The sequence below is a fragment of the Rutidosis leptorrhynchoides genome, chromosome 8 (genome assembly GCF_046630445.1).
Source record: "Rutidosis leptorrhynchoides isolate AG116_Rl617_1_P2 chromosome 8, CSIRO_AGI_Rlap_v1, whole genome shotgun sequence".
NCBI lineage: Eukaryota > Viridiplantae > Streptophyta > Magnoliopsida > Asterales > Asteraceae > Rutidosis > Rutidosis leptorrhynchoides.
This window is the reverse complement of record NC_092340.1, coordinates 216,940,856-217,012,944: the sequence shown is the minus strand read 5'-3', so window position 1 is coordinate 217,012,944 and position 72,089 is coordinate 216,940,856.

The following is a 72,089-nucleotide window of genomic DNA, read 5'->3' as shown; positions in this document are numbered from 1 at the left end:
ATAAATAATAATTAATGTTATACCCTTAGAAGCTTTGTCTAGAAAAAAATGCCCTGGACCAGGCTCGAACCCCCGACCTCTCAAATAATCATCACCTCCCTAAACCATCTAGTCTGCTGCCATTTTTATGATATGATATCCCTTTTAATTTATATGAACCGTAATTAAAATGCTTAAAACTCATCTCCTTCACCCACGATATCAATCAAACTTGTATCAAATCATAACCTTGATCTATAACTCGTTTTAAGACTTTAGATAAATACATAAACAAGTAATGAGAGATTAAAAGAGAAGAAAAAAAAATTATATATATATATAAATGTTCCTGCCAGCGACGGTTTAAAAAAAAAATTGAATTCACATTGTAGCTCGTTTTGGACAAGGATTATAACATGAAATAGTTTGTAATTCGTATATAGAAACCGTTGGAATCATCAATTGAAACTGAAACATTAAAACAAACTCGAATTTTACCAAGAACAATCTGATGATTTTTGACTTCAAAACTTTGACTTGAAAATTCGAATGTGATACGAAGAATTAGCAATTGAAACTTTCCAGATAGTTTCAATGGACGATTCCTAACAGAGCTGCACTTTTACATTTTTAAAAAAAGTTTGAAATCGAATTATGATGGTTTGAGTTGAGAACAGAGGGAACGAGCTTGTTCTTCTTTTTATTTAATTGAGTTTTTTTTTTGTTTAATATTCTTGAATAATAATAGCAGACAATATCTCTCAGTGTTTGAAGGATCTCGTAAGATATATAATTGATTTATTTGCTGTTTAGCTGTGAAGAAGATGTCAAACCAATTTCACGAGAATAACAGAAAGATAGAAAAAAATAAAGAACAGAATCTATTATTATTGCATATATATAACTATTATATTTCCTTGAACTGAAATTTTATATCTCTGTAGATATATATATATATATATATATATATATATATATATATATATATATATATATATATATATATATATATATATATATATATATATATATATATATATATATATATATATATATATATATATATATATATATATATATATTTATATATATATATATAACTGGGTTTTTATATTTGTATATATATCTATCAATTTAGTGGTTTTTATATGATTGTATTCATATATATATTTGTTATTATTATTTATAATAAATATAAACTTATTAATAATAATATTGATAAAGATAATAATAAATAATCATTAATAATAATTACAATTGTAATCTTACTACTAATTATAACATGGATAATAATATTATTCATAATAATAACAAATCAATTGTATCAAATTTCATATTTAAGTATTTTACATAATAATAATAATAATCACACTGATATTTATATTAAATATTTATTCTAATAATAGTAATGTGGTTAATAATAATGTTAGTAAAGATAACAAATTAAATGCATTAAATTTCATATCCCATATTATTTATAATAATATAACTAATATTGATAATAATGAAAGTAATAATAATATTACTTTAATAACTATATTTTAACTTGTAGTATTTAATAATCATATAATATTATATCATATCTTTTATTGATTAATTATTATTTATAAATTATAATATACATGTAATGATTATGAAATCATATATATTTATATATAGATTCACTTTAAACTACGCTTAATTATTTTATTTCTTTCAATTATTATATATACATTTACATTTACTTTCATATATAAAAATATTTTTATTTACAAACAATGGTTCGTGAATCGTCTAGAATAGTTAAAGGTCGAATGTACACATGAATACAGTTCAAAGTTTTTGAGACTTCATCATTACAGATTTTTCTTATTGTGTCGAAATAAAATAAAGATTAAGTTTAAATTTAGTCGAAAATTCTCGGGTCGTCACAGTACCTACCCGTTAAAGAAATTTCGTCCCGAAATTTGAGTGATGTGGTCATGGCTAACAATAGAATTTTTTTTCATGACGAATATAAGTTGATAATTAAAGTTTTATCATTAATGAGTAATGAAGATAAAAGGATTCGATTATTCGAAGAGTACGAGTGAAGCTATCACAAAAGAATGAAATGAGTAGAAGCAGGTTCGTCTTAACCAATGACGTAATCATGGTTGATTTTATAAAATAAGATGTATCATAATTTTTGACATAGTCATGGTTGAATTCCGGAATTCAAGAGATTTAAAAGAAAATCTATGAAAATCTATAAGATCTGATTCTTCAAGATTTAAGGAAATTAAGATCTCTATAATTAAATACGATGATCTGCATTAATTACTCTGTCTGATATTTCCACTATAAATTAAGCTCTTCCGTTCCATTATTCTCACCATTCCTATACTTTCTTTCTTAGTTCATACATCCAAAAGATTGTGAAAATGCTTAATCCCGTTCTAATCCTCGATATTTTCCTAATTATCATTTCTGTCATCCTTCTTTTCAATCTTCCTCCAGAAGAATCTGTTTACTTCTACTATTACCTTGGGATGATACTATTCTTAATTATACCGTGTCTTTATATTGCTATTTGTATTAATATTCACGGTTTGTAACTTTCGTGTTGTCCTTGGCCTTTATATTTTCTCTTATATTTCGGAGTCCCTGCTTCCGTCTTTTATAATCATTGTCATTCACAGTAAATGTTCCTTCTTATTTGCTGCAATTTATACCCCCTTTCTATTTCGGAGCTTCATGCTTTTGTTTTCCTTTCATAAGTAATAGTCCAGAATTCATAGGTATGAAGTTTCGTATAAACCTAATAATATTCTTTAGCAGAAATGATTTGTAATAGCACGATCTTAATAGGTTAAATTACCAGAATTCTAGAGAAAAGATAGAACTATCAAGAAAATATGTTCTTGATATGTTTATAGATTAGATAGAATTGTAAGAGTCGTGTAACATGGCACATGATGACGTTATGGTCTGTGAATCATCACGTTTCATTAGAAACTTAGCATGACTTACTGTAATATAATCACGTTGATCAAGTGTCATTATATTATACTAACTCATGCATCAGTTCCCGACATTAATTTAATAACATTCATATTTTAAGCTCGAAAGTTTACAGAATATAGAAACTAACAGTTTCTATATGATGTAACACTGATAGCATGAAGAGATTCATGATTTCAGATAAGAATAGTTATGAAAATATTTTCAGAAATATAGAGGATATTTATAATGAAAGATAAGATAATATCTTTGAATATCTAATATCAGAGGATGATAGAAACTATTGTCTGCAAGGGTTTAGAGTAAGGAGCAAGATATTCACTAAAGACTTTAGCAGACATTGGATCATTTGGATTCTTTGAAGTCAAACTTATTCTTTGTGATTTGTCCACGGCTTTCTTCATAGTTTCGCATAATCTGCTTTTCGATACTAAATTTTCTATTGAATGTTTCCAATATAATGATACACAGGAAGCACGAAGAGGTATATAATCTCGGACGAGAATATTTATGAAAATATCCTCAGAAATATTGAAGATATTGATGATGATATTTTTGGAATTTCTAAGTTCGATGGTTGATGGAGAAAGATTTTCCGCAAGATTTTAACATGACTTCGGAGCAAGATATTTTCTAAAGATTTCAACGGATCTAGAATTACCTGAACCCTTTGAATATAGGGTTTGGTACTTGTATTTGTCCTTTGTCTCCTTCATGGGTAGCTCAATCTGTTTTTCAATACCCAATTTTCTATCGAGCGTTCCTAACACTCCTTTCTTTATCATCAAACTTTTGGCCGTTTAGACCACCTATCATTTTTCTGTTTCCTCTGCATTTAATGCTATGATATCTGAATCATCGGTTATTAATCCGAGGTGGTTTCAGGAGAATTGTGTTTTTAGATGATTAAACACTGATGGTAACACGGTGGAATATGAAAGGTTCTCTGGTGACAAATAAAGAGCACGCGTATATATCAACGTTATAATAAGGTTGTTTCGTACAAAAAGTCAAAGTTGTCTTGCTAGAGCTGTGACAAAATTGGCTATTTTGAAGAAGAACTGCAAAGTTATTTTGGGTGGTAATAACACTAAAGAAATTAGCACAGCTATGTGTTAAACGTTTACTCAGTTTCTGAGAGTTTTTCAAGTGTATAACTATATGCATCAATCTTTCCTTCCGTAAATGATGTGCGATTGGTTCATCCTCTCGATTGAAATGTTTTCAAGAATCATGAAAGGTTTGGGCGAAGATTGTAATCGTCAAGATACAAATGAGGTTTTAGGGTGAAATCAAGTGGCAAACTTGAAGATTTGTTTAGTTTCATATGTTATAGTCAGTATTTTAATTCATTTTAATTGTCCAATGTTATTAGTCCACAGTCGATAGTCCACAGTTAACAGTCCAATAATTCATATATAGTTTAATATATAATATTCGAATTAATTAATACGTGTCGTGACCCGTATACGTCTCAGACTCGATCACAACTCAAAGTATATATATTATTATAAAATCAACCTCAACCCTGTATAGAGAACTCGATCATTACTGCATATAGAGTGTCTATGGTGATTCCAAATAATATATATAGATGTGTCGATATGATATGTCAAAACTTTGTATACGTGTCCCGATATTTAAAGTGCATAAAATAAATAACAGAAATTAAATGATGATAAATAAAGTGCGTAAAGTAAATAACAGAAATTAAATGACAATAAATAATATTGCGAGAATATAAATTGCGATAAAATAAATTGCGATAATTAAATTGCGATAAATAAAATGTAATACGGAATTAACAGTTAGCTAGGATTTTGTTAGCGTGGTTTCTTAATAAAATTTAATATTATTAATTAGTCTGTTTCTAATCAATTTTTATTGTGTCCATTATTTCTTCATTATGCCACTTGTTGGATTCTGTTAGGTCAAAATCCAAATATGAAATTGAATGAAAATAGTTATTCTGTGGTGAACGGATTTGTATATCGGTGGATGTAAGTAGGATAGTAACTGTCTGTTGTATCAGCTTCGACGAATGTACAGTGTAACTTATTAATTTGAAATATGTATATTCCTCGGGTATTACCTACCCGTTAAAATATTTTCACCATTAACAGTTTGTACGAAAGAAATTTTAATTACAATCTTTATGAAAAATATATATACCTATATATTTTCTTCAGATGTAATCATAGATTTAATGAGTCAATATTATATTAAATTCATTTGGTTTATCGTTAGAACAAGAGTATATATATAATCTCTAAAACATTAGAGGTTACATAATCGCCATGTCGAACGAAGATAAATGATGTAGAACGTCATGTAGAACGATGATTATACTCGAAGTACAGAATGAGATATTGAGGCAAGGATTGTTGATGGTACTGGTGCTGTTACTGATGGTACTGTTGGTGTCGGTGATATTGCAGAAGCTGGTACATTTTGCACCATATTCTCCAATTTTATTTCTCGAGCGCGAGGTTTGTTGACTTCTTCTATTATTCCGGGATGATTGTCGGTCAGAACGAGCGAATGAATAAGGTTTAGAATTGTGGATAGAATATAATCGTGGCGAGATATTCGGGAAATGAGGGTGAAAATGGTATTTCAGACTCGTTCGCCGTAAGTGCTTCGGGTTCTTCGTCAAGAGGTGAATTCGGTTGGTGGAAGGAATCTCCTTCTTCTTGTCTCCATTGATTAAGTCGACTACGAACCCATCAGATGTATTGAGATTTGATGATTGGTTGATCCATTGTGGTGACGCTGGTTTCGGAGCTTAGATGAACATCCATGTCGGAATAGTTGTCGGAATCCGAGGAATTCGAACTGGTTGAGGGATTCATCTCGTACGATCAAATGAAGGATTTTTGATAAGAAATAGATTATAGGATGTAGATTAGTACCCTGCAATACATAATTTACATATGCATATATAATACTAAAATCCCACAGTACGGAGGAATCTACAGAAGCTGTCAGGCAAAGGTAACAATAACAGATACGCTAAGATTTGAATTTTGTCTATACACTATTCATGCAGTCATTGCAGTAAGATGTGTCTAGACTTAGAATGATAAGCAAATGATTTCCTAAGAATGATAAGCAGGTAATTTCCTAAGGATGATAAGCAGATGATTTTCGACTAGAAATGATAAGCAAAACTTTTGACATGCAGACACGGTCGAAGTCCAGACTCACTAACGCATCTAAACAACTATCAGTTAGACACCCTAATGCAAGACCTAGTTCGCTAAGACCACCGCTCTGATACCAACTAAAAGTCAGTTGGGGACACCACACGTCCCACCCAGTGCCTTCCCAGCTAACCGCCTGGTGACCACTGAGTGTACCTCAGATACTGATTTTAGGGTCTGCCTCTCGGCAATTGCCAACCCTCGTCAGGGATCGCAAGGATTAAGAGCCAATGCTTCGTCACAGGTAACACTGTGAGAACCTTCTTTACGACTAACCCGCCACACATGGACAGCATTATGCCAGCTCTGATGCCAACTAAAAGGACTCATCCTAACCCATCCGGACGAAGTCCATATCGATTATAAACGATTCACAATGGTTGATTACATCGCGAGGTACTTGACCTCTATATGATACGTTTTACAAACATTGCATTCGTTTTTGAAAAGACAATCTTTCATTTCATCGAAAATTGACGACGTGCATACCATTTTATAATATATCTAACTACAACTGACTTAATAATGATCTTGATGAACTCAACGACTCGAATGCAACGTCTTTTGAAATATGTCGTGAATGACTCCAAGTAATATCTTTAAAATGAGTAAATGCACAGCGGAAGATTTCTTTCGTACCTGAGAATAAACATGCTTTCAAGTGTCAACCAAAAGGTGAAGGTATTTCATATGCCCGAGAGACATATTAAATTAATGTGGCTAATAGGTTATGATCCAAGTCGGTCATACCCAATAACAAACTTACCGACACCTTATTCATATTTGATCTTAGCGATTGGTTCGTTGATTAAATACGCGACACTTGAATTTTAGAAAATGGTTTCTAAATTATTAACACTTGATATGTATATATAAATTATGGAATAATTTATATAAGGATTTAATTATTTATAGGTTAAATAATTAATTAAGTTATGTTACATTTTATAAATTGGTTTTGTAAAATATACATAACAAATATGCAAGCTTATAAAATGAGTTTTATAAAATTAAGTTTTATAAAAACTGATTTCAGAAATCAGTCTTTTAACAACTACTTTATATAATAACATGGTAATGTGAGTGACATGGGAGTTGTAATAAGCATGCAATTGTTTATTAGTGACCACCCATGCTTAACCAAGACCAAGACATAGTGTTCTACACACACACATGCATTAAAATACATCAATAAGCTTGCAAACTGCTCAGTTTTTCCAGCCCCATGTGGCTGTCCAAAAACGTGGTTAAGGGCTGAAACAAAGGGTTGTTCAAGCTCATTAACAAGTGAAATTCAAGTGTAATAAATCCTAACCAATAGCTAGGGTGTTGGTGCATAGTTTGGGGTATAATCTCTTGAGGTTTCATGCTTTTGAAACTTGCATTCAACATCATCTCTTGAAGAGTTTGCTGTCCAGATTTTTGGGTTCAAAGGAAGTGGGTTTCAAGCTAGATTAACAAGGGTGTTAAGGTTATAAAGTCTAGCTAACTTAAGGGTGGTGTTGGAGGATCAAAGGCTTGAAGTTCTACACATTTGTTCATCATCTTACTACCATTTTGGACAGCCCTTAAACTTGTTTTAAGGAGGTATAAACTCTTTCCTTTCTTGTTAATTTGTAAGCATAATTTCATAACTTGATCCTTGTGGGATTTAGCTTTAATTGGTTTAAATATTAAACAAGTAAATTGGTAATTACACGCTTCCGTTTTCTTATAATCTTAAATGGTTTTAAGATATATGAACTTGTTAAATCCCAACAATGGTATCTAGAGCCGAAGTTGTTGAAATATGCTTCGAATTGTAGTCTTTAAACCCACTAAATTTGCATTCTAAGTACATGCATGAATATGGAATGCAAAAATTTTCGGGTTTGGGAGGGTTGGTATAGTTGGCCGATTTTAGGAAGAGTTCCAAATGGGTTTGGAACTTGCAAATTGGTCAATTTTGTTGTATGTTTAAGTTCACAATCAATGCCTTGACCTTATGATGTTTGCATTTGTGTTTGAATGGATATTTGCTTGGTTGATTTATTATTTTGATATGGTTGTAATATTCATTCAATTTGGTTTGTAAAATTAATTATTCATTTGGTATGTAATATTAATTTTGGTTATGTAATTTATTTTATATTTGGCATGTAAAATAGATTAGGTTGTATTTTCATTTTCTAGACAAAATGTATTAGGATATATTTTGTAACAAGATGAAGATGCATGAAGATCACAAGGAAGAACACAAGAAGCATGTGGATGCAAGGTTAAGTGGGAGGTTAAAACCTCTTACTTTGTGTTTTACCCATTGACCAGTGGCATTTTGTTTTCGGCTAAACAAAATGTCTACCAAAAGGCTTGATTGTGAACATTTGTTTTGCATGCGTGGTTGTTTTAATTTCTTGTATGATTGTGGATTGTATGTTTGTATGCTACAAGTTAATCACACAAGTTAACAACAAACAAAACTAAAATTTAATTGGTTAAATTAGACGTATTAATGACATGCAAAACGACAATTTAATTGGTTAAATTAAAAGCAACTAAAGACCTTAATAAATGGTTATTAAGAACAAGAAAGGATTACACATATAAAATGGTTTATATCAAAGTAATAAAATTGGATTTATTACATGACATGAAAAATGGATTTTCAAATGTACCATACACTAAATGCATGTTGGTGTATGGCATAAAAGTTTTCTCAAACTAGAATTAATGAAAACTTAAAATCCCTTTTACAAACAAGGAAAACAAGTTTAACGCCATCCTTTTGTGTGACACTTAAGCATGTTAGGGAACTCATGATGGGATAAAGGTCACCTAACCGTCATGAACAAACTAATGTGGTTAAGGTGAATTTGACATGCTTGTGGGATAAAGGTCACCTAACCACCTGTACGTTAAGTTTACACGTTTATACAAGTAGGACAACTTGATTTGGGAATCATGAACTTAGGGTCACCGAAGCATGAGGAACAAATAGGCGTTGATGGGATAAATATGCCATGCAAAAGGATTGCATGATCCCATACCTTAGAAGTTGCAAAAGGATTGCAATTGTCATGGAATGACTACCTAGCTAAATCAAATAACGGGATAAAGGTCACCTAACCGAAATTTGGTTTACCGTTGGATTCTAAAATTTAACATGGATCAATTAAACTAAAAGGGTATTGATTGTTAAATTATAAATCAATTCTTAAACAAACTTTGTCAAATTTTGTAGATGGCCGCCAGTAACAAACAACAACATTCCAAACGCACCAATCAACTTTAATAACCTATCATTGAGGTCCATCCTCGGAAAAGAAAATAACTCCCAATCCATTTCATCTTATGTACTAAAGATGAAAAGCCTTATTGATTGATTGCACCGTCTCAACAGTCCCGTGTCAAATGAATTAACCACGGACCTTATCCTCAACTCTTTGTCAAAAAGGTTTGACACATGCGTGTTGAATTACAGCATGAATGATTGGGATAAGAGCATTGGCGAATTACATGTCATACTAAGGACGGATGAATCAAGCATGGGTAAAAAGGCTTCACCCATGCTCATGATCAAAGAAGGTGGATCCAAGGATGAATCCTCTTCTAAGCCAAAGGTGGATAAGAAGAAAGGACCCACCTACAAGGGCAAAGGAAAAGGTAAGATGGTTTCCCCAACCAACAACACTAAATGGCAAAAGGTTGCCAGACAAGCAAACCCCAAGGAAGATCCGTGCTATGGTTGCAGTGTGATAGGTCACTGGAAACGCAACTGCCCGGTCTACCTAAAGGAGTTGAATGCAAAGAGGGATGCAGGGCAAACCTCAGGTAATGTATACAAGATATACGTTGAGCTTAGTATTACTTCTTCTAATACATGGGTATTAGACACAGGATGTGGAACTCATATTTGAAATTCATTGCAAGGGTTCATAAGAAGTAAACTAAATGCGGGAACAACAAGTCTCTACATGGGAAATGGTGCAAAGGTGCACGTAAAAGCTCAAGGAGACTTTGTTTTAAAGCTACCAAGTGGTTTGGAGCTTATATTGAAAAATGTTTTGTATGCACCTGATTTAACACGAAACATTATTTCTGTTTCCCGTTTGAAACAATATGGTTTTAATCTTAATTTCATTAATGATGATATCCATGTTTCTTTAGATAATGTATTCTATTTTAAGGCTACGCCTTCAAATGGAATTTATGAATTGGTTCATGATGACACATTATCTAGTAGCTCAATATACCATACAAGCACCAAGAAACTCAAAAGGGATTTGAGTGATTCCTACTTATGGCATTGTCGCCTTGGTCACATAAACAAGAATCGAATACATACACTTCAAAAGAATGGACTTTTGAAATCAAATGAACTTGACTCATTTGATGTATGTGAATCTTGTTTACAAGGCAAAATGACTAAAGCACCTTTCAAAGGGACCTATGAAAGGGCTAAGGACTTATTGGAATTAATACATTCGGATGTATGTGGACCCTTTAAGCCCATAGCTAGGAATGGTGAAAGATACTTCGTTACTTTCATTGATGACTTCAGTCATTTCGGATATGTCTACTTATTAAGACACAAGGACGAAACTTTTGAAGTATTCAAAGAATATCAAAACGAAGTACAAAATCAACTCAATAAGACAATCAAGGTACTTCGTACCGATAGAGGAGGTGAATACCTAAGCGATGCCTTCCAAGATCATCTTAGGAGTTGTGGGATTATCTCACAACTTACTCCACCAGGAACACCCCAACTTAATGGAGTGTCCGAAAGGAGGAACCGAACCCTAATGGATATGGTTCGATCTGTGATGGCAAGAAGCTCGTTACCTTTATCATTTTGGGGTTATTGTCTAAGCTCCGCGGCTCGTATTTTAAATATAGCCCCAACCAAGAAAGTGGAACGAACTCCTCATGAGATGTGGTTTGGAAAACCTCCATCTCTATCATACTTAAAGGTATGGGGATGTGAAGCTTATCCTAAGTGTTACGTCCCTAATAAGTTGAATACTCGATCCACGAAGTGTATCTTCATAGGATATCCCAAGGATGATATGGGATACTATTTCTATGATCCATCCGAGCAGAATGTATTTGTTGCTCGGAAGGTGGAATTCCTTGAAACTAAGTTCCTAATGGAAGGAAATAGTGAAAGGAAAATAGATCTTGAAGAGGTTCAAGATCAAGTAGATGATACACAATTGGTTAACACTAGCACACAACATGAAAATGTTGATAATGATCAAATGGATGATCAAAATACACAAGACATTCGTAGATCTGGTAGGATTAGCAATCCTCCTGAGAGATATGGGTTTCTCATAGATGGTTGCTATACGGTTGATTTGGATGAACCAACAAACTACCAAGATGCTTTATCAAGGATTGATAAAGATAAATGGCAGGAAGCCATGAAATCTGAGATGCAATCCATGTATGACAACCAAGTTTGGGAACTTGTTACGCAACCTCCTGGCTCTAGGCTAGTTGATTGTAAATGGCTTCTCAAGGAGAAAACCAACATACATGGAAACTTGGATACATACAAGGCTAGACTTATAGCAAGAGGTTTCACTCAAACTCAAGGAATTGACTATGATGAAACCTTTTAAACCCGTGGTGATGCTAAAGTTTATTAGGATATTATTTGCCATTGCTTCTCATTATGATTTTATGATATGGCAAATAGATGTCAAAACTGCTTTACTAAATGGATATCTTAAGGAAGATGTCTATATGGTTCAGCCTAAAGGTTTTGTTGATCTGAAATATCCGAATAAAGTATACAAGTTAAAGAAATCAATCTACGGATTGAAACAAGCATTGATAATGTGGAATCATCGTTTTAATGAGGAAGTCAAGAAATTTGGCTTCATTAATAACGGTGATGACGCTTGTGTATACAAGAAAGCTAGTGGGAGTACTGTCATATTCCTTGTACTATATGTGGATGATATATTATTATTTGGGAATGATATTCCGCAAATGCGAGGAGTTAAGACTTGGCTAAGTAGCTGCTTCTCCATTAAGGATACTGGAGAAGCACAATACATTTTGGGATTAGGATCTACAGGGATAGATCCAAGAAATTGATAGGTTTGAATCAAAGTGCATACATTAAAAAGGCTTGAAAAGGTTCAAGAAGTAAACTCTAAGAAAGGTTTGGTACCTTTTCAAAGAGGGGCGTTTCTCAGTTCATCTCAGTGCCCCACCACGAAAGATGAACAAGAAAGCATAAGAATGTCCCATATGCGTCTGCTATTGGGTCAATCATGTATGCGATGATATGCACTAGAACGGATGTGTCATGCGCTCTTAGAATGACAAGTAGATACCAGAATAACCCGGGAATTAGTCATGGGACTGCGGTTAAAAGTATATTGAAATACCTTAGAAGGACTAAGGATATGTTTCATATATACGGGTCTGGTGAGGAGGAACTCGCTGTAAAAGGTTACGTGGACGCGAGCTTCCAAATTGAAGGTGCGGTCCCTTGGAAGAGTTAAAAATAGAATGTTGTTGCTTTATTCACTACAGAATCAGAATACATCGCCGTCCCATTGGCAGCTGAGGAAGCTGCATGGATGAAGAAATTCATCGACGACTTAGGAGTGGTCCCTTCCATTCAGGACCCTCTTGAGATCTTTTGTGATAACGAGGGTGTGATTGCTCAAATCAAGGAACCTCGTGCTCACCAAAAGACCCGTCACATTGAGCGGAGATTCAACTACATAAGGGATGAAGTTGAAAAAGGAAAGATATGTATTCGCAAGGTTCACACAGATCTTAATATAGCGGATCCACTCACGAAGCTCTTACATGGAGCAAAACATGAAGGGCATGTTAGTGCATTAGGGATTCGATATTCTAGTGATTGGTCATGATCTGTTTTAAGTATTGTAACGGAACGAATTGGTTCAAACTCATTAATATAATTATTGGTTAGTTTATTTTGAGTTATGTTCCCATTTTGCATATTTTATCCATGAATAAGACATTATTCTAAATTCCGTAGTCGATCACATTTATGGGAATGAGTGTGAGGTTTAGACTATTATGAACTTGGATTGGTATACATTCACGGAATGAATGTAGGGCTAGGTTGCTACCAAGGTTCATAGATATTTGTGGGATACAAATATTGGAAGACCCGCTCTCAAGACTTACTATATGGAGCCTTTGTGGTTGATCACATGTAATCTTGAGTAAAGGCGAATATCATAGTATCCTCTAACCTGAGATACATATTGGGTCCTAATATTCACCAAGTATTATGCCTTGATTCTTTCCTTCGCTATTCTGAAATATGGTAGTACATAAGGAAGAGCTCAGGTATAATGCAAAGTGTGTATCTAGGACGTATGTAGTCAAGATGGAATTTGTCCCTCTTATTCGTTGAGAGTCAGATGTCTAAGGCCTGATAAAGTTAAATCTAAAAGAGAGTGGTCACTCTGTATCTCTTGGATTTGACATGACATCTAGGATTAAAGGATATAATGAAAAGATTCACCTATATATCAATTCGAGTTGGGTACTCAAAAAGGATGATGTTATTGAATGGCACAAAGTCATAACATATTGGGGGTGGTGGACGGTGTGTTAGGCTGTATCCATCACTTGCATTAATTTCTTATGTTTCTCGTGCAAGTGGGAGATTGAAGGTATTTCATATGCCCGAGAGACATATTAAATTAATGTGGCTAATAGGTTATGATCCAAGTCGGGTCATACCCAATAACAAACTTACCGACACCTTATTCGTATTTGATCTTAGCGATTGGTTCGTTGATTAAATACGCGACACTTGAATTTTAGAAAATGGTTTCTAAATTATTAACACTTGATATGTATATATAAATTATGGAATAATTTATATAAGGATTTAATTATTTATAGGTTAAATAATTAATTAAGTTATGTTACATTTTATAAATTGGTTTTGTAAAATATACATAACAAATATGCAAGCTTATAAAATGAGTTTTATAAAATTAAGTTTTATAAAAACTGATTTCAGAAATCAGTCTTTTAACAACTACTTTATATAATAACATGGTAATGTGAGTGACATGGGAGTTGTAATAAGCATGCAATTGTTTATTAGTGACCACCCATGCTTAACCAAGACCAAGACATAGTGTTCTACACACACACATGCATTAAAACACATCAATAAGCTTGCAAACTGCTCAGTTTTTCCAGCCCCATGTGGCTGTCCAAAAACGTGGTTAAGGGCTGAAACAAAGGGTTGTTCAAGCTCATTAACAAGTGAAATTCAAGTGTAATAAATCCTAACCAATAGCTAGGGTGTTGGTGCATAGTTTGGGGTATAATCTCTTGAGGTTTCATGCTTTTGAAACTTGCATTCAACATCATCTCTTGAAGAGTTTGCTGTCCAGATTTTTGGGTTCAAAGGAAGTGGGTTTCAAGCTAGATTAACAAGGGTGTTAAGGTTATAAAGTCTAGCTAACTTAAGGGTGGTGTTGGAGGATCAAAGGCTTGAAGTTCTACACATTTGTTCATCATCTTACTACCATTTTGGACAGCCCTTAAACTTGTTTTAAGGAGGTATAAACTCTTTCTTTTCTTGTTAATTTGTAAGCATAATTTCATAACTTGATCCTTGTGGGATTTAGCTTTAATTGGTTTAAATATTAAACAAGTAAACTGGTAATTACACGCTTCCGTTTTCTTATAATCTTAAATGGTTTTAAGATATATGAACTTGTTAAATCCCAACAAAAGGTTGGTGAGTCCATTAGTTTAACATAAATAATCATTTCATAATTTTAATAGACCACAAGATTTCATATTTCCATTTCTCATAAACATACGTCCCGTGCATAGAGACAAAAATATCATTCATATGGATTGAACACCTGGTAATCGACATTCACAATATGTATATAAGAATATCCCCATCATTCCGGGATCCTCCTTCGGACATGATATAAATTTCAAAGTACTAAAGCATCCGGTACTTTGGATGGGGCTTGTTGGGCCCGATAGATCTATCTTTAGAGTTCGCATCAATTAGGGTTTCTGTTCCCTAATTCTTAGATTACCAGACTTAATAAAAAGGGGCATATTCAGGTTAATAATCCAACCATAGAATGTAGTTTCGATCACTTGTGTCTATTTCGTAAAGCATTTATAAAAGCAGTGCATGTATTCTCAGTCCCAAAAATATATATTGCGAAAGCATTTAAAAAGGGAATAATGAAACTCACACTACCGTATTTTGTAGTAAAAATACATATGACGATATTGAACAACTGAACAATACAGGGTTGGCCTCAGATTCACGAACCTATATCATTTGTATATATATTAAAACATATAATCGTACATTAATAAATTTATTTATTATATCTTTAATTTATATATTATGTATGTTTAATCTGTGTATATATTCATAATGGTTAATATTTATATAGTTACATTAATATATTCATATTTATATACATAATTGTTTAATGTTATATTTAAAAGTCGATAGTTTGTTATTTGTATGTATTTATATGATAATATTAATAGGTTTATTATATATAGTTACGTGAAATTTTAATATAATTATAGTATGGTAATGAGTATATTTATGTATAAAATATTTATCTATCTTAAAAGATAGTTTTTGATAAAAATAATAATTTACTAATAATAATAATAATAACTTTATTATTAATAATAATAATATTGTTAATACTGATACTTATAACAATAATAGAAATTTTATTGATAATGATAATATTTTTATTTCATAGCAGTCATCCTAATATTCTAATATCTTCATAAAAATACAAATAATGTTTAGTGTTATTACCAATCTTAATAATAATGATAATAACTGTAGTTTTTAAATGAAACGAAAAGTTTGATAATAATAGTAACGAAAATAATACTTTTGATAAAAATACATAATACTTATCGTTCATAATAATAACAACAATCTTTTTATTATTAATGTTAATATTTATAATGATACTATTTAATGATATTACTAGTAAGGATAATAATGTTAATGATAACCATATTAAATAATAACAATCCTAGTTGTAATTGTAACTATAATACTTATAGTAATAATTACAATAATAATAACTCTTAATGTGATTAATAATAATAATAATAATTATGTTTTAGGTGTAACAACAATTATCATAATAATAATAACAACAACTAATAATGATGATGCTGATAACAATAATAACAATAACAATAATAATAATAATAATAATAATAATAATAATAATAATAATAATAATAATAATAATAATAATAATAATAATAATAATAATAATAATAATAATAAATGATAAATAATAATAAATGTTATACCCTTAGAAGCTTTGTCTAGAAAAAAATGCCTTGGACCGGGCTCGAACCTCCGACCTCTCAAATAATCATCACCTCCCTAAACCATCTAGTCTGCTGCCATTTTTCTGATATGATATCCTTTTTAATTTATATGAACCGTAATTAAAATGCTTAAAACTCATCTCCTTCACCCACGATATCAATCAAACTTGTATCAAATCATAACCTTGATCTATAACTCGTTTTAAGACTTAAGATAAATACACAAACAAGTAATGAGTGATTAAAAGAGAAGAAAAAAAAATTATATATATATAAAAATGTTCCTGCCAGCGACGGTTTAAAAAAAAAAAATTGAATTCACATTGTAGCTCGTTTTGGACAAGGATTATAACATGAAATAGTTTGTAATTCGTATATAGAAACTGTTGGAATCGTCAATTGAAAATGAAACATTAAAACAAACTCGAATTTTACCAAGAACAATCTGTTGACTTTTGGACTTCAAAACTTTGACTTGAAAATTCGAATGTGATACGAAGAATTAGCAATTGAAACTTTCCAGATAGTTTCAATGGATGATTCCTAACAGATCTGCACTTTTACATTTTTGAAAAAAGTTTGAAATCGAATTATGATGGTTTGAGTTGAGAACAGAGGGAACGAGCTTGTTCTTCTTTTTATTTAATTGAGTTTTTTTTTTGTTTAATATTCTTGAATAATAATAGCAGACAATATCTCTCAGTGTTTGAAGGATCTCATAAGATATATAATTGATTTATTTGCCGTTTAGCTGTGAAGAAGATGCCAAACCAATTTCACGAGAATAACAGAAAGATAGAAAAAAATAAAGAACAGAATCTATTATTATTGCATATATATAACTATTATATTTCCTTGAACTGAAATTTTATATCTCTGTAGATATATATATATATATATATATATATATATATATATATATATATATATATATATATATATATATATATATATATATATATATAACTGGGTTTTTATATTTGTATATATATCTATCAATTTAGTGGTTTTTATATGATTGTATTCATATATATATTTGTTATTATTATTTATAATAAATATAAACTTATTAATAATAATATTGATGAAGATAATAATAAATAATCATTAATAATAATTACAATTGTAATCTTACTACTAATTATAACATGGATAATAATATTATTCATAATAATTTAACAATTATATATATATATAACTGGGTTTTTATATTTGTATATATATCTATCAATTTAGTGGTTTTTATATGATTGTATTCATATATATATTTGTTATTATTATTTATAATAAATATAAACTTATTAATAATAATATTGATAATGATAATAATAAATAATCATTAATAATAATTACAATTGTAATCTTACTACTAATTATAACATGGATAATAATATTATTCATAATAATTTAACAAATCAATTGTATCAAATTTCATATTTAAGTATTTTACATAATAATAATAATAATCACACTGATATTTATTTTAAATATTTATTCTAATAATAGTAATGTGGTTAATAATAATGTTAGTAAAGATAACAAATTAAATGCATTAAATTTCATATCCCATATTATTTATAATAATATAACTAATATTGATAATAATGAAAGTAATAATAATATTACTTTAATAACTATATTTTAACTTGTAGTATTTAATAATCATATAATATTATATCATATCTTTTATTGATTAATTATTATTTATAAATTATAATATACATGTAATGATTATGAAATCATATATATTTATATATAGATTCACTTTAAACTACGCTTAATTATTTTATTTCTTTCAATTATTATATATACATTTACATTTACTTTCATATATAAAAATATTTTTATTTACAAACAATGGTTCGTGAATCGTCTAGAATAGTTAAAGGTCGAATGTACACATGAATACAGTTCAAAGTTTTTGAGACTTCATCATTACAAATTTTGCTTATTGTGTCGAAATAAAATAAAGATTAAGTTTAAATTTAGTCGAAAATTCTCGGGTCTTCACAAATTGGGTCACACGCACGTGTGATCTAGGTGGGACGCGCGTTTGATGGTGGATCATGTGATCAACTGCACGGTTGATCACGAGAGTATAAATAGGGATGATGAGCTCAACATCTCACACTTGTGCACCCAATACTTTTTCTCTCTCTATTTTCGATCATCACCGATCAAGCATTCTTTTGCAACGAACGTTAATCATCATTAGACGAACCCAGTGCCACCTATTAGGTACAATTTCATCAAGTTTTAGTTGCTTAATTTGTTGTTTGTGTGATTCGAAACCTTTAAGGTTATAAATCTAATTTTATGTAATTTGAGCTTGTTTTGAACTGAGTTTGCTATTGTTTTGTGTTAATCGGAACCTTATTCTGCTATTGTGATGTAAATCGGTCCATAAAACGTTCGATTATGTGATTTTGATGATTTAAAAAGGCATTTAATATCAGGTTTCATCAGACATGCATGAGTGACATCACTCGCACGTGTGAGACATGACTCGCACGAGTCAGTGCACGGTTGATGATCAACCGTGCGGATCATTTGAGCTCACTCGTTTGTCTTGATTTTATTTATCACTCGTCTGCAAGAGCTGACACGTGTGATTAATCGCACGAGTCACCACACAGTTGATTCACTCGCTTAGAATTTTTGCATCAGCCGTGTACCCTGTTTGAAACCATATTACTGCTCAAACGTGTCAACAGTGACACGAGTTACTATATCACTCGCACGGTTGATCTCTCAGCTGCACGTGTGACACTGTCACTCGTACGTTTCATCCCGTTCAACACCTTTATGATGCGTTGATGCAAATGCTTTAATGTTTTATGGTGATTGATTTATATATCTAACTGTTCTGTAAATGTTTCAGTTTCTGTTTAGATATCATCAGATAACAGAACAACAAGTAAACGTTCCAATTGATAACGTTGAAGGACAGGGGGAGCAAAAAGTTAATCCACAAGCGAATCCTTAAGTGAATCCAGTCATCCCACCTGCTCAGCAAGAGATTCCTCTAGAGATGGGTAAACTGAACAATCAAGTCGCTCTCTATGACACTACTTTAGAGAGAGGTTCTCACTTTAAGGAGATTATCTAATTTCTTAAGAGATCAAGGATACACACTGCTATTTCTACTGAATGCATTGCATACTACAGTCATCAGAGAGAGTTCTGGAGAAATGTTGTGTTGGATGTTGATGAAGATAAGCTTGTTAGTAAGATTCAAGGTTATGATATTACTGTTTCTAAGAATGTGATTAGAAGGATTTTGGGGTTCAATGACAAGAACTGCTCCCATATGACTATCAGTAGAGAACGAATCCATGGCTGTTTCAGAAGTTGTGCTTATTCTGGTTACCTTGTTGGCAAATCTGAGCTGGTGAAGACATGTCTGCCACCGCAGTTTAGATATCTTGCTCATGTAATCATGCATTGTTTGAGTGGACGCAAGTATGGTTTTGACAAGCTGAACGAGAAAGTGCAAAATATGTTTGTGGCACTTGTTCTCAAGGCTCCATATGATTTTTCGGGTTTTGTTTTCTACTATTTCAAGGCAAACCACTTCAGTTCTTCCCAGAAGTATCTGATATACGCCCGTTTTCTACAATTAATCATTAATGACGCTGTACCTGATCTACCTAAGCTCGAAGAGGATATTATCCACCTGAAGCCGATGAATCCGATTACTTTCCGCAGAATGGAAGAGACAAGGATTGCTGAGTTAAAGCCTGACTTTAATAGAAAGCTCATTTGTCATCTTATCAAGGAGAACTATCGATGTCCAGCAGGTAATGCTTGGAGGAATGAGGATTCAGACTCTAACTATGTAGTTACAGATGAGGAAGGTGAGGGTGATAATCAGAAAGCTGCTGGTAATGTCCAAGGAGGAGGTAATGTTGATGATGAGATTATCGAAGGTGATGATGAAGCGACAGAGGAGGATACCAGTTTGATTCAAAGGAAGAGAAAAGGAAAGGATCCTATGACTGCAGAGCAACTAAAGAAGAAGGAGAAAATAAGGAAGTATTCTTATGAGTCACCTCAGAGATCATCACAAGGAGGTTCAAGGCAACAAGCTCAGAGAAAGCCATCCGGTTTCATGAAGGATGCAAGGGCTGCTGTTACCTCACTAAAACCTGCCACAAAAACACCTCAGGTCACGTCAGATGAATATAAGACTCAGCAAAATTTGTTGATGTCTTTAGTCACAAAAATAACCAATTTGGAGAATCAAGCTACTGAGGAGAAGAAGATCAGTAACGCTAAGATTGAATTGTTGGTGGAAGAGAACAAGAGGTTATCTGGTAGACTGGACCATCAGAAGGTAAGGACAGATAAGTTGAAGAAGAAGTTTTTGGCGATTAAGAGTACGAACAGGGAGAAAATGAAGTTAAATAAAAAGATTAAACAGCTTACCTCTGGTAAAACAAAGTTGATTATGGAGAGAGAAGAAGAGTATTCTTCTGATTTGGGAGAAGGTGATGAAAAAGATGATGAAGAAGATGCTGGAACTGGAGGACCCTCTTTTGATATACCGTTAGTGATACCTATTCGAAGTTTTAATGAATATGGTGAGGTCTTTACTGCTGAATATTATATGAATCATTCAAATGTTTTTAATGATGCGGAAAAGGGGGACGTTCCACCAAGTGAATTTCCAATGGAACAGCTTGCTGCTCTAGCATATGACAGTGAAAATAATACGGAGAATGCAGAGACAGCTGAAGCTGAAAACAAGGCTCCACAAGAAGAGTCATTGTCAAGTATCCCTCCCGAATCAATCCAAAATATCAACTTAAGTGATTTTGATCTGTTCGAAGATGAGAAGAGTGAAGATTCTGGTGGTAAAGAAAGTTTGAAAGAGGATGTGATTATTGAGTCCGAAGACGAATTTGTAACAGAATCTGATGCTGAAGAAGAAGAAGAAAAAAAAGAAGAAGAAGAAGAATTTGAAATTGTTATGCCTTCGCTTGAGCCGTACTCGCATCCGTCACTCAACACCTTAAGTGACTTCTTCAATCTGAGCTGTGATGAGAAAAGAAAGAACTTAATTGAGTTAGAAAAGGCGAGGAAGGTATACAAAAAACAAGTTAAAGAAGTGGATGTTATGATAGAAAGGAACAAGAAGATCCGACATGAGAAACTGCTCGTTGAGAAAGAAAGAAAAGAAACTGAATTGAAGGATAAGAAACTCTGAGCCAAACAAGCTAAAGCCGAGACATGGAATGAGATTAATGAATGGTTCAAACGTGATAGGGTTAAAGTGAATAGAAACATTAAGGAAGACGAAGATCGTCAAAGTTGGTGGAAACAGAACGTTGTTAACCCTGATCAAGTAGATAAGCCAGTGCTCGAGCAGAAGTTTGTCAGTTTCTATGAGAAGGGTAAAAGAACCAAGAAGTACTCCAAGGGTAAGATTTTAAGTTGGGGCTATTTCAAGGAGATCAATTGTTTTGCGATCAAGAGGGAAGGAGGAGTTGATTATATGGCACGTCCAAGTCACTTCAAAACTCTACCGTACTTCGAGATCATGCAGCTTGCGAAGCTGAAGATGTTGAACGCTGAAGATTGTGACCTTTCCAGATTATTTTAGAGAAAACTTAGATATGAGTACAAGACAGGGAAATGGGACATCTTTAAGTCAACGGCCGCTAGGTTTTCCATACACCCGACAATGAAAAATTCTAAGGGAGGACCTATCCGTGTTGTTAAGTTCCGTCCAGCTAAGTATATGAAACAATCTCCCTTGATGCCATTACCCAAGGATATCTGTAAGAATTTCAGATGGTGGTTCTATGATGAGTTGTCGGAAGAAGCAGTGATCTTTACTGCAATTGAGAAGGATGATGGAAGCATACAGTTTGACAATGTGAGGACTCTAGATCCTATGTGGCTGAGGAACTTGTCGAGATTTGATGTGGAGACTCTTCACCGCCATCACATTACATACAGAGACGATCGAAAGGAGGAAGTTATGAGATATCAACGTGTGATCGATGTCCTCTATGCATACCTCAATAGAGAAAGTGATGCTCAAAGCTCAAACCAAGTTCAAGCCAGCTGATGTGTGTCGGATACTGTGATGCTAGTTAGTAATTTTTTGTTTGTTTGTTTTTGTTTTTGATGATGATGTATTTTGGAGAGAGAGAGAGAGAATCTGGAAATGTAATTGATATTAAACTGATGCTACTTTTGGACTTATATGTATTTCATGGACGTTTACTTTATTGTAATCGATGGTCTAGGTCTTAGGGGGAGTTGTTGATGCATTTTATGTAAGTCCTTAGACATCTAACCTACGTCCATTGCAGGTACTTCAGTTTATGGGTTACCATGATAGCTCGTTATTATCCTATCTGTGTTTGTATGTGGTTACTCGTACATCTGATAGGCTCATACGCATGGTTGATGCTGAGCTAAGTCATAATTATAACCTGAATGAAAAGACACGAGTGAGTGATCACCCGTACGGCTGATGAAGCCAACTCGTACGAGTGATGGATGACTCGTACGGGTGAGTCAACAGCAGGGGTATATAAAGTCTTATGTTCTTCATTTTAGGTTAAGCCTCTCTTACACACAATCACTCAGATCTGGTTCACCTGATCCGATTCTCTCTCAACCCAAATCACTCATGGTAGTGAATAATAGCTCTAGGCATTAATCTAATCACAATCCTTGTTGTGGTTTGACTAATTTAATCCCAAAAAGCTACCCATATTCAATTTAATTGGTTTGATTCACTAATTCCGCCTTTGTGTGAATTAAACCTTTTGATCTCGAAGTTTCTAGTCATGTTTCATCACATTCACGATGGCGTTCAAAATCAATATATCAAAAGACTGTGATATGCTGGAAAAAAAATATCAAAAGAAAATCAAAGTAAAAAATAATTGGCGTATCAAGATGGCAAAGTCCTGAAAGTATGAAGAATGTTGATTCATGATGTGCTCATAAAGAACTCAGATCATTCTTAGTGTGACGCCCCCGCGCAGCTTGAATTGTTTAATCACGATGTTCACACTGAACTATCAAGATTCGTGTCATCTGCAATATAGAGTTATACCTATTAAGACTGTAAGTTGGAAAGATACTTATCTAGGTATACTCTAATTAAATATATATATGAAAGTTTAACTTTCGATTCCGTTTTCCATGTCAACTTGAACATAAAGAAGTTAAGGGCCTTGAGATTTATTTCGTGTGACAACTGGTCATCAGGCAAGTCTGCTTAACTGTAGACCAATCTCCGCGGTAAATAATGCGCCTATTCGGATAATCCAATATATTGTAGAATCTTCCGTTCCAACTAGATTGAATATTTTCAGTACACTGATATAAGCCAAAGGGTGACAGGGTTATTCAAAATGCTGTGAGAACTATCCTGTTCAATTTGAATGAAATACATGGAAAGAGATAACGAAAAGTTACGTGTAATGAATTGACAACCTAATAAAAAGGCACAATCATAAGTGATGGAAGAATCAAGGATTAATGAACTTAGCGTGATCTCAAAAATCATTGCTTTATAGTATTCAAGTAATTAATGCCAACATGATTGTCGAAATGTCCGGAATGAATATGTTCATGTTTAATGAGGATTGATATCAGTAATTGCATGATAATAGACATAGACTGGATAATTAGGAATGAACAACAGAAGTTAATTCAATATGTCAGTTCTGATCCATTTTTAAATTATTAATCATTTTGCTCAGAAAAAGAATGTGGATTTATATGTTTGCTTATCTGTTTATTAAATAGTTTGCATTGAAAACTGTAAAACAACAAAAAGATTTTGGTTTTGCATGTTATTGCATTTCATGGTAGAATGTCTTTTCTTTGTGTAGTGACCCGAACTTTTCCATGTTTATATATATTAATTGAGATTGATATTTGCATGATTAAATGTTTCCAACATGTTAAGCAATCAAACTTGTTAAGACTTGATTAATTGAAATATGTTTCATATAGACAATTGACCACCCAAGTTGACCGGTGATTCACGAACGTTAAAACTTGTAAAAACTATACAATGACATATATATGGTTATATATATAGTTAACATGATTTTATTAAAAGTATGTATCTCATTAGGTATTTTAACAATGAGTTATATACATAAAAATGAGACTATTAATTTAAGAAACTCGAAAACGATATATATAACGATTATCGTTATAACAACGTCTTACTAGGTACATATGAATCATATTAAGATATTGATACACTTGGTTAATTATGTTAAAGGATAAGTAAATATATTATTAAGTGTATTAACAATGAAATACATATGTAAAAATAAGACTACTAACTTAATGATTTCGAAACGAGACATATATGTAACGATTATCGTTGTAACGACATTTAACTGTATATATATCATACTAAGATATATTATATATCATAATATCATGATAATATAACAATTTAACATCTCATTTGTTATAATAAATAATGGGTTAACAACATTCAACAAGATCGTTAACCTAAAGGTTTCAAAACAACATTTACATGTAACGACTAACAATGACTTAACGACTCAGTTAAAATGTATATACATGTAGTGTTTTAATATGTATTCATACACTTTTGAAAGACTTCAAGATACTTATCAAAATACTTCTACTTAACAAAAATGCTTACAATTACATCCTCGTTCAGTTTCATCAACAATTCTACTCGTATGCACCCGTATTCGTACTTGTACAATACACAACTTTTAGATGTATGTACTATTGGTATATACACTCCAATGATCAGCTCTTAGCAGCCCATGTGAGTCACCTAACACATGTGGGAACCATCATTTGACAACTAGCATAAAATATCTCATAAAATTACAAAAATATGAGTAATCATTCATGACTTATTTACATGAAGACAAAATTACATATCCTTTATATCTAATCCATACACCAACGACCAAAAACACCTACAAACACTTTCATTCTTCAATTTTCTTCATCTAATTGATCTCTCTCAAGTTTTATCTTCAAGTTATAAGTGTTCTTCATAAATTCCAAAAGTTCTAGTTTCATAAAATCAAGAATACTTCCAAGATTGCAAATTTACTTCCAAGTTTTCTAAATCCATTCCAAGTAATCATCCAAGATCAAGAAACCTTTGTTACTTACAGTAGGTTATCTTTCTAATACAAGGTAATAATCATATTCAAACTTTAATTCAATTTCTATAACTATAACAATCTTATTTCGAGTGAAAATCTTACTTGAAATTGTTTTCGTGTCATGATTCTGCTTCAAGAACTTTCAAGCCATCCAAGGATCCTTTGAAGCTAGATCTATTTTTCTCATTTCCAGTAGGTTTATCTAAGGAACTTGAGGTAGTAATGATATTCATAACATCATTCTATTCATACATATAAAGCTATCTTATTCGAAGGTTTAAACTTGTAATCACTAGAACATAGTTTAGTTAATTCTAAACTTGTTCGCAAATAAAAGTTAATCCTTCTAACTTGACTTTTAAAATCAACTAAACACATGTTCTATATCTATATGATATGAGAAACTTAATGATTTAAAACCTGAAAACACGAAAAATACCGTAAAACCGGATTTACGCCGTCGTAGTAACACCGCGGGCTGTTTTGGGTTAGTTAATTAAAAACTATGATAATCTTTGATTTAAAAGTTGTTATTCTGGGAAAATGATTTTTATTATGAACATGAAACTATATCCAAAAATTATGGTTAAACTCAAAGTGGAAGTATGTTTTCTAGAATGGTCATCTAGACGTCGTTCTTTCGACTGAAATGACTACCTTTACAAAAATGACTTGTAACTTATTTTTCCGACTATAAACCTATACTTTTTCTGTTTAGATTAATAAAATAGAGTTCAATATGAAACCATAGCAATTTGATTCACTCAAAACGGATTTAAAATGAAGAAGTTATGGGTAAAACAAGATTGGATAATTTTTCTCATTTTAGCTACGTGAAAATTGGTAACAAATCTATTCCAACCATAACTTAATCAACTTGTATTGTATATTATGTAATCTTGAGATACCATAGACACGTATACAATGTTTCGACCTATCATGTCGACACATCTATATATATTTCGGAACAACCATAGACACTCTATATGTGAATGTTGGAGTTAGCTATACAGGGTTGAGGTTGATTCCAAAATATATATAGTTTGAGTTGTGATCAATACTGAGATACGTATACACTGGGTCGTGGATTGATTCAAGATAATATTTATCGATTTATTTCTGTACATCTAACTGTGGACAACTAGTTGTAGGTTACTAACGAGGACAGCTGACCTAATAAACTTAAAACATCAAAATATATTAAAAGTGTTGTAAATATATTTGGAACATACTTTGATATATATGTATATATTGTTATAGGTTCGTGAATCAACCAGTGGCCAAGTCTTACTTCTCGACGAAGTAAAAATCTGTGAAAGTAAGTTATAGTCCCACTTTTAAAATCTAATATTTTTGGGATGAGAATACATGCAGGTTTTATAAATGATTTACAAAATAGACACAAGTACGTGAAACTACATTCTATGGTTGAATTATCGAAATCGAATATGCCCCTTTTTATTAAGTCTGGTAATCTAAGAATTAGGGAACAGACACCCTAATTGACGCGAATCTTAAAGATAGATCTATTGGGCCTAACAAACCCCATCCAAAGTACCGGATGCTTTAGTACTTCGAAATTTATATCATATCCGAAGGGTGTCCCGGAATGATGGGGATATTCTTATATATGCATCTTGTTAATGTCGGTTACCAGGTGTTCACCATATGAATGATTTTTATCTCTATGTATGGGATGTGTATTGAAATATGAAATCTTGTGGTCTATTCTTATGATTTGATATATATAGGTTAAACCTATAACTCACCAACATTTTTGTTGACGTTTTAAGCATGTTTATTCTCAGGTGATTATTAAAAGCTTCCGCTGTCGCATACTTAAATAAGGACGAGATTTGGAGTCCATGCTTGTATGATATTGTGTAAAAACTGCATTCAAGAAACTTATTTTGTTGTAACATATTTGTATTGTAAACCATTATGTAATGGTCGTGTGTAAACAGGATATTTTAGATTATCATTATTTGATAATCTACGTAAAGCTTTTTAAACCTTTATTGATGAAATAAAGGTTATGGTTTGTCTTAAAATGAATGCAGTCTTTGAAAAACGTCGCATATAGAGGTCAAAACCTCGCAACGAAATCAATTAATATGGAACGTTTTTAATCACTAAGAACGGGACATTTCAGTTGGTATCCGAGCGTTGGTCTTAGAGAACCAGAATTTTGCATTAGTGTGTCTTATCGAGTTTGTTAGGATGCATTAGTGAGTCTGGACTTCGACCGTGTTTACTTGAAAAATGATTGCTTAACAAATTTTGTTGGTAACTATATATTTTTAACATGTGAATATTATGTGATATATTAATCTCTTAACGCGTTTGATATTATGTGATAGATGTCTACCTCTAGAATAAGTCCCATTGACTCACCTAATAATAATGAAGAGTCAAATGTAAATTGGAATGATTCGTGGACTGATTCACAAGTTCCCGAAGAGGAACCGGAAGAAGAGTCGGAACCGGAAGAAGAATCGGAACCGGAAGAAGAATCGGAACCGGATGAAGAAATAGAACCGGTGGGGGAAATAATAAAATGGTTAAGTAAAAGAAAATCCTCAACCAACCGACCAAGGTTAATTATGGTCAATGGTGTTTCCGCCAAGGAAGCAAAATATTGGGAGGATTACCAATTCTCCGATGAATCGGATTCCGACGAGAATTCCGATGATGTTATAGAAATTACCCCAACTGAATTTAAAAAGTTAAAAGAAAATAATAAGGGAAAGGGCATAAAAATAGAGAAATCTAATTCCAACCCCGATGAACTTTATATGTATCGTCAACCCCCGAAGTCCTTAAGTTGTAACAATGACCCGGGAACCTCTAAACCACCAGGTTTTTCTAAACCAATGTGGATTACGACGGCTCGTATTAGGGGAACATCATATCTCCCTAGAAACTTGGCAAAACGAACCAAAACCGAAGAAGAAGAAACAAGCGAGTCGGAATAAGATAGTTGTATTCGTGTGGTGTAATATATGTAATATAGTGTGCTTATGCTTTATGATATATGTAAAAATTGCTTGTATTAATAAGTATTTTTTTTATGAATCTAACTCTTGTCTATTTTACAGTATAAAAACACAAAATGGATAGACAACCCAATATTTTAAGAGACCTACCCGGAGACATGATTGATGAAATCTTGTCTAGAGTCGGTCAGAATTCTTCGGCACAACTATTTAAGGCGAGATCAGTTTGTAAGACATTCGAAGAACGTTCCAAGAATGCCTTGGTTTATAAAAGGCTTTCGTTCGGAAGATGGGGAATATCACATTGGGAAATCCATAAGTTACGATGTGTTTACTTTGACGCATATATTGCGGGGAACCCAAATGCTATTTTACGCAACGGGTTAAGAAATTATTTTGACTCAGTATATCCGAATATAGGACTTCGTGATTTAGAAAAAGCGGCTAACATGCAACATAAAGAAGCATGTTATGCTTACGGGTTAGTAATGTTCGATTCTCACCAAAGTGAGAACAAGAACATCGGGTTACAACTATTAAACAAAACGTTCCCACAAGTGACGGAGTCGGTAATTGGGGTAAGAAATGAGGTTTTCAGGTTATTACGAGACTGTTGGTCATTACGTAACCCTCGTCCCTTTGATGACGTTACAACACGCTGTCTTATCAATGGCCATAACGGTTATGTTCCACAAGACCAAGGATGGGAAGTAGTCCTAGTAAAACCAGAATGCATGACTTGTTTCTGGACGTATGAATTACGTGTCTTTATTGCCTTTGCTGAACGACTTTTGTACTAGCTAGAATTATCTTCAAAACTATCTTGTATCAAAGTTATTGTGTGCTATATTTCATACTTTATGTAAAATAAGCGGTATTGTAAGTTTGTAAAATATTGTATAAAAGTTTGAACGCGAAATATTATTACAATCAGTTTTTCATATAGAATTGTAGTAGTTGAATTGTATATTAGCTACTAAGTATGAACTTAACGGGTAGGTACTACCCGAATTTAAACTTATAAAACGCTAATATGAAGAAAAAGCTTTTATAAATGAGTTCATATTATGCTACGAAATACTATTAACTACTCTTAATATTCTGTATGATTAACTTGTTCCATTTGACTATTTTGAAGGAAATGGCACCGACTACTCGACACACCGTGAATATGAATGAAGAGGAATTCCGTACTTTTCTAGCTTCAAACATAGCCGCAGTACAGGCTGCGCTACATACCAACAATAACCTTGGATCTGGCAGTACAGGAAATCGTGTAGGATGCACCTACAAAGAATTCACTGACTGCAAACCTTTGGAATTTGATGGAACCGAAGGACCGATCGGATTGAAACGGTGGACCGAGAAGGTCGAATCGGTGTTTGCCATAAGTAAGTATACTGAAGAGGACAAAGTGAAGTACGCTACGCATACCTTCACAGGTTCTACGTTAACATGGTGGAATACCTATCTAGAGCAAGTGGGACAAGATGATGCGTACGCACTACCGTGGTCAGCATTCAAGCACTTGATGAACGAGAAGTACCGTCCCAGAACCGAGGTCAATAAGCTCAAGACAGAACTTAGAGGGTTACGAACCCAAGGATTTGATATTACCACGTACGAAAGACGATTCACAGAATTGTGCCTATTGTGTCCGGGAGCATTCGAAGATGAGGAAGAGAAGATCGACGCGTTTGTGAAAGGATTACTGGAAAGAATCCAAGAAGATATAAGTTCACACGAGCCCGCCTCCATACAACAGGCATGTAGAATGGCTCACAAACTAGTGAACTAGATTGAGGAAAGAATTAAAGAATAGACGGCTGAAGAGGCCAATGTGAAGCAAGTCAAAAGAAAGTGGGAGGAAAATGGTGATAAGAATCACCAATACAACAACAACAGCAATTACAATAATAATCGCAACAATTATCCCAACAATCGCAACATCAATCGCAACTACAACAAACGACCCAACAACAACAACAACAACAACAACAACAACAACAACAACAACAACAACAACAACAACAACAACAACAACAACAGCAACTACAACAATCATTCCAACAACAATAACAACCGCAACAACAACAACAATCAGAAGCAGCTATGCCAAAGGTGTGAAAAGTATCACTCAGGGTTCTGCACCAAATTTTGCAACAAGTGTAAAAGAAATGGTCATAGCGCGGCAAAGTGTGAGGTTTATAGACCAGGGGTTAACAGAACGAAAGGAACAAATGGTGTCGGAACGAGTAATGGCAGAGCAAGTAGTGTCGGAGCAAGTTATGCCAATGTAGTTTGTTATAAATGTGGAAAACCGGGCCACATTATTAGAAATTGCCCGAACCAGGAGAACACGAATGGACAAGGCCGCGGAAGAGTTTTCAATATTAATGTGGCAGAGGCACAGGAAGACCCGGAGCTTGTTACGGGTACGTTTCTTATTGACAATAAATCTGCTTACGTTTTATTTGATTCGGGTGCGGATAGAAGCTATATGAGTAGAGATTTTTGTGCTAAATTAAGTTGTCCATTGACGTCGTTGGATAGTAAATTTTTACTCGAATTAGCAAACGGTAAATTAATTTCAGCAGATAATATATGCCGGAATCGAGAAATTAAACTGGGTAGCGAAATATTTAAGATTGATTTGATACCAGTAGAGTTAGGGAGTTTTGATGTAATAGTTGGCATGGACTGGCTAAAGAAGGTGAAAGCAGAGATCGTATATTATAAAAATGCAATTCGCATTGTACGAGAAGAAGGAGAACCCTTAATGGTGTACGGAGAAAAGGGCAACATGAAGCTACATCTTATTAGTAATTTGAAGGCACAAAAACTAATAAGAAAAGGTTGCTATGCTGTTCTAGCACACGTCGAGAAAGTACAAACTGAAGAAAAGAGCATCAATGATGTTCCCGTCGCAAAAGAATTTCCCGATGTATTTCCGAAAGAATTACCGGGACTACCTCCACATCGATCAGTTGAATTTCAAATAGATCTTGTACCAGGAGCTGCACCAATAGCTCGTGCTCCTTATAGACTCGCACCCAGCGAGATGAAAGAACTGCAAAGCCAACAGCAAGAACTATTAGAACGTGGTTTCATTCGACCAAGCACATCACCATGGGGAGCTCCTATTTTGTTTGTCAAGAAGAAGGATGGTACATCTAGGTTGTGTATTGACTACAGAGAGTTGAACAAACTTACCATCAAAAACCGTTATCCACTGCCGAGAATTGACGACTTATTTGATCAACTACAAGGCTCGTTGGTTTATTCGAAGATCGATTTACGTTCTGGATATCATCAAATGCGAGTAAAGGAGGATGATATTCCAAAAACTGCTTTTAGGACGCGTTATGGTCATTACGAGTTTATGGTTATGCCGTTTGGATTGACTAACGCACCAGCTGTGTTCATGGACCTTATGAACCGAGTGTGTGGGCCATATCTTGACAAGTTTGTCATTGTTTTCATCGATGACATACTTATTTACTCAAAGAATGATCAAGAGCACGAAGAACATTTGAGAAAAGTGCTAGAAGTATTGAGGAAAGAAAAATTGTATGCTAAGTTTTCAAAGTGTGCATTTTGGTTGGAAGAAGTTCAATTCCTCGGTCACATAGTGAACAAAGAAGGTATCCAGGTGGACCCGGTAAAGATCAAAACCGTTGAAAAGTGGGAAACCCCAAAAACTCCGAAGCATATATGTCAATTTTTAGGATTAGCTGGTTACTACAGAAGATTCATCCAAGATTTCTCCAAAATAGCAAAACCCTTGACTACATTAACGCATAAAGGGAAGAAATTTGAATGGAAGGATGAACAAGAGAAGGCGTTTCAATTATTGAAGAAAAAGCTAACTACGGCACCTATATCATCATTGCCTAAAGGGAATGATGATTTTGTGATTTATTGTGACGCATCAAAGCAAGGTCTCGGTTGTGTATTAATGCAACGGACGAAGGTGATTGCTTATGCGTCTAGACAATTGAAGATTCACGAGCAAAATTATACGACGCATGATTTGGAATTAGGCGCGGTTGTTTTTGAATTAAAGACTTGGAGGCACTACTTATATGGGGTCAAAAGTATTATATATACCGACCACAAAAGTCTTCAACACATATTTAATCAGAAACAACTGAATATGAAGCAGCGTAGGTGGATTGAATTGTTGAATGATTACGACTTTGAGATTCGTTACCACCCGGGGAAGGCAAATGTGGTAGCCGACGCCTTGAGCAGAAAGGACAGAGAACTCATTCGAGTAAAATCTATGAATATAATGATTCACACTAACCTTACTACTCAAATAAAGGAGGCGCAACAAGGAGTTTTAAAAGAGGGAAATTTAAAGGATGAAATACCCAAAGGATTGGAGAAGCATCTTAATATTCGGGAAGACGGAACCCGGTATAGGGCTGAAAGGATTTGGGTACCAAAATTTGGAGATATGAGAGAAATGGTACTTAGAGAAGCTCATAAAACCAGATACTCAATACATCCTGGAACGGGGAAGATGTACAAGGATCTCAAGAAACATTTTTGGTGGCCGGGTATGAAAGCCGATGTTGTTAAATATGTAGGAGAATGTTTGACGTGTTCTAAGGTCAAAGCTGAGCATCAGAAACCATCAGGTCTACTTCAACAACCCGAAATCCCGGAATGGAAATGGGAAAACATTACCATGGATTTCATCACTAAATTGCCAAGGACTGCAAGTGGTTTTGATACTATTTGGGTAATAGTTGATCGTCTCACCAAATCAGCACACTTCCTGCCAATAAGAGAAGATGACAAGATAGAGAAGTTAACACGACTGTATTTGAAGGAAGTCGTCTCCAGACATGGAATACCAATCTCTATTATCTCTGATAGGGATGGCAGATTTATTTCAAGATTCTGGCAGACATTACAGCAAGCAATAGGAACTCATCTAGACATGAGTACTGCCTATCTTCCACAAACAGATGGGCAGAGCGAAAGGACGATACAAATGCTTGAAGACATGCTACGAGCATGTGTTATTGCTTTCGAAAACAGTTGGGACCGACATCTACCGTTAGCAGAATTTTCCTACAACAACATCTACCATTCAAGCATTGAGATGGCGCCGTTTGAAGCACTTTATGGTAGAAAGTGCAGGTCTCCGATTTGTTGGAGTGAAGTGGGGGATAGACAGATTACGGGTCCAGAGATAATACAAGAAACTACCGAGAAGATCATCCAAATTCAACAACGGTTGAAAACCGCCCAAAGTCGACAAAAGAGCTACGCTGAAATTAAAAGAAAATATATAGAATTTGAAATTGGAGAGATGGTCATGCTTAAAGTTGCACCTTGGAAAGGCGTTGTTCGATTTGGTAAACGAGGGAAATTAAATCCAAGGTATATTGGACCATTCAAGATTATTAATAGTGTCGGACCAGTAGCTTACCGACTTGAGTTACCTCAACAACTCGCGGCTGTACATAACACTTTCCACATCTAGAATTTGAAGAAATGTTTTACTAAAGAAGATCTCACTATTCCATTAGATGAAATCCAAATCAACGAAAAACTTCAATTCATCGAAGAACCCGTCGAAATAATGGATCGTGAGGTTAAAAGACTTAAGCAAAACAAGATACCAATTGTTAAGGTTCGATGGAATGCTCGTAGAGGACTCGAGTTCACCTGGGAGCGTGAAGATCAGATGAAGAAGAAATACCCGCATCTATTTCCAGAAGATTCGTCAACACCTTCAACAGTATAAAATTTCGGGACGAAATTTATTTAACGGGAAGGTACTGTAGTGACCCGAACTTTTCCATGTTTATATATATTAATTGAGATTTATATTTGCATGATTAAATGTTTCCAACATGTTAAGCAATCAAACTTTTTAAGACTTGATTAATTGAAATATGTTTCATATAGACAATTGACCACCCAAGTTGACCGGTGATTCACGAACGTTAAAACTTGTAAAAACTATACGATGACATATATATGGTTATATATATAGTTAACATGATTTTATTAAAAGTATGTATCTCATTAGGTATTTTAACAATGAGTTATATACATAAAAATGAGACTATTAATTTAAGAAACTCGAAAACGATATATATAACGATTATCGTTATAACAACGTCTTACTAGGTACATATGAATCATATTAAGATATTGATACACTTGGTTAATTATGTTAAAGTATAAGTAAATATATTATTAAGTGTATTAACAATGAAATACATATGTAAAAATAAGACTACTAACTTAATGATTTCGAAACGAGACATATATGTAACGATTATCGTTGTAACGACATTTAACTGTATATATATCATACTAAGATATATTATATATCATAATATCATGATAATATAACAATTTAACATCTCATTTGTTATAATAAATAATGGGTTAACAACATTCAACAAGATCGTTAACCTAAAGGTTTCAAAACAACATTTACATGTAACGACTAACAATGACTTAACGACTCAGTTAAAATGTATATACATGTAGTGTTTTAATATGTATTCATACACTTTTGAAAGACTTCAAGATACTTATCAAAATACTTCTACTTAACAAAAATGCTTACAATTACATCCTCGTTCAGTTTCATCAACAATTCTACTCGTATGCACCCGTATTCGTACTCGTACAATACACAACTTTTAGATGTATGTACTATTGGTATATACACTCCAATGATCAGCTCTTAGCAGCCCATGTGAGTCACCTAACACATGTAGGAACCATCATTTGACAACTAGCATAAAATATCTCATAAAATTACAAAAATATGAGTAATCATTCATGACTTATTTACATGAAGACAAAATTACATATCCTTTATATCTAATCCATACACCAACGACCAAAAACACCTACAAACACTTTCATTCTTCAATTTTCTTCATCTAATTGATCTATCTCAAGTTCTATCTTCAAGTTATAAGTGTTCTTCATAAATTCCAAAAGTTCTAGTTTCATAAAATCAAGAATACTTCCAAGATTGCAAATTTACTTCCAAGTTTTCTAAATCCATTCCAAGTAATCATCCAAGATCAAGAAACCTTTGTTACTTACAGTAGGTTATCTTTCTAATACAAGGTAATAATCATATTCAAACTTTAATTCAATTTCTATAACTATAACAATCTTATTTCGAGTGAAAATCTTACTTGAAATTGTTTTCGTGTCATGATTCTGCTTCAAGAACTTTCAAGCCATCCAAGGATCCTTTGAAGCTAGATCTATTTTTCTCATTTCCAGTAGGTTTATCTAAGGAACTTGAGGTAGTAATGATATTCATAACATCATTCTATTCATACATATAAAGCTATCTTATTCGAAGGTTTAAAATTGTAATCACTAGAACATAGTTTAGTTAATTCTAAACTTGTTCTCAAATAAAAGTTAATCCTTCTAACTTGACTTTTAAAATCAACTAAACACATGTTCTATATCTATATGATATGCTAACTTAATGATTTAAAACCTGAAAACACGAAAAATACCGTAAAACCGGATTTACGCCGTCGTAGTAACACCGCGGGCTGTTTTGGGTTAGTTAATTAAAAACTATGATAATCTTTGATTTAAAAGTTGTTATTCTGGGAAAATGATTTTTATTATGAACATGAAACTATATCCAAAAATTATGGTTAAACTCAAAGTGGAAGTATGTTTTCTAGAGTGGTCATCTAGACGTCGTTCTTTCGACTGAAATGACTACCTTTACAAAAATGACTTGTAACTTATTTTTCCGACTATAAACCTATACTTTTTCTGTTTAGATTCATAAAATAGAGTTCAATATGAAACCATAGCAATTTGATTCACTCAAAACGGATTTAAAATGAAGAAGTTATGGGTAAAACAAGATTGGATAATTTTTCTCATTTTAGCTACGTGAAAATTGGTAACAAATCTATTCCAACCATAACATAATCAACTTGTATTGTATATTATGTAATCTTGAGATACCATAGACACGTATACAATGTTTCGACCTATCATGTTGACACATCTATATATATTTCGGAACAACCATAGACACTCTATATGTGAATGTTGGAGTTAGCTATACAGGGTTGAGGTTGATTCCAAAATATATATAGTTTGAGTTGTGATCAATACTGAGATACGTATACACTGGGTCGTGGATTGATTCAAGATAATATTTATCGATTTATTTCTGTACATCTAACTGTGGACAACTAGTTGTAGGTTACTAACGAGGACAGCTGACTTAATAAACTTAAAACATCAAAATATATTAAAAGTGTTGTAAATATATTTTGAACATACTTTGATATATATGTATATATTGTTATAGATTCGTGAATCAACCAGTGGCCAAGTCTTACTTCCCGACGAAGTAAAAATCTGTGAAAGTGAGTTATAGTCCCACTTTTAAAATCTAATATTTTTGGGATGAGAATACATGCAGGTTTTATAAATGATTTACAAAATAGACACAAGTACGTGAAACTACATTCTATGGTTGAATTATCGAAATCGAATATGCCCCTTTTTATTAAGTCTGGTAATCTAAGAATTAGGGAACAGACACCCTAATTGACGCGAATCCTAAAGATAGATCTATTGGGCCTAACAAACCCCATCCAAAGTACCGGATGCTTTAGTACTTCGAAATTTATATCATATCCGAAGGGTGTCCCGGAATGATGGGGATATTCTTATATATGTATCTTGTTAATGTCGGTTACCAGGTGTTCACCATATGAATGATTTTTATCTCTATGTATGGGATGTGTATTGAAATATGAAATCTTGTGGTCTATTATTATGATTTGATATATATAGGTTAAACCTATAACTCACCAACATTTTTGTTGACGTTTTAAGCATGTTTATTCTCAGGTGATTATTAAAAGCTTCCGCTGTCGCATACTTAAATAAGGACGAGATTTGGAGTCCATGCTTGTATGATATTGTGTAAAAACTGCATTCAAGAAACTTATTTTGTTGTAACATATTTGTATTGTAAACCATTATGTAATGGTCGTGTGTAAACAGGATATTTTAGATTATCATTATTTGATAATCTACGTAAAGCTTTTTAAACCTTTATTGATGAAATAAAGGTTATGGTTTGTCTTAAAATGAATGCAGTCTTTGAAAAACGTCTCATATAGAGGTCAAAACCTCGCAACGAAATCAATTAATATGGAACGTTTTTAATCAATAAGAACGGGACATTTCACTTTGCATATTTTTTAGTTGCATGACATTTTATATTTTAGAAAACCTATAAAGATTTTATCTTTTCCTTATTTTCTGATTAATCCTCTGAATATGCACAACAACATCTGAAAGAACCTTGTCGAGATCAAGATATTGTTGGCCACCAAATCCATAAGATAGAAGTTTGTAGAGCTTGTGATTATTTAAAGGACTTTGAAGATTTAAGTTGTTAGTGAACTTAAGATGATATTACACTGTAGGCTTTACTCTTGGAACACAGAATGTTTAGAGTAATAACCTTGTTTAGGTTAGGATTTTTGATCTGCCTAAGTGTTAATGGTCATTTCTTGAAGGTTTAGTGATTTCTGACTCAAATTGAGAGTGTTAGTTAGCTCTAAGATTTCCAAACGAGTCAAAATCCTAAGATTGTGAAAATTTGAAATTGCCTAAGTGGCTCACTCGCACGTTTGATGTGTGAACCGTACGAGTAACCACACGTGTGAGGTTAACCGTACGGCTGACCTTGTTCTAAAATGTCCTAAGACATCAGGGTCACACGCACGAGTGATTAGGTGAGATGCGCGGTTGATGGTGGATCATGTGATCAACCGTACGGTTGATCACGAGAGTATAAATAGGGAGTGATGAGCACAGACGCTCACACTTGTGCACCTAACCCATTTTTCTCTCAAAATTTGACCTTCACCAATCACGTTTTCCACCGCAGCGTTTGTTTATCACGTTATTCTGACCTCAGCGCCACCTAATAGGTAAGATTTCATCGAGTTTAAGTTTGTTAATTTATTGTTTGAATGATTCGAAACCCTAAGGGTTAGTAACTCGAATTTTGTGTAATTGGTGCTCGTTTTGATCGTTATGTGTTATTGTTTTGAGTTAAACGGATCCTATACATGTTATTGTGATGTAAATTGGTCCCTAAAACGATCAAACATGTAATTTGTGGAATTTAAAAAGGCATTTAATACGGGTTTCATCAGACATGCACGAGTGACGTCACTCGCACGCGTGGGACATGACTCGCACGAGTCAGTACGCGGTTGATGATCAACCGTGTGAACCTTGAACCCACTCGTTTGAATTGATTTAGTTGTTCACTCACTTGACTGAGCTGACACGTGTGATTAACCGCACGAGTCACCACACGAGTCATCACACGGTTGACTCACTCGCTTATAAATTTTGCATCAGCTGTGTATCCTGTCTGAAACCATATTACTGCTCAAACGTGTCAACAGTGACACGAGTGACTATATCACTCGTATGGTTGATCTCTCAGCCACACGTGTGACATTATCACTCGCACGGTTCATCATGTTTTTATAAATCTGTGATACTTTGTAGCTAATGCTTTGATGATTTACGATAATTGGTTTATATCTCTAACTTCTCTGTGAATATTTCAGTTTGATATTACCAATGGTAGAACAACAACTCAATGTTCCGGCTGTTAACCCAGAAGTTCAGGGGGAGCAACAGCAGAATCCTCAAGTGAATCCGGTTAATCCGCCTGTTCAACAAGATACTATTCTAGAGAAAGGCGAGCTCAATAATCAAGTTGCTCTTTATGATACTACTCTCGAAAGAGGTTCTCATTTTAAGGAGATTGTGGAGTTTCTAAAGCGCTCAAGGATTCATACAGCTATCTCTACTGCATGTACAGCATACTACAGCCATCAGAGAGAGTTCTGGAAGAATTTTGTACTTGATGTGTCAGATACTGAAGATAAGATTGTTAGTAAGGTTCAAGGGCATGAGATAACTGTTAGTAAGGTTCAAGGGCATGAGATAACTGTTTCTAAGTCTGTGATAAGGAAGATTTTAGGTTTTGATGATGAGAGATGTTCCCACATGACGCTCAACCGAGAAAGGATACATGGATGTTTCAAGAGATGTGCTTATTCTGGCTATATCTCGGGTAAATTTGAGCTGATGAAGACTCTACTGCCTCCACAGTTTAGATATCTTGCTCACGTGATCATGCATTGTTTGAGTGGTCGTAAAGCTGGTTTTGACAAGTTGAATGAGAAAGTGCAAAGTATGTTTATGGCACTTGTTCTCAGAGCCCCATATGATTTCTCAGGATTTGTTTACTACTACTTCAAAGCAAATCTTTTCAGTTCTACTCAGAGATACCTGATCTATACTCGTTTTCTTCAATTAATCATTAATGATGTTGCACCTGAGTTACCAAAGCTTGAAGAGGATATTATTCACCTTAAGCCGATGAATCCGATTACTTTTCGAAGGATGGAGGAGAAAAGAAACGAAGATTTGAAGCCTGATTTTAACAGAAAGCTTATTTGTCATCTGATTAAAGAAAACTATCGATGTCCAGCTGGAAATGCTTGGAGGAATGAGGATTCAGACTCTGACTATGAAGTTTCTGATAAGGAAGGTGAGGGTGATAATCAACGAGCTACTGGTGAGGCTCAAGGAGGAGGTAATGTTGATGATGAGATTATCGAAGGTGATGATGAAGCGACAGAGGATGATGTCAGCTTGATTCAGAGGAAGAGGAAAGGGAAGAAAGCGATGACTTTAGAACAGCCCAAGAAGAAGGAGAAAAGAACAAAACATCACTTTGATTCATCTCAAAAGTCATCACAAGGAGTTTCGAAACAATAGGCTCAGAGACAACCATCCGGTTTCATGAAGGATGCAAGAGCTGCTTCTATCGTACCGAGGCCTGCCCCAACAACACCTCAGATCACGCCAGCTGAATTCAAGACACAACATAATCTACTGTTGTCTTTGATCACGAAAATAACCAACTTAGAGAATCAAGCCATTGAGGACAAAAAAATCAGTGAAGCTAAGATTGAATTGTTAGTAGAAGAAAACAAAAGGTTATCTGATAGATTGGATCGTCAGAAGGGAAGGACGGAGAAGTTGAAGAAGAAAGTGTTGGCGATTAAGAGTGAGAACAAGGAGAAGTTGAAGGATTTGAACAATAAGATCGAATCGATTACCTCTGGTAAAACTAAGTTGATTAAGGAGAGAGGAGAATAATTTTCTTCTGATTTGGGTGGAGGTGATGAAAAGGATGATGAAGAAGATGCTGGAACTAGAGGACCCTCTTTTGAGATACCGTTAGTGATAACTATTCGAAGTTTAATGAATACGGTGAGGTCTTTACTGCTGAATATTATATGAATTATTCAAATGTTTTTAATGATACAGAAAAGGGGGACGTTCCACCAAGTGATTTTCTGATGGAACAGCTTGCTGCTCTGGCATACGATAGCGAAAACGATACAGAGGATGCATAGATAGTTGAAGCTGAGAACCAGGCTCCACAAGAATAATCATTTTCCAGTATCCCTCTCGAATCAATCCAAAATATCAACTTGAGTGATTTCGATAACTTGTTTGCTGATGAGAAGAGTGAAGATTATGTTGGTAAGGATAATGTGAAAGAAGATGTGATTTTTTGAATCCGAGGATGAATTGGTAATAGAATCTGATGATGATGATGAAGAAGAAGAAGAAGAAGAAGAAGAAGAAGAAGAAGAAGAAGAAGAAGAAGAAGTGGAAATTGTTATGCTGTCGCTTGCACCATACTCAAATCCGCCACTCAATACATTAAGTGACTTCTTCAATTTGAGTAGTGATGTGAAACAGAAGAACTTAATTGAGTTAGAAAAAGTGAGGAAGGTATACAAAGAACAAGTGAAAGAAGTGGATGTTTTAATTGAAAAGAACAAGAAAATCCGACATGAGAAACTGCTCGTTGAGAAAGAAAGAAAAGAGTTTGAGCTGAAGAAAAAGAAACTCCGAGCTTAGCAAGCTAAAGCTGAGGCATGGAATGAGATTAATGAATGGTTCAAACGTGATAGGGTTAAAGTAAACAGAAACATTGAAGAAGACGAGATCCGTCAGAGTTGGTGGAAACAGAACGTCGTTAATGTGACGCCCCGTACAAAACCATCATGTACGGATCATCAACAACAGGATCATTATAAGGTCATACACTATATGCTATTTGAAAATCATTTTTGCATTCATGAAAATATAGCGTTTTACAAAAGATAACGTGCTTCCTATGAATAGAAGCATAAACATAAGTACGTGACCCAAAGGTCATTACAAAGCCATTGTTTGAAAATAACGTAAGCTACGAATGCAAAATAAAAGTTCCATGATTGAGACATCTCTAAGTAGTGCAGCAGAAGTCTAACACAGCAAGTCTGTAACGCCAAGACAGCAAGTCTAACACCGAAAGAAACAATGTCTAAGCACCTGAGAAATACATGCTTAAAAAGTCAACACGAATGTTGGTGAGCTATAGTTTGTTCGTAATCAGTAATGTAATGTAGGCCACGAGATTTCAGTGCTTCAACCAGCAGTTTAAATCAGTAATTCAAATCAGTATGATAAAGTATATGTTTATCCGTGGGCACCCGGTAACTAACTTAACGTAATAATACCCCCTAACAGTACACTTGGCGAGTGCGTATGTTTACAAAGTATTAAACACCCGTTAAATTCTAGCGCGACTAGCCCGAGTGGGGATGTCAAACCCTATGGATCCATATCTAAGATTCGCGTTCACCGGTTCAAAGACCAATGACGAAACATTACCGAGCTAAGGGGAAAGTTTATGCTGTTGTATAACCCACACATATATAAAGTTTAAGTACTCATGCCTAGTATGTAAAACATAAAATGCGCATGTATTCTCAGTTCCCAAAATAGTTAAAGTAAAAAGGGATGCTATAACTCACAGTGTAAAGTAGTTAAGTTGATTCGAGATAAGTTTGCTAGTAGTTGGTCCGAAAGGTCCTCAACCTAAGTCAAAAGTTACTAAGTTAGTAAATCGTCCCAAAGGTTTAAATGTATGTAAATTAGGTCTTAAGTGTCATCATCATTCATCATAAGTCAAAAGGGAAAAGTAAGTTTTCAATCAAGAATAGAGATCGAAACAAAGGCTGACTTTGATCAGCTTCTACGACCTCTACGTAAAACAAAAAGACGCGTAATCAGTCGCTATGGCTCCGTATGTGAGTCCACTAGTTGCTGACCAAAATTCAGAACCAAACTCTTCTTCGTTTGACCGTGGCGACAGTTTAAGTGCGAGTAGGTCAGAACCAAAATTCAGCACAACGTTAAAAGGGTGTAGTGACTTTCGGAAGGCTATAAATCCTAAACCGTAAATCGGATTAAGGCGAGTCTTAAACGAAAAGTCATATACTCGAACCGAAAAATCTGGAAATTAACTTTTCCAGTAGCCCAGGTGAAATGTCCCGTTCTTATTGATTAAAAATGTTCCATATTAATTGATTTCGTTGCGAGGTTTTGACCTCTATATGAGACCTTTTTCAAAGACTGCATTCATTTTTAAAACAAACCATAACCTTTATTTCATAAATAAAGGTTTAAAAAGCTTTACGTAGATTATCAAATAATGATAATCTAAAATATCCTGTTTACACACGACCATTACATAATGGTTTACAATACAAATATGTTACATCGAAATCAGTTTCTTGAATGCAGTTTTTACACAATATCATACAAACATGGACTCCAAATCTTGTCCTTATTTTAGTATGCAACAGCGGAAGCTCTTAGTATTCACATGAGAATAAACATGCTTTAAACGTCAACAAAAATGTTGGTGAGTTATAGGTTTAACCTATATATATCAAATCGTAACAATAGACCACAAGATTTCATATTTCAATACACATCCCATACATAGAGATAAAAATCATTCATATGGTGAACACCTGGTAACCGACATTAACAAGATGCATATATATGTAAGAATATCCCCATCATTCCGGGACACCCTTCGGATATGATATAAATTTCGAAGTACTAAAGCATCCAGTACTTTGGATGGGGTTTGTTAAGCCCAATAGATCTATCTTTAGGATTCGCGTCAATTAGGGTGTCTGTTCCCTAATTCTTAGATTACCAGACTTAATAAAAAGGGGCATATTCGATTTTGATAATTCAACCATAGAATGTAGTTTCACGTACTTGTGTCTATTTTGTAAATCATTTATAAAACCTGCATGTATTCTCATCCCAAAAATATTAGATTTTAAAAGTGGAACTATAACTCACTTTCACAGATTTTTACTTCGTCGGGAAGTAAGACTTGGCCACTGGTTGATTCACGAACCTATAACAATATATACATATATATCAAAGTATGTTTAAAATATATTTACAACACTTTTAATATATTTTGATGTTTTAAGTTTATTAAGTCAGCTGTCCTCGTTAGTAACCTACAACTAGTTGCCCACAGTTAGATGTACATAAATAAATCAATAAATATTATCTTGAATCAATCCACGACCCAGTGTATACGTATCTCAGTATTGATCACAACTCAAACTATATATATTTTGGAATCAACCTCAACCCTGTATATAGCTAACTCCAACATTCACATATAGAGTGTCTATGGTTGTTCCGAAATATATATAGATGTGTCGACATGATAGGTCGAAACATTGTATACGTGTCTATGGTATCTCAAGATTACATAATATACAATACAAGTTGATTAAGTTATGGTTGGAATAGATTTATTACCAATTTTCACGTAGCTAAAATGAGAAAAATTATCCAATCTTGTTTTACCCATAACTTCTTCATTTTAAATCCGTTTTGAGTGAATCAAATTGCTATGGTTTCATATTGAACTCTATTTTATGAATCTAAACAGAAAAGTATAGTTTTATAGTCAGAAAAATAAGTTACAAGTCGTTTTTGTAAAGGTAGTCATTTCAGTCGAAAGAACGACGTCTAGATGACCATTTTAGAAAACATACTTCCACTTTGAGTTTAACCAAAATTTTTGGATATAGTTTCATGTTCATAATAAAAATCATTTTCTCAGAATAACAACTTTTAAATCAAAGTTTATCAAAGTTTTTAATTAACTAACCCAAAACAGCCTGCGGTGTTACTACGACGGCGTAAATCCAGTTTTACGGTGTTTTTCGTGTTTCCAGGTTTTAAATCATTAAGTTAGCATATCATATAGATATAGAACATGTGTGTAGTTAATTTTAAAAGTCAAGTTAGAAGGATTAACTTTTGTTTGCGAACAAGTTTAGAATTAACTAAACTATGTTCTAATGATTACGAGTTTAAACCTTCGAATAAGATAGTTTTATATATATGAATCAAATGATGTTATGAACATCATTACTACCTCAAGTTTAGTAGGTAAATCTACTGGAAGTGACAAGAAATGATCTAGCTTCAAAGGATCTTGGATGGCTTGAAAGTTCTTGAAGTAGGATCATGACACAAAAACAAGTTCAAGTAAGATTTTTACTCGAATTAAGATAGTTTATAGTTATAGAAATTGAATCAAAGTTTGAATATGAATATTACCTTGAATAAGAAAGATAACCTACTGTATATAACAAAGGTTTCTTGATCTTAGATGATTACTTGGAATGGATTAGAAAGCTTGGAAGTAAATTAGTAAACTTGAAGGGATTTTTGAAGTGTTCTTGAAGTGTTCTTCCTATGATGATTATAGCTTGATTCTTGAAGTGATTTTTGATGAAGATGATGATTAACTACTGGAAAAATACGTTCATAATAGTGTGTGTGTTGAGAGAGAATTAGAAAGAGAATTGGAAGTGAAATGGAGTGAATGATGAGTGGTAATTGGTGAGTGGTGAGTGGGGTTAAAAGGAGTTCTAGTTAGTTGACTAGCTCATGGTAGAAGTTAAAATTGATTAGTCATACATGACATAATCAAGAGTGGAATCCCATGCTAGTTCCTATTGGTATATACTCATAGTAAGTACGTTTTGAAGCTGTGTATAATACGGGTAAGAATACGACTAGAATTCTTGATGAAAGAAAAGAATGGAAAAGTAACTGTAACCATTTTCGTTAAGTATGAGTGTTTTGATATATGTCTTGAAGTCTTCCAAAAGTATTTTAATACATCTAAATACACTACATGTATATACATTTTAACTGAGTCGTTAAGTCATCGTTAGTCGTTACATGTAAGTATTGTTTTGAAACCTTTAAGTTAACGATCTCAATTAATGTTGTTAACCCATTGTTTATTATATCTAATGAGATGTTAAATTATCATATTATCATGATATTATGATATATTAATATATCTTAATATGATATATATACATTTAAATGTCGTTACAACGATAATCGTTACATATATGTCACGTTTCGAAATCCTTAAGTTAGTAGTCTTGTTTATATGTATATAACTCATTGTTAATATACTTATGGATATACTTACTTATCATAATCTCATGTTAACCATATGTATATCCATATATATATATCGTCATGTCGTTTTTACAAGTTTTAAAGTTCGTGAATCGCCGGTCAACTTGGGTGGTCAATTGTCTATATGAAACATATTTCAATTAATCAAGTCTTAACAAGTTTGATTGCTTAACATGTTGGAAACATTTAATCATGTAAATATCAATCTCAATTAATATATATAAACATGGAAAAGTTCGGGTCACTACAGTACTTACCCGTTAAATAAATTTCGTCCCGAAATTTTAAGCTGTTGAAGGTGTTGACGAATCTTCTGGAAATAGATGCGGGTATTTCTTCTTCATCTAATATTCACGCTCCCAGGTGAACTCGGGTCCTCTACGAGCATTCCATCGAACCTTAACAATTGGTATCTTGTTTTGCTTAAGTCTTTTAACCTCACGATCCATTATTTCCACGGGTTCTTCGATGAATTGGAGTTTTTCATTGATTTGGATTTCATCTAACGGAATAGTGAGATCTTCTTTAGCAAAACATTTCTTCAAATTCGAGACGTGGAAAGTGTTATGTACAACCGCGAGTTGTTGAGGTAACTCAAGTCGGTAAGCTACTGGTCCGACACGATCAATAATCTTGAATGGTCCAATATATCTTGGATTTAATTTCCCTCGTTTACCAAATCGAACAACGCCTTTCCAAGGTGCAACTTTAAGCATGACCATCTCTCCAATTTCAAATTCTATATCTTTTCTTTTAATGTCAGCGTAGCTCTTTTGTCGACTTTGGGCGGTTTTCAACCGTTGTTGAATTTGGATGATCTTCTCGGTAGTTTCTTGTATAATCTCCGGACCCGTAATCTGTCTATCCCCCACTTCACTCCAACAAATTGGAGACCTACACTTTCTACCATAAAGTGCTTCAAACGGTGCCATCTCAATGCTTGAATGGTAGCTGTTGTTGTAGGAAGATTCTGCTAATGGTAGATGTCGATCCCAACTGTTTCTGAAATCAATAACACATGCTCGTAGCATGTCTTCAAGCGTTTGTATCGTCCTTTCGCTCTCCCCATCAGTTTGTGGATGATAGGCAGTACTCATGTCTAGACGAGTTCCTAATGCTTGCTGTAATGTCTGCCAGAATCTTGAAATAAATCTGCCATCCCTATCAGAGATAATAGAGATTGGTATTCCATGTCTGGAGATGACTTTCTTCAAATACAGTCGTGCTAACTTCTCCATCTTGTCATCTTCTCTTATTGGCAGGAAGTGTGCTGATTTGGTGAGACGATCAACTATTACCCAAATAGTATCAAAACCACTTGCAGTCCTTGGCAATTTAGTGATGAAATCCATGGTAATGTTTTCCCATTTCCATTCCGGGATTTCGGGTTGTTGAAGTAGACCTGATGGTTTTTGATGCTCAGCTTTGACCTTAGAACACGTTAAACATTCTCCTACATATTTAGCAACATCGGATTTCATACCCGGCCACCAAAAATATTTCCTGAGATCCTTGTACATCTTCCCCGTTCCAGGATGTATTGAGTATCTGGTTTTATGAGCTTCTCTAAGTACCATTTCTCTCATATCTCCAAATTTTGGTACCCAAATCCTTTCAGCCCTATACCGGGTTCCGTCTTCCCGAATATTAGGATGTTTCTCCGATCCTTTGGGTATTTCATCCTTTAAATTTTCCTCTTTTAAAACTCCTTGTTACGCCTCCTTTATTTGAGTAGTAAGGTTATTATGAATCATTATATTCATAGATTTTACTCGAATGGGTTCTCTGTCCTTCCTGCTCAAGGCATCGGCTACCACATTTGCCTTCCCCGGGTGGTAACGAATCTCAAAGTCTTAATCATTCAATAATTCAATCCACCTACGCTGCCTCATATTCAGTTGTTTCTGATTAAATATGTGTTGAAGACTTTTGTGGTCGGTATATATAATACTTTTGACCCCATATAAGTAGTGCCTCCAAGTCTTTAATGCAAAAACAACCGCGCCTAATTCCAAATCATGCGTCGTATAATTTTGTTCGTGAATCTTCAATTGTCTAGACGCATAAGAAATCACCTTCATTCGTTGCATTAATACACAACCGAGACCTTGCTTTGATGCGTCACAATAAATCACAAAATCATCATTTCCTTCAGGCAATGACAATATAGGTGCCGTAGTTAGCTTTTTCTTCAATAACTGAAACGCTTTCTCTTGTTCATCATTCCATTCAAATTTCTTCCCTTTATGCGTTAATACAGTCAAGGGTTTTGCTATTCTGGAAAAGTCTTGGGTGAACCTTCTGTAGTAACCAGCTAGTCCTAAAAACTGGCGTATGTGTTTCAGAGTTTTTGGGGTTTCCCACTTTTCAACAGTTTCTATCTTTGACGGATCCACCTTAATACCTTCTTTGTTCACTATGTGACCGAGGAATTGAACTTCTTCCAACCAAAATGCACACTTTGAAAACTTAGCGTACAATTCTTCCTTCTTCAATACTTCTAACACCTTTCTCAAATGTTCACCGTGTTCTTGGTCATTCTTTGAGTAAATAAGTATGTCATCAATGAAAACAATGAAAAACTTGTCAAGGTATGGTCCACACACTCGGTTCATAAGGTCCATGAACACAGCTGGTGCATTAGTTAAACCAAACGGCATGACCATAAACTCGTAATGACCGTAACGTGTTCTGAAAGCAGTCTTTGGAATATCATCTTCTTTCACCCGCATTTGATGATACCCGGAACGTAAGTCAATCTTTGAATAAACAGACGAGCCTTGTAGTTGATCAAATAAGTCGTCGATTCTCGGTAGTGGGTAGCGGTTCTTGATGGTAAGATTGATTTAAGGGTTTTCCTTTTTCTCGTATAATGCGAATTGCATTTTTGTAACAAACGATCTCTGCTTTCACTTCTTTCAACCAGTCCATACCGATTATCACATCAAAACTCCCTAACTCTACTGGTATCAAATCAATCTTAAATGTTTCGCTAACCAGTTTAATTTCTCGATTCCGACATATATTATCTGCTGAAATTAATTTACCATTTGCTAATTCGAGTAAAAATTTACTATCCAAAGGTGTCAATGGACAACTTAATTTAGCACAAAAATCTCTACTCATATAGCTTCTATCCGCACCCAAATCAAATAAAATGTAAGCAGATTTATTGTCAATAAGAAACGTACCCGTAACAAGCTCCGGGTCTTCCTGTGCCTCTGCCGCATTAATATTGAAAACTCTTCCGCGGCCTTGTCCATTCGTGTTCTCCTGGTTCGGGCAATTTCTAATAATGTGGCCCGGTTTTCCACATTTATAACAAACTACATTGGCATAACTTGCTCCGACACTACTCGTTCTGACACCATTTGTTCCTTTCGTTCTATTAACCCCTGGTCCGTAAACCTCACACTTCGCTGCGCTATGACCATTTCTTTTACACTTGTTGCAAAATTTGGTGCAGAACCCCGAGTGATACTTTTCACACCTTTGGCATAGCTGCTTCTGATTGTTGTTGTTGTTGCGGTTATTATTGTTGTTTGGATGATTGTTGTAGTTGCTGCTGTTGTTGTTGTTGTTGTTGTTGTTGTTGTTGTTGGGCCGTTTGTTGTAGTTGCGATTGATGTTGCGATTGTTGGGATAATTGTTGCGATTATTGTTGTAATTGCTGTTGTTGTTGTATTGGTGATTCTTATCACCGTTTTCCTCCCACTTTCTTTTGACTTGCTTCACATTGGCCTCTTCAGCAGTCTGTTCTTTAATTCTTTCTTCAATCTGGTTCACTAGTTTGTGAGCCATTCTACATGCCTGTTGCATGGAGGCGGGCTCGTGTGAACTTATATCTTCTTGGATTCTTTCCGGTAATCCTTTCACAAACGCGTCGATCTTCTCTTTCTCATCTTCGAATGCTCCCGGACACAATAGGCAAAATTCTGTGAATCATCTTTCGTACGTGGTAATATCAAATCCTTGGGTTCGTAACCCTCTAAGTTCTGTCTTGAGCTTATTGACCTCAGTTCTGGGACGGTACTTCTCGTTCATCAAGTGCTTGAATGCTGACCACAGTAGTGCGTACGCATCGTCTTGTCCCACTTGCTCTAGGTAGGTATTCCACCATGTTAACGCAGAACCTGTGAAGGTATGCGTAGCGTACTTTACTTTGTCCTCTTCAGTACACTTACTTATGGCAAACACCGATTCGACCTTCTTGGTCCACCGTTTCAATCCGATCGGTCCTTCGGTTCCATCAAATTCCAAAGGTTTGCAGGCAGTGAATTCTTTGTAGGTGCATCTTACACGATTTCCTGTACTGCCAGATCCAAGGTTATTGTTGGTATGTAGCGCAGCCTGTACTGCGGCTATGTTTGAAGCTAGAAAAGTACGGAATTCCTCTTCATTCATATTCACGGTGTGTCGAGTAGTCGGTGCCATTTCCTTCAAAATAGTCAAATGGAACAAGTTAATCATACAGAATATTAAGAGTAGTTAATAGTATTTCGTAGCATAATATGAACTCATTTATAAAAGCTTTTTCTTCATATTAGCGTTTTATAAGTTTAAATTTGGGTAGTACCTACCCGTTAAGTTCATACTTAGTAGCTAATATACAATTCAACTACTACAATTCTATATGAAAAACTGATTGTAATAATATTTCGCGTTCAAACTTTTATACAATATTTTACAAACTTACAATACCGCTTATTTTACATAAAGCATGAAATATAGCACACAATAACTTTGATACAAGATAGTTGTGAAGATAATTATAGCTAGTACACAAGTCGTTCAGCAAAGGCAATAAAGACACGTAATTCATACGTCCAGAAACAAGTCATGCATTCTGGTTTTACTAGGACTACTTCCCATCCTTGGTCTTGTGGAACATAACCATTATGGCCGTTGATAAGACAGCGTGTTTAACGTCGTCAAAGGGACGAGGGTTAGGTAATGTCCAACAGTCCCGTAACAATCTAAAAACCTCATTTCTTACCCCAATTACCGATGAAATGTCCCGTTCTTATTGATTAAAAACGTTCCATATTAATTGATTTCGTTGCGAGGTTTTGACCTCTATATGAGACGTTTTTCAAAGACTGCATTCATTTTTAAAACAAACCATAACCTTTATTTCATAAATAAAGGTTTAAAAAGCTTTACGTAGATTATCAAATAATGATAATCTAAAATATCCTGTTTACAAACGACCATTACATAATGGTTTACAATACAAATATGTTACATCGAAATCAGTTTCTTGAATGCAGTTTTTACACAATATCATACAAACATGGACTCCAAATCTTGTCCTTATTTTAGTATGCAACAGCGGAAGCTCTTAATATTCACCTGAGAATAAACATGCTTTAAACGTCAACAAAAATGTTGGTGAGTTATAGGTTTAACCTATATATATCAAATCGTAACAATAGACCACAAGATTTCATATTTCAATACACATCCCATACATAGAGATAAAAATCATTCATATGGTGAACACCTGGTAACCGACATTAACAAGATGCATATATAAGAATATCCCCATCATTCCGGGACACCCTTCGGATATGATATAAATTTCGAAGTACTAAAGCATCCGGTACTTTGGATGGGGTTTGTTAGGCCCAATAGATCTATCTTTAGGATTCGCGTCAATTAGGGTGTCTGTTCCCTAATTCTTAGATTACCAGACTTAATAAAAAGGGGCATATTCGATTTCGATAATTCAACCATAGAATGTAGTTTCACGTACTTGTGTCTATTTTGTAAATCATTTATAAAACCTGCATGTATTCTCATCCCAAAAATATTAGATTTTAAAAGTGGGACTATAACTCACTTTCACAGATTTTTACTTCGTCGGGAAGTAAGACTTGGCCACCGGTTGATTCACGAACCTATAACAATATATACATATATATCAAAGTATGTTTAAAATATATTTACAACACTTTTAATATATTTTGATGTTTTAAGTTTATTAAGTCAGCAGTCCTCGTTAGTAACCTACAACTAGTTGTTCACAGTTAGATGTACAGAAATAAATCGATAAATATTATCTTGAATCAATCCACGACCCAGTGTATACGTATCTCAGTATTGATCACAACTCAAACTATATATATTTTGGAATCAACCTCAACCCTGTATAGCTAACTCCAACATTCACATATAGAGTGTCTATGGTTGTTCCGAAATATATATAGATGTGTCGACATGATAGGTCGAAACATTGTATACGTGTCTATGGTATCTCAAGATTACATAATATACAATACAAGTTGATTAAGTTATGGTTGGAATAGATTTGTTACCAATTTTCACGTAGCTAAAATGAGAAAAATTATCCATTCTTGTTTTACCCATAACTTCTTCATTTTAAATCCGTTTTGAGTGAATCAAATTGCTATGGTTTCATATTGAACTCTATTTTATGAATCTAAACAGAAAAAGTATAGGTTTATAGTCAGAAAAATAAGTTAAAAGTCGTTTGTGTAAAGGTAGTCATTTCAGTCGAAAGAACGACGTCTAGATGACCATTTTAGAAAACATACTTCCACTTTGAGTTTAACCATAATTTTTGGATATAGTTTCATGTTCATAATAAAAATCATTTTCTCAGAATAACAACTTTTAAATCAAAGTTTATCATAGTTTTTAATTAACTAACCCAAAACAGCCCGCGGTGTTACTACGACGGCGTAAATCCGGTTTTACGGTGTTTTTCGTGTTTCCAGGTTTTAAATCATTAAGTTAGCATATCATATAGATATAGAACATGTGTTTAGTTGATTTTAAAAGTCAAGTTAGAAGGATTAACTTTTGTTTGCGAACAAGTTTAGAATTAACTAAACTATGTTCTAGTGATTACAAGTTTAAACCTTCGAATAAGATAGCTTTATATGTATGAATCGAATGATGTTATGAACATCATTACTACCTTAAGTTCCTTGGATAAACCTACTGGAAAAGAGAAAAATGGATCTAGCTTCAATGGATCCTTGGATGGCTCGAAGTTCTTGAAGCAAAATCATGACACGAAAACAAGTTCAAGTAAGATCATCACTTGAAATAAGATTGTTATAGTTATAGAAATTGAAACAAAGTTTAAATATGATTATTACCTTGTATTAGAATGATAACCTACTGTAATAAACAAAGATTTCTTGAGGTTGGATGATCACCTTACAAGATTGGAAGTGAGCTAGCAAACTTGAAAGTATTCTTGATTTTATGTAACTAGAACTTGTAAAATATATGAAGAACACTTAGAACTTGAAGATAGAACTTGAGAGAGATCAATTAGATGAAGAAAATTGAAGAATGAAAGTGTTTGTAGGTGTTTTTGGTCGTTGGTGTATGGATTAGATATAAAGGATATGTAATTTTGTTTTCATGTAAATAAGTCATGAATGATTACTCATATTTTTGTAATTTTATGAGATATTTCATGCTAGTTGCCAAATGATGGTTCCCACATGTGTTAGGTGACTCACATGGGCTGCTAAGAGCTGATCATTGGAGTGTATATACCAATAGTACATACATCTAAAAGCTGTGTATTGTACGAGTACGAATACGGGTGCATACGAGTAGAATTGTTGATGAAACTGAACGAGGATGTAATTGTAAGCATTTTTGTTAAGTAGAAGTATTTTGATAAGTGTCTTGAAGTCTTTCAAAAGTGTATGAATACATATTAAAACACTACATGTATATACATTTTAACTGAGTCGTTAAGTCATCGTTAGTTGTTACATGTAAATGTTGTTTTGAAACCTTTAGGTTAACGATCTTGTTGAATGTTGTTAACCCATTGTTTATTATAACAAATGAGATGTTAAATTATTATATTATCATGATATTATGATATATAATATATCTTAGTATGATGTATATACAGTTAAATGTCGTTACAACGATAATCGTTACATATATGTCTCGTTTCGAAATCATTAAGTTAGTAGTCTTATTTTTACATATGTATTTCATTGTTAATACACTTAATAATATATTTAATTATCATTTAACATAATTAACCAAGTGTATCAATATCTTAATATGATTCATATGTACCTAGTAAGACGTTGTTAAAACGATAATCGTTATATATATCGTTTTCGAGTTTCTTAAATTAATAGTCTCATTTTTATGTATATAACTCATTGTTAAAATACCTAATGAGATACATACTTATAATAAAAACATGTTAACTATATATATAACCATATATATGTCATCGTATAGTTTTTACAAGTTTTAACGTTCGTGAATCACCGGTCAACTTGGGTGGTCAATTGTCTATATGAAACATATTTCAATTAATCAAGTCTTAACAAGTTTGATTGCTTAACATGTTGGAAACATTTAATCATGTAAATATCAATCTCAATTAATATATATAAACATGGAAAAGTTCGGGTCACTACAGTACCTACCCGTTAAATAAATTTCGTCCCGAAATTTTAAGCTGTTGAAGGTGTTGACGAATCTTCTGGAAATAGATGCGGGTATTTCTTCTTCATCTGATCTTCACGCTCCCAGGTGAACTCGGGTCCTCTACGAGCATTCCATCGAACCTTAACAATTGGTATCTTGTTTTGCTTAAGTCTTTTAACCTCACGATCCATTATTTCTACGGGTTCTTCGATGAATTGAAGTTTTTCGTTGATTTGGATTTCATCTAATGGAATAGTGAGATCTTCTTTAGCAAAACATTTCTTCAAATTCGAGACGTGGAAAGTGTTATGTACAGCCGCGAGTTGTTGAGGTAAATCAAGTCGGTAAGCTACTGGTCCGACACGATCAATAATCTTGAATGGTCCAATATACCTTGGATTTAATTTCCCTCGTTTACCAAATTGAACAACGCCTTTCCAAGGTGCAACTTTAAGCATGACCATCTCTCCAATTTCAAATTCTATATCTTTTCTTTTAATGTCAGCGTAGCTCTTTTGTCGACTTTGGGCGGTTTTCAACCGTTGTTGAATTTGGATGATCTTCTCGGTAGTTTCTTGTATAATCTCCGGACCCGTAATCTGTCTATCCCCCACTTCACTCCAACAAATCGGAGATCTGCACTTTCTACCATAAAGTGCTTCAAACGGCGCCATCTCAATGCTTGAATGGTAGCTGTTGTTGTAGGAAAATTCTGCTAACGGTAGATGTCGATCCCAACTGTTTCCGAAATCAATAACACATGCTCGTAGCATGTCTTCAAGCGTTTGTATCGTCCTTTCGCTCTGCCCATCAGTTTGTGGATGATAGGCAGTACTCATGTCTAGACGAGTTCCTAATGCTTGCTGTAATGTCTGCCAGAATCTTGAAATAAATCTGCCATCCCTATCAGAGATAATAGAGATTGGTATTCCATGTCTGGAGACGACTTCCTTCAAATACAGTCGTGCTAACTTCTCCATCTTGTCATCTTCTCTTATTGGTAGGAAGTGTGCTGATTTGGTGAGACGATCAACTATTACCCAAATAGTATCAAAACCACTTCCAGTCCTTGGCAATTTAGTGATGAAATCCATGGTAATGTTTTCCCATTTCCATTCCGGGATTTCGGGTTGTTGAAGTAGACCTGATGGTTTCTGATGCTCAGCTTTGACCTTAGAACACGTCAAACATTCTCCTACGTATTTAGCAACATCGGCTTTCATACCCGGCCACCAAAAATGTTTCTTGAGATCCTTGTACATCTTCCCCATTCCAGGATGTATTGAGTATCTGGTTTTATGAGCTTCTCTAAGTACCATTTCTCTCATATCTCCAAATTTTGGTACCCAAATCCTTTCAGCCCTATACCGGGTTCCGTCTTCCCGAATATTAAGATGCTTCTCCGATCCTTTGGGTATTTCATCCTTTAAATTTCCCTCTTTTAAAACTCCTTGTTGCGCCTCCTTTATTTGAGTAGTAATGTTATTATGAATCATTATATTCATAGATTTTACTCGAATGGGTTCTCTGTCCTTCCTGCTCAAGGCATCGGCTACCACATTTGCCTTCCCCGGGTGGTAACGAATCTCAAAGTCGTAATCATTCAATAATTCAATCCACCTACGCTGCCTCATATTCAGTTGTTTCTGATTAAATATGTGTTGAAGACTTTTGTGGTCGGTATATATAATACTTTTGACCCCATATAAGTAGTGCCTCCAAGTCTTTAATGCAAAAACAACCGCGCCTAATTCCAAATCATGCGTCGTATAATTTTGTTCGTGAATCTTCAATTGTCTAGACGCATAAGCAATCACCTTCGTTCGTTGCATTAATACACAACCGAGACCTTGCTTTGATGCATCACAATAAATCACAAAATCATCATTCCCTTCAGGCAATGACAATATAGGTGCCGTAGTTAGCTTTTTCTTCAATAACTGAAATGCTTTCTCTTGTTCATCATTCCATTCAAATTTCTTCCCTTTATGCGTTAATGCAGTCAAGGGTTTTGCTATTCTGGAAAAGTCTTGGATGAACCTTCTGTAGTAACCAGCTAGTCCTAAAAACTGGCGTATGTGTTTCGGAGTTTTCGGGGTTTCCCACTTTTCAACAGTTTCTATCTTTGCCGGATCCACCTTAATACCTTCTTTGTTCACTATGTGACCGAGGAATTGAACTTCTTCCAACCAAAATGCACACTTTGAAAACTTAGCGTACAATTCTTCCTTCCTCAATACTTCTAACACCTTTCTCAAATGTTCACCGTGTTCTTGGTCATTCTTTGAGTAAATAAGTATGTCATCAATGAAAACAATGACAAACTTGTCAAGGTATGGTCCACACACTCGGTTCATAAGGTCCATGAACACAGCTGGTGCATTAGTTAAACCAAACGGCATGACCATAAACTCGTAATGACCGTAACGTGTTCTGAAAGCAGTCTTTGGAATATCATCTTCTTTCACCCGCATTTGATGATACCCGGAACGTAAGTCAATCTTTGAATAAACAGACGAGCCTTGTAGTTGATCAAATAAGTCATCGATTCTCGGTAGTGGGTAGCGGTTCTTGATGGTAAGTTTGTTCAACTCTCGGTAGTCGATACACAACCTGAATGTACCATCTTTCTTCTTGACAAACAAAACAGGAGCTCCCCACGGTGATGTGCTTGGTCGAATGAAACCACGCTCTAAAAGTTCTTGTAATTGGCTTTGCAGTTCTTTCATCTCGCTGGGTGCGAGCCTGTAAGGAGCACGAGCTATTGGTGCAGCTCCTGGTACAAGATCTATTTGAAATTCAACGGATCGATGTGGGGGTAATCCCGGTAATTCTTTCGGAAATACATCGGGAAATTCTTTTGCGACGGGAACATCATTGATGCTCTTTTCTTCAGTTTGTACTTTCTCGATGTGTGCTAGAACAGCATAGCAACCTTTTCTTATTAGTTTTTGTGCCTTCAAATTACTAATAAGGTGTAGCTTCGTGTTGCCCTTTTCTCCGTACACCATTAAGGGTTTTCCTTTTTCTCGTATAATGCGAATTGCATTTTTGTAACAAACGATCTCCGCTTTCACTTCTTTCAACCAGTCCATACCGATTATCACATCAAAACTCCCTAACTCTACTGGTATCAAATCAATCTTAAATGTTTCGCTAACCAGTTTAATTTCTCGATTCCGACATATATTATCTGCTGAAATTAATTTACCATTTGCTAATTCGAGTAAAAATTTACTATCCAAAGGCGTCAATGGACAACTTAATTTAGCACAAAAATCTCTACTCATATAGCTTCTATCCGCACCCGAATCAAATAAAACGTAAGCAGATTTATTGTCAATAAGAAACGTACCCGTAACAAGCTCCGGGTCTTCCTGTGCCTCTACCGCATTAATATTGAAAACTCTTCCACGGCCTTGTCCATTCGTGTTCTCCTGGTTCGGGCAATTTCTAATAATGTGGCCTGGTTTTCCACATTTATAACAAACTACATTGGCATAACTTGCTCCGACACTACTTGCTCCGCCATTACTCGTTCCGACACCATTTGTTCCTTTCGTTCTATTAACCCCTGGTCCGTAGACCTCACACTTCGCCACGCTATGACCATTTCTTTTACACTTGTTGCAAAATTTGGTGCAGAACCCCGAGTGATTCTTTTCACACCTTTGGCATAGCTGCTTCTGATTGTTGTTGTTGTTGCGGTTATTATTGTTGTTAGGATGATTGTTGTAGTTGCTGTTGTTGTTGTTGTTGTTGTTGTTGTTGTTGTTAGGCCTTTTGTTGTAGTTGCGATTGATGTTGCGATTGTTGGGATAATTGTTGCGATTATTGTTGTAATTGCTGTTGTTGTTGTATTGGTGATTCTTATCACCGTTTTCCTCCCACTTTCTTTTGACTTGCTTCACATTGGCCTCTTCAGCAGTCTGTTCTTTAATTCTTTCTTCAATTTGGTTCACGAGTTTGTGAGCCATTCTACATGCCTGTTGTATGGAGGCGGGCTCGTGTGAACTTATATCTTCTTGGATTCTTTCCGGTAATCCTTTCACAAATGCGTCGATCTTCTCTTCCTCATCTTCGAATGCTCCCGGGCACAATAGGCACAATTCTGTGAATCGTCTTTCGTACGTGGTAATATCAAATCCTTGGGTTCGTAACCCTCTAAGTTCTGTCTTGAGCTTATTGACCTCGGTTCTGGGACGGTACTTCTCGTTCATCAAGGGCTTGAATGCTGACCACGGTAGTGCGTACGCATCGTCTTGTCCCACTTGCTCTAAATAGGTATTCCACCATGTTAACGCAGAACCTGTGAAGGTATGCGTAGCGTACTTTACTTTGTCCTCTTCAGTACACTTACTTATGGCAAACACCGATTCGACCTTCTCGGTCCACCGTTTCAATCCGATCGGTCCTTCGGTTCCATCAAATTCCAAAGGTTTGCAGGCAGTGAATTCTTTGTAGGTGCATCCTACACGATTTCCTGTACTGCTAGATCCAAGGTTATTGTTGGTATGTAGCGCAGCCTGTACTGCGGCTATGTTTGAAGCTAGAAAAGTACGGAATTCCTCTTCATTCATATTCACGGTGTGTCGAGTAGTCGGTGCCATTTCCTTCAAAATAGTCAAATGGAACAAGTTAATCATACAGAATATTAAGAGTAGTTAATAGTATTTCGTAGCATAATATGAACTCATTTATAAAAGCTTTTTCTTCATATTAGCGTTTTATAAGTTTAAATTCGGGTAGTACCTACCCGTTAAGTTCATACTTAGTAGCTAATATACATTTCAACTACTACAATTCTATATGAAAAACTGATTGTAATAATATTTCGCGTTCAAACTTTTATACAATATTTTACAAACTTACAATACCGCTTATTTTACATAAAGCATGAAATATAGCACACAATAACTTTGATACAAGATAGTTGTGAAGACAATTCTAGCTAGTACACAAGTCGTTCGGCAAAGGCAATAAAGACACGTAATTCATACGTCCAGAAACAAGTCATGCATTCTGGTTTTACTAGGACTACTTCCCATCCTTGGTCTTGTGCAACATAACCGTTATGGCCGTTGTTAGACAGCGTGTTGTAACGTCATCAAAGGGACGAGGGTTACGTAATGTCCAACAGTCCCGTAATAATCTAAAAACCTCATTTCTTACCCCAATTACCGACTCTGTCACTTGTGGAAACGTTTTGTTTAATAGTTGTAGCCCGATGTTCTTGTTCTCACTTTGGTGAGAAGCGAACATTACTAATCCGTAAGCATAACATGCTTCTTTATGTTGCATGTTAGCCGCTTTTTCTAAATCACGAAGTCCAATATTCGGATATATTGAGTCAAAATAATTTCTTAACCCGTTGCGTAAAATAGCATTTGGGTTCCCCGCAATATATGCGTCAAAGTAAACACATCGTAACTTATGGGTTTCCCAATGTGATATCCCCCATCTTTCAAACGAAAGTCTCTTATAAACCAAGACATTCTTGGAACGTTCTTCGAATGTCTTACAAACTGATCTCGCCTTAAATAGTTGTGCCGAGGAATTCTGGCCGACTCTAGACAAGATTTCATCAATCATGTCTCCGGGTAGGTCTCTTAAAATATTGGGTTGTCTATCCATTTTGTGTTTTTAAACTGTAAAATAGACAAGAGTTAGATTCATAAAAAAAAAAAAAAAAATACTTATTAATACAAGCAATTTTTACATATATCATAAAGCATAAGAACACTATATTACATATATTACACCACACGAATACAACTATCTTATTCCGACTCGGTCGTTTCTTCTTCTTCGGTTTTGGTTCGTTTTGCCAAGTTTCTAGGGATATATGATGTTCCCCTAATACGAGCCGTCGTTGTCCACATTGGTTTAGAAAAAACTGGTGGTTTAGAGGTTCCCGGGTCATTGTTACAACTTAAGAACTTCGGGGGTTGACGATACATATAAAGTTCATCGGGGTTGGAATTAGATTTCTCTATTTTTATGCCCTTTCCCTTATTATTTTCTTTTGCCTTTTTAAATTCAGTTGGGGTAATTTCTATAACATCATTGGAATTCTCGTCGGAATCCGATTCATCGGAGAATTGGTAATCCTCCCAATATTTTGCTTCCTTGGCGGAAACACCATTGACCATAATTACCCTTGGTCGGTTGGTTGAGGATTCTCTTTTACTTAACCGTTTTATTATTTCCCCCACCGGTTCCGATTCTTCTTCCGGTTCCGATTCTTCGTTCGGTTCCGATTCTTCTTCCGGTTCCGACTCTTCTTCCGGTTCCTCTTCGGGAACTTGTGAATCAGTCCACGAATAATTCCAATTTACATTTGACTCTTCATTATTATTAGGTGAGTCAATGGGACTTGTTCTAGAGGTAGACATCTATCACATAATATCAAACACGTTAAGAGATTAATATATCACATAATATTCATATGTTAAAAATATATAGTTTCCAACAAAAATGTTAAGCAATCATTTTTAAAGAAAACACGGTCGAAGTCCAGAATCACTAATGCATCCTAACAAACTCGATAAGATACACTAATGCAAATTTTCTGGTTCTCTAAGACCAACGCTCGGATACCAACTGAAATGTCCCGTTCTTATTGATTAAAAACGTTCCATATTAATTGATTTCGTTGCGAGGTTTTGACCTCTATATGAGACGTTTTTCAAAGACTGCATTCATTTTTAAAACAAACCATAACCTTTATTTCATAAATAAAGGTTTAAAAAGCTTTACGTAGATTATCAAATAATGATAATCTAAAATATCCTATTTACAAACGACCATTACATAATGGTTTACAATACAAATATGTTACATCGAAATCAGTTTCTTGAATGCAGTTTTTACACAATATCATACAAACATGGACTCCAAATCTTGTCCTTATTTTAGTATGCAACAGCGGAAGCTCTTAATATTCACCTGAGAATAAACATGCTTTAAACGTCAACAAAAATGTTGGTGAGTTATAGGTTTAACCTATATATATCAAATCGTAACAATAGACCACAAGATTTCATATTTCAATACACATCCCATACATAGAGATAAAAATCATTCATATGGTGAACACCTGGTAACCGACATTAACAAGATGCATATATAAGAATATCCCCATCATTCCGGGACACCCTTCGGATATGATATAAATTTCGAAGTACTAAAGCATCCGGTACTTTGGATGGGGTTTGTTAGGCCCAATAGATCTATCTTTAGGATTCGCGTCAATTAGGGTGTCTGTTCCCTAATTCTTAGATTACCAGACTTAATAAAAAGGGGCATATTCGATTTCGATAATTCAACCGTAGAATGTAGTTTCACGTACTTGTGTCTATTTTGTAAATCATTTATAAAACCTGCATGTATTCTCATCCCAAAAATATTAGATTTTAAAAGTGGGACTATAACTCACTTTCACAGATTTTTACTTCGTCGGGAAGTAAGACTTGGCCACCGGTTGATTCACGAACCTATAACAATATATACATATATATCAAAGTATGTTTAAAATATATTTACAACACTTTTAATATATTTTGATGTTTTAAGTTTATTAAGTCAGCAGTCCTCGTTAGTAACCTACAACTAGTTGTTCACAGTTAGATGTACAAAAATAAATCGATAAATATTATCTTGAATCAATCCACGACCCAGTGTATACGTATCTCAGTATTGATCACAACTCAAACTATATATATTTTGGAATCAACCTCAACCCTGTATAGCTAACTCCAACATTCACATATAGAGTGTCTATGGTTGTTCCGAAATATATATAGATGTGTCGACATGATAGGTCGAAACATTGTATACGTGTCTATGGTATCTCAAGATTACATAATATACAATACAAGTTGATTAAGTTATGGTTGGAATAGATTTGTTACCAATTTTCACGTAGCTAAAATGAGAAAAATTATCCATTCTTGTTTTACCCATAACTTCTTCATTTTAAATCCGTTTTGAGTGAATCAAATTGCTATGGTTTCATATTGAACTCTATTTTATGAATCTAAACAGAAAAAGTATAGGTTTATAGTCAGAAAAATAAGTTACAAGTCGTTTGTGTAAAGGTAGTCATTTCAGTCGAAAGAACGACGTCTAGATGACCATTTTAGAAAACATACTTCCACTTTGAGTTTAACCATAATTTTTGGATATAGTTTCATGTTCATAATAAAAATCATTTTCTCAGAATAACAACTTTTAAATCAAAGTTTATCATAGTTTTTAATTAACTAACCCAAAACAGCCCGCGGTGTTACTACGACGGCGTAAATCCGGTTTTACGGTGTTTTTCGTGTTTCCAGGTTTTAAATCATTAAGTTAGCATATCATATAGATATAGAACATGTGTTTAGTTGATTTTAAAAGTCAAGTTAGAAGGATTAACTTTTGTTTGCGAACAAGTTTAGAATTAACTAAACTATGTTCTAGTGATTACAAGTTTAAACCTTCGAATAAGATAGCTTTATATGTATGAATCGAATGATGTTATGAACATCATTACTACCTTAAGTTCCTTGGATAAACCTACTGGAAAAGAGAAAAATGGATCTAGCTTCAATGGATCCTTGGATGGCTCGAAGTTCTTGAAGCAAAATCATGACACGAAAACAAGTTCAAGTAAGATCATCACTTGAAATAAGATTGTTATAGTTATAGAAATTGAAACAAAGTTTAAATATGATTATTACCTTGTATTAGAATGATAACCTACTGTAAGAAACAAAGATTTCTTGAGGTTGGATGATCACCTTACAAGATTGGAAGTGAGCTAGCAAACTTGAAAGTATTCTTGATTTTATGTAACTAGAACTTGTAAAATATATGAAGAACACTTAGAACTTGAAGATAGAACTTGAGAGAGATCAATTAGATGAAGAAAATTGAAGAATGAAAGTGTTTGTAGGTGTTTTTGGTCGTTGGTGTATGGATTAGATATAAAGGATATGTAATTTTGTTTTCATGTAAATAAGTCATGAATGATTACTCATATTTTTGTAATTTTATGAGATATTTCATGCTAGTTGCCAAATGATGGTTCCCACATGTGTTAGGTGACTCACATGGGCTGCTAAGAGCTGATCATTGGAGTGTATATACCAATAGTACATACATCTAAAAGCTGTGTATTGTACGAGTACGAATACGGGTGCATACGAGTAGAATTGTTGATGAAACTGAACGAGGATGTAATTGTAAGCATTTTTGTTAAGTAGAAGTATTTTGATAAGTGTCTTGAAGTCTTTCAAAAGTGTATGAATACATATTAAAACACTACATGTATATACATTTTAACTGAGTCGTTAAGTCATCGTTAGTTGTTACATGTAAATGTTGTTTTGAAACCTTTAGGTTAACGATCTTGTTGAATGTTGTTAACCCATTGTTTATTATAACAAATGAGATGTTAAATTATTATATTATCATGATATTATGATATATAATATATCTTAGTATGATGTATATACAGTTAAATGTCGTTACAACGATAATCGTTACATATATGTCTCGTTTCGAAATCATTAAGTTAGTAGTCTTATTTTTACATATGTATTTCATTGTTAATACACTTAATAATATATTTAATTATCATTTAACATAATTAACCAAGTGTATCAATATCTTAATATGATTCATATGTACCTAGTAAGACGTTGTTATAACGATAATCGTTATATATATCGTTTTCGAGTTTCTTAAATTAATAGTCTCATTTTTATGTATATAACTCATTGTTAAAATACCTAATGAGATACATACTTATAATAAAAACATGTTAACTATATATATAACCATATATATGTCATCGTATAGTTTTTACAAGTTTTAACGTTCGTGAATCACCGGTCAACTTGGGTGGTCAATTGTCTATATGAAACATATTTCAATTAATCAAGTCTTAACAACTTTGATTGCTTAACATGTTGGAAACATTTAATCATGTAAATATCAATCTCAATTAATATATATAAACATGGAAAAGTTCTGGTCACTACAACCGACTCCGTCACTTGTGGGAACGTTTTGTTTAATAGTTGTAGGCCGATGTTCTTGTTCTCACTTTGGTGAGAAGCGAACATTACTAATCCGTAAGCATAACATGCTTCTTTATGTTGCATGTTAGACGCTTTTTCTAAATCACGAAGTCCAATATTCGGATATATTGAGTCAAAATAATTTCTTAACCCATTGCTTAAAATAGCATTTGGGTTCCCCGCAATATATGCGTCAAAGTAAACACATCGTAACTTATGGATTTCCCAATGTGATATCCCCCATCTTTCGAACGAAAGCCTTTTATAAACCAAGGCATTCTTGGAACGTTCTTCGAATGTCTTACAAACTGATCTCTCCTTAAATAGTTGTGCCGAAGAATTCTGACCGACTCTAGACAAGATTTCATCAATCATGTCTCCGGGTAGGTCTCTTAAAATATTGGGTTGTCTATCCATTTTGTGTTTTTATACTGTAAAATAGACAAGAGTTAGATTCATAAAAAAAATACTTATTAATACAAGCAATTTTTACATATATCATAAAGCATAAGCACACTATATTACATATATTACACCACACGAATACAACTATCTTATTCCGGCTCGCTTGTTTCTTCTTCTTCGGTTTTGGTTCGTTTTGCCAAGTTTCTAGGGATATATGATGTTCCCCTAATACGAGCCGTCGTTTTCCACATTGGTTTAGAAAAACATGGTGGTTTAGAGGTTCCCGGGTCATTGTTACAACTTAAGGACTTCGGGGGTTGACGATACATATAAAGTTCATCGGGGTTGGAATTAGATTTCTCTATTTTTATGCCCTTTCCCTTATTATTTTCTTTTGCCTTTTTAAATTCAGTTGGGGTAATTTCTATAACATCATCGGAATTCTCGTCGGAATCCGATTCATCGGAGAATTGGTAATCCTCCCAATATTTTGCTTCCTTAGCGGAAACACCATTGACCATAATTATCCTTGGTCGGTTGGTTGAGGATTTTCTTTTACTTAACCGTTTTATTATTTCCCCCACCGGTTCTATTTCTTCATCCGGTTCCAATTCTTCTTCCGGTTCCGATTCTTCTTCTGGTTCCGACTCTTCTTCCGGTTCCTCTTCGGGAACTTGTGAATCAGTCCACGAATCATTCCAATTTACATTTGACTCTTCATTATTATTAGGTGAGTCAATGGGACTTGTTCTAGAGGTAGACATCTATCACATAATATCAAACGCGTTAAGAGATTAATATATCACATAATATTCACATGTTAAAAATATATAGTTTCCAACAAAATTTGTTAAGCAATCATTTTTCAAGTAAACACGGTCGAAGTCCAGACTCACTAATGCATCCTAACAAACTCGATAAGACACACTAATGCAAATTTTCTGGTTCTCTAAGACCAAGGCTCTGATACCAACTGAAATGTCCCGTTCTTATTGATTAAAAACGTTCCATATTAATTGATTTCGTTGCGAGGTTTTGACCTCTATATGAGACGTTTTTCAAAGACTGCATTCATTTTTAAAACAAACCATAACCTTTATTTCATAAATAAAGGTTTAAAAAGCTTTACGTAGATTATCAAATAATGATAATCTAAAATATCCTGTTTACACACGACCATTACATAATGGTTTACAATACAAATATGTTACATCGAAATCAGTTTCTTGAATGCAGTTTTTACACAATATCAAACAAACATGGACTCCAAATCTTGTCCTTATTTTAGTATGCAACAGCGGAAGCTCTTAATATTCACCTGAGAATAAACATGCTTTAAACGTCAACAAAAATGTTGGTGAGTTATAGGTTTAACCTATATATATCAAATCATAACAATAGACCACAAGATTTCATATTTCAATACACATCCCATACATAGAGATAAAAATCATTCATATGATGAACACCTGGTAACCAACATTAACAAGATGCATATATATGTAAGAATATCCCCATCATTCCGGGACACCCTTCGGATATGATATAAATTTCGAAGTACTAAAGCATCCGGTACTTTGGATGGGGTTTGTTAAGCCCAATAGATCTATCTTTAGGATTCGCGTCAATTAGGGTGTCTGTTCCCTAATTCTTAGATTACCAGACTTAATAAAAAGGGGCATATTCGATTTCGATAATTCAACCATAGAATGTAGTTTCACGTACTTGTGTCTATTTTGTAAATCATTTATAAAACCTGCATGTATTCTCATCCCAAAAATATTAGATTTTAAAAGTGGGACTATAACTCACTTTCACAGATTTTTACTTCGTCGGGAAGTAAGACTTGGCCACTGGTTGATTCACGAACCTATAACAATATATACATATATATCAAAGTATGTTTAAAATATATTTACAACACTTTTAATATATTTTGATGTTTTAAGTTTATTAAGTCAGCTGTCCTCGTTAGTAACCTACAACTAGTTGTCCACAGTTAGATGTACAGAAATAATTCGATAAATATTATCTTGAATCAATCCACGACCCAGTGTATACGTATCTCAGTATTGATCACAACTCAAACTATATATATTTTGGAATCAACCTCAACCCTGTATAGCTAACTCCAACATTCACATATAGAGTGTCTATGGTTATTCCGAAATATATATAGATGTGTCAACATGATAGGTCGAAACATTGTATACGTGTCTATGGTATCTCAAGATTACATAATATACAATACAAGTTGATTAAGTTATGGTTGGAATAGATTTGTTACCAATTTTCACGTAGCTAAAATGAGAAAAATTATCCAATCTTGTTTTACCCATAACTTCTTCATTTTAAATCCGTTTTGAGTGAATCAAATTGCTATGGTTTCATATTGAACTCTATTTTATGAATCTAAACAGAAAAGTATATGTTTATATTCAGAAAAATAAGTTACAAGTCGTTTTTGTAAAGGTAGTCATTTCAGTCGAAAGAACGACGTCTAGATGACCATTTTAGAAAACATACTTCCACTTTGAGTTTAACCAAAAATTTTGGATATAGTTTCATGTTCATAATAAATCATTTTCTCAGAATAACAACTTTTAAATCAAAGTTTATCATAGTTTTTAATTAACTAACCCAAAACAGCCCGCGGTGTTACTACGACGGCGTAAATCCGGTTTTACGGTGTTTTTCATGTTTCCAGGTTTTAAATCATTAAGTTAGCATATCATATAGATATAGAACATGTGTGTAGTTAATTTTAAAAGTCAAGTTAGAAGGATTAACTTTTGTTTGCGAACAAGTTTAGAATTAACTAAACTATGTTCTAATGATTACGAGTTTAAACCTTCGAATAAGATAGTTTTATATATATGAATCGAATGATGTTATGAACATCATTACTACCTCAAATTTAGTAGGTAAACCTACTGGAAGTTACAAGAAATGATCTAGCTTCAAAAGATCTTGGATGGCTTGAAAGTTCTTGAAGTAGGATCATGACACAAAAACAAGTTCAAGTAAGATTTTTACTCGAATTAAGATAGTTTATAGTTATAGAAATTAAATCAAAGTTTAAATATGAATATTACCTTGAATAAGAAAGATAACCTAATGTATATAACAAAGGTTTCTTGATCTTAGATGATTACTTGGAATGGATTAGAAAGCTTGGAAGTAAATTAGTAAACTTGAAGGGATTTTTGAAGTGTTCTTGAAGTGTTCTTCCTATGATGATTATAGCTTGATTCTTGAAGTGATTTTTGATGAAGATGATGATTAACTACTGGAAAAATACGTTCATAATAGTGTGTGTGTGTTGAGAGAGAATTAGAAAGAGAATTGGAAGTGAAATGGAGTGAATGATGAGTGGTAATTGGTGAGTGGTGAGTGGGGTTAAAAGGAGTTCTAGTTAGTTGACTAGCTCATGGTAGAAGTTAAAATTGATTAGTCATACATGAAATAATCAAGAGTGGAATCCCATGCTAGTTCCTATTGGTATATACTCATAGTAAGTACGTTTTGAAGCTGTGTATAATACGGGTAAGAATACGACTAGAATTCATGATGAAAGAAAAGAATGGAAAAGTAACTGTAACCATTTTCGTTAAGTATGACTGTTTTGATATATGTCTTGAAGTCTTCCAAAAGTATTTTAATACATCTAAATACACTACATGTATATACATTTTAACTGAGTCGTTAAGTCATCGTTAGTCGTTACATGTAAGTGTTGTTTTGAAACCTTTAAGTTAACGATCTCAATTAATGTTGTTAACCCATTGTTTATTATATCTAATGAGAAGTTAAATTATTATATTATCATGATATTATGATATATTAATATATCTTAATATGATATATATACATTTAAATGTCGTTACAACGATAATCATTACATATATGTCTCGTTTCGAAATCCTTAAGTTAGTAGTCTTGTTTATATGTATATAACTCATTGTTAATATACTTATGGAGATACTTACTTATCATAATCTCATGTTAACCATATGTATATCCATATATATATCGTCATGTCATTTTTACAAGTTTTAACGTTGGTGAATCGCCGGTCAACTTGGGTGGTCAATTGTCTATATGAAACATATTTCAATTAATCAAGTCTTAACAAGTTTGATTGCTTAACATGTTGGAAACATTTAATCATGTAAATATCAATCTCAATTAATATATATAAACATGGAAAAGTTTGGGTCACTACACCAGGTTACTGATCAGTTCCAGAAAATAGTAGGTAAAGTGCTCCGGTGGGTTCTTGGTGCTTGATGCTCATCACGGTTCTCATCCTTGATGCTTGTAGCTTCAAGTGTACAACTCTTTGATGGGTTTGCATCATCTTTACCAAGTTTTGACCATCATAACACTAGTGTATGTCTAAGATATGTAGCACAACTCATTTAAGTGTTGTAAGTAGTTTGATGAACCAAAGTTACATCAAGATCTTAGATCCGACACATACATGAGTTCTAATAGTAATATAAAGCTATAAACTTGAAAGTAAACTAAATAAATAAGATCTTAAGTTTTATAACTTAGATCTTAGTTAGATCTTAAAGATCCTAGACTAGAAAGTTGTGATGACCCGGAAATTTTCGAACAAATTTAAACTTTAATCTTTATATTATTCCGACATGATAAGCAAAGTTTGTTAAGTTGAATCTCAAGAATTTTAAACTATGTTCATACATTCATTTAACCTCGACCAAATTCCAATGATTCACGAACCATTATATGAACGGACATAATTATATATGTATATGTGTATATATTATAACTTGAAAACGTTAACAAAGTATTAGACGTATAATACTTTACACAAACGTATTTGTTTCGATATAGGTTTAATATAATTATCAACGGAATTAAAAGATAATATCAAATGATTGATTTATCAGATACATTGTATGATCATGAGTCTCTATTGAGAGGTCCACTTTGATTTAGGAAACCTTTCCTTTTTAACGATATTCAGAATAAATGGTAAAGTGACCTACAAGTAAGAACAAATATGTCAATTAACGATTACTGGACAAAGGTTAGTAGAGATTAACTTTCGATACAATGATTGTCTCGTATCTCTTGATAAAGTTAATTATTTAGTTTTCTTAATATTGAAAACGTTTTACGACATAGATGAAACCTTTTAAAGAATGATTTTGAATATAACTAATTCTGGAAAACAAAATTATATTTATTCGATTTAGTTCAAATATATGAAAGCGTTCTTCGAAATAATAGATTTTTAATTATTATAATGTTTCGATAAAAAGATGTGAATGTAATTAGTTTTAGAGAACTATAGTTATTCGATTTAGTATGGACACATTTTTCGATATAATAGAATTTGATTGTTAAAATGTTTTTATGGATTTTCAATGAAATGAAAATGAAAATAAAGATAAAATAAAGATTTCTAATGAGCACTAAAAGACTACGACATTTCATCTCAAGATTTCAAGTTAAAATGATGGAAATCACTAAACCTGCGCACTTGCTCGAGAAAAATCATAACTAAATCATAGTAACTCGAAAAAGGGTGATTCAGGTGAAATACGTGAAGACACCATACGCGGACTGCGTACCTATCTACGCGAAATACGTAATGTTTGTCAACATAAAAAGTTTGTCGACATAAAAAGTGATGGCGGCTTACCTTTATTATTATTATATTATATATTATATTATTATATTATTATTTTACATATATATATATATATATGAACGAAGTACTTGTGATTAGGAACTTAAAAACACGCACACACTCACATAAATAAATCACTGTGTATATTTTCTAGCTTAAATTTTAAATTAGTAGTATGGTACTGTAACAAGTAATACACGGGTATTTTAATTCGGGTTACAAACCGATTATAACTAAGGAAAACTATGGGTTATTGCCAAGGAGGTTATGGGTAATATTCGGGGATATATTTATGAATCAAACCTAGTGTTTATCATCTCCGTTACATCTACGTACTTTCATATGATATTGAATCTCAATATTGATATGTAAGTACTTATATTTTATATTTTATATAATAATTGTGTATCCATGTCTAGTGCTCGAGTATATATATATTTATACATGCTTGTATGCTAAATTTCATCGCTAAATAGTTTATAATGAATCACGAATTAAATACATATATTACTGGTAAAAGGTATATGATATACATGTTTTTGGAAAGCTAGCGAAAAATCAGTATTTTCATTTAGATATCGAATAGTTTCGATGAACGGATTAAAAGATATAAGCAACTGAATTATGATTGACGTTAATTAAAATTGCTTTTGAATCTACAATTAAGATTTAAACAACTTGTTTACGAGATTGATAAAATGGATTTTTAAATATTACCAACCGAGTAAATGAATCCTTATATAAGGCATGTCTCGTTTTGTTGAACTAAAGTCAGAATGACTTTTTGAAATGACTTTTGATAAACTTTTGTATGTCGATCTCGAGCATTAGGGTTGTGATACACTATGACCAGGCCTAGCTTGATTGACATTTATTGACCAACATATGTTCTCTAGGTTGAGATCTACGATTATTTGATAATTCGAGTTTCGATCACATTACGAAGAACAACTTTATATGCTGCTAAGGTGAGTTTCATTTGCTCCCTTTTTAATTGCTTTTGCAATCTATATTTTTGGGCTGAGAATACATGCACTTTATTTTAAACGCAATGGATACAAGTACATACTAAATTCTACACCGAGTTTGAACCAAAAATCTCTTAGCTTTGGTAACTAGTAACTTCCGGTTATAAGAACTGGTGGGCGCGAGTAGTTATATATGGATCCATAGGGCTTGACATCCCCGTCTGTTCCAGGTATAGAAACCCTAGCCTGAACTATAAAACAAACGTATGCTATTTGAGTTTAGTACACGTTGGTTTGCATGTATTGTACATGTTGGTTGCATGTATGTTAAAACAGGGGTACTTATTATAACGTTAAAGTTTAGCTACCAGGGTGCTCAATCTTGTAGAATATTTTGATAAACGTTTC